At 44.6% G+C, this 61,050-nt stretch overlaps 1 protein-coding gene across 1 annotated transcript; it reads left to right on the top strand.

Moving 5' to 3' along the window:
- Positions 1-33,064: 33,064 nt before the first annotated feature.
- On the top strand, positions 33,065-49,646 carry LOC311101054 (alpha-N-acetylgalactosaminide alpha-2,6-sialyltransferase 2-like). Its single transcript, XM_084142089.1, has 10 exons — positions 33,065-33,110; positions 35,907-36,280; positions 40,712-40,976; positions 43,897-44,062; positions 44,620-44,794; positions 45,500-45,638; positions 45,981-46,084; positions 46,294-46,377; positions 47,272-47,371; positions 47,647-49,646. The coding sequence occupies exons 2-10, from the start codon at positions 36,108-36,110 to the stop codon at positions 47,815-47,817; spliced, it is 1,377 nt and encodes a 458-aa protein (XP_083998215.1). The 5' UTR covers positions 33,065-33,110; positions 35,907-36,107; the 3' UTR covers positions 47,818-49,646.
- Positions 49,647-61,050: the final 11,404 nt, after the last annotated feature.

Below are 61,050 nucleotides of genomic sequence, written 5' to 3'. Positions count from 1 at the left end.
CCTCTTACACAGCCTGGTATACAGGTCCTGAATGGCAAGGAGTTCGGCCCCAGTGATGTGCTGGGCCATAGGCACTACCCTCTGTCGCGCCTTGCGGTCAGATGCCAAGCAGTTGCCATACCAAGCGGTGATGCAGCCAGTCAAAATGCTCTCAATGGTGCAGCTGTATATCTTTTTGAGGATCTGAGGGCCCATGCCAAATCTTTTCAGCCTCCTGAGGGTGAAGAGGCGATGTCGTGCCTTCTTCAAGACTGTGTTGGTATGTTTGGACCATGATAGATCCTTAGTGATGTGGACACCGAGGAACTTGAAGCTCTCGACCCGCTCCACTACAGCCCTGTCGATGTGAGTGGGGGCGTGCCCAGACCTCCGTTTCCTGTAGTCCGAGATCAGATCCTTTGTCTTGCTAACGTTGAGGGAGAAGTTGTTGTCCTGGTACCACACTGCCAGGTCTCTGACCTCCTGCCTCTCATCGTCATCGGTGATCAGGCCTACCACCGTTGCGTCGGCGGCAAACTTAATGATGGTGTTGGAGTCTTGCGTGGCCACGCAGTCGAGGGTGAACAGGGAGTACAGGAGGGGACTAAGCATTCACTGTATTCCATCGCATGATCCAGCTCACAGCCATATGGGATGTTTTCATTTTCACAGGGCAACACTTAAAGGCTCAGTGCAGTCCAAAACTAGATTTTCCTGTGTTTTATATATTTCCAGAAAATGAGGTTGGAATAATACAGTGAAATTGTGAACATGATGATAATGCCCTTTTAGTGTAATAGCTGTTTGGAAAGACTGCCTGAATTGTCAGCCTGTTTTGGTGGGATGGGGTTTTGGCCTGCCTGGTGACATCACCATGTGGTAAATTAGTTAATAGACCAATAAGAGTTTATTAGTTCCAATAACCTCTCTGCCAATAACAGCTAGTTTCCTTTTTCCCCACCCCACTCAGACCACTCCCCACTCAGACCACTCACAGACAGTCCTAGCGAAATTCTTGCTTGAGCAATTGCTCTTTGCTAAGAAGTTATTTTTGTTTATTTTGACAATTATAATTGAAAACAATCACAGTAAGGTACTTGAAGCTGCAATATGTAACTTTTTTGGGCGACCTGACCAAATTCACATAGAAATGTGAGTTATAGATATGTAATTCTCAATGAAAGCAAGTCAAAGAAGCGTTAGATCTCTTCTATGTGCACTATTTCTATGCGTCCATTGCTTTATTTTTGGTGTTGTACAACAGCTCAAAATACAATATTTCTGGTTATGGAAAATATATTTCACAGCGGTTTAGATGGTACAATGATTCTCTACAATATACTTGCTTGTTTTGTCACAAAAACTGAAATGAGGCTATTAGAATTTTATCAACCAGGGAAAGGCGGAGCGATTTCTGCATATTGCACTTTTGTTACCCAGAAATGATTTGGTATTGAGATAAAAACGGCTACATTGGACCTTTAAACACTTGTCAATTGCAGATGCCATATCTTTACCCCATCTCAACCCGTTCCAAATTGAAATAACTATTTTTTACAACTTTGGGGGGCCAAATTAAATTGCCCGCTGCCCAAGCTGTCCTCTCTCTCTCACTCTCCTTCTCCCTCTCTCCCTCTCCCAGGCCCAGCAGAGGGAAATAACAGTGAGTCTCCCTCTCTCCCTCTCCCAGGCCCAGCAGAGGGAGATAACAGTGAGTCTCCCTCTCTCCCTCTCTCAGGCCCAGCAGAGGGAGATAACAGTGAGTCTCCCTCTCTCCCTCTCTCAGGCCCAGCAGAGGGAGATAACAGTGAGTCTCCCTCTCTCCCTCTCCCAGGCCCAGCAGAGGGAGATAACAGTGAGTCTCCCTCTCTCAGGCCCAGCAGAGGGAGATAACAGTGAGTCTCCCTCTCTCCCTCTCCCAGGCCCAGCAGAGGGAGATAACAGTGAGTCTCCCTCTCTCAGGCCCAGCAGAGGGAGATAACAGTGAGTCTCCCTCTCTCCCTCTCCCAGGCCCAGCAGAGGGAGATAACAGTGAGTCTCCCTCTCCCAGGCCCAGCAGAGGGAGATAACAGTGAGTCTCCCTCTCTCCCTCTCCCAGGCCCAGCAGAGGCAGATAACAGTGAGACATGTGAAGGAGACGGAAAAGGAGCTGAGTAGGAACTTCACTCTGCAGAAGGAGCAGTACGAGGTCACTATCCAGAGACACCTCACCTTCATAGACCAGGTACACACTGACTGCACACACACACACACACACACACACACATAGGATTCCCTCAAACTCTAATCCAAAATCAATGTGGGCAGGTCAAGGCTACGCAGTCACTCTCTTTTTAAAACTGAAATGTCCTTATTGCCCTTATCGCTCATCTCACTTTATTTTCTCTCTCGGTTTGTGCAGTTGATAGATGATGAGAAGGCTGTGAGTGAGCGTTGCGAGGGAATGGTGGGATCAAACTAGTGGATCAGAAATACACCATGAACATCGCCCAGATGCAGGAGCACCATGATCTGGTAAAGGGTGACGCACACACACGCACGCACGCGAACACGCACGCACGCACACACGCACGCACGCGAACACGCACGCACGCACGCACACACGCAAACAAACAAACAAACAAACACAGCTTATAGAACTGACAACTGCCATCCTCCGTCATGGCCACTAGGAGGCAGACTTGAGCCATCCACCACAAGGGCTATAAGGAGTCAGATAATGTGGCCATGTTCAGCACGAAAACCTTTTGAAACGTTGCAGATAGAAATGCTATGGATAGAGCCGACGTGATTCATTATTCTACATAGCATATTTCTATCTGAACGTAACACAAACGTTGCTTCCCAGTTTTATCAATGCATGAGTCTATTCTGGTATGGTCTGTCTGTCAAATAAAGGTAAAATAAAATACATAAATAAAGAAATGGTCTGTCAGTAGACTTTGTGTTGTGACAGTCTTTAAACCCCTGTCCTAGGCAGCTGACTAACCCTACACTGTTCTCTCAACCCTTGTCTGTGGTTCAGTCTTACCCCATTAAAACACATACCCACTATTCTTTCATACCTTTTCCCTCTTGTGCAATGTAGCCTCACAAACCATTCATGTTTGCATATCACTACCAATGATGTATAAAAACACTTAATATGAATATATGTATGTCTAGGATTACTACACACCCAATCTATTCTTGGTCACATGAGATGTAGCCTAATAATAATAATAATATATATATGACGTTTAGCAGATGCTTTTATCCAAAGCGACGCGCATGCGTGTATACATTTTTATTTAAAGAAATGTACACATGGGTGGTCCCAGGAATTTAACCCACTATCCTGGTATTGCGAGAGCCTTGCTCTTCCTACTGAGCTACAGAGGACTCATCTACAGAAAGTACTCTTGATGTTTCCTTGAGGCACCTTTGTCATGGAAGATGTCACAGAGATGGTGTCGCTACCGTGTCCCTCCCTTCTCACCACAGGAAGATTGGCCTTTGACCTTTAACCAGAACTCTGACCTCTAACCTGCCCCTCTCCATCCTCAGGAGATCAAGAAGCTGAAAAAGTTCCGCAGGGAGAAGTGGATCGATGAGAAGATTAAGAAAATCAAAGAGATCACTGTGAAAGGTGAACGGGGGGCTTCAGTTGTGTCCCTCCCAGTCAATGTAGTACCTTCTCACCACAGGAAGATTGGGCTTCAGTTGAAGTTGCCCCTAAGGCAGTGTCTAGGAGCTTCTTACCCTATGCTAACCTCAACTAAATCCTACTAGGGAGGAAAATATCTGAAACTGACTGAAGTTCAGTGTCTACGATCAACTTAATTAGTATAACTTTCGAAAGCAGTCACACTTTAAATTATGTACAACTTTTTATTATTTAGTGGGACTTGGGACAGCAAAAACCCTACTTTAAATAATGTAAAAAATGAAATAAAAACCGTATTATAATTCTTTAGACTGCTATTTTTTGTGCAGACTGTACATGTAAAATCGGTGCGTACTTGGTTCGCGAATTACATTCATAGGTGCTAAGTACTCTCAGCCAGCAAACCCTATGGGTGTGTCTAAACTGTTTTTTTTTGTCATTTAGCAGACGCTCTTATCCAGAGCGACTTACAGTTAGTGAATACATATTTTTTTTATACTGGCCCCCCCGTGGGAATCGAACCCACAACCCTGGCGTTGCAAATGCCATGCTCTATCAACTGAGCTACATCCCTGCCGGCCATTCCCTCCCCTAACCTGGACGACGCTGGGCCAATTGTGCGCCGCCCATGAGTCTCCCGGTCGCGGCCGGCTGCGACAGAGCCTGGATTCGAACCAGGATCTCTAGTGGCACAGTCAGCACTGCGATGCAGTGCCACTCAGGAGTACAGACAGCACTTCTCTGCTGTTCAAATCTGAAATCAGAACATAAATCAATTCTACCAATCAAACAATACAGCTGTTTTAGTAACAGCATCAACTATATTTTCTCTACATTTTAAAAAACAACTGACATTTTGACCACTTAGTCTATTTCTCTGCTTTACAAACCAGAAATCAGAATACACATATCTTTCTACCAACCCCTAGCCTTTTGGGGCCCTAAGCAAGATTTTAGTGAAGCCCCCAACCCCCCTCCTAAACATTTTGCCATGGGGCAGAGAGAAGTTAACCATTTTATAACACTTTTCATGAAATCCAGGTCTGGATCCAGAGATCCAGAAGATGATCTGTAAACACAAGCAGGAGCTGAAAAAGCTGCGGGTCCTTCACGAGGCTGAGCTGCTGCAGGCAGACGACAGGGCAGCCCAACGCTACGTACCCCAGAGTGAAGAGCTGGAGAGAGAACGGGACGAGCAGTGTCAGAGAGAGAAGGAGCTGGCCAAGCAGAGGTTTATACACACAGACAGAGACACACACACACACACACACTACGGTAACACTGTGACAGTGTATAGGCAAGACAGGAAACCCAACAGAATGGACAGAAACTAGCTGAAGAGACAATACATTTCTTGTTAGTCACCAAACCATCCCTATACTGTAACTAACTTTAACCTCTGTGGCTTTCTTTTAGAAGGTGAGTGCATTAGTGTATGGTGTAGAGATGGCCTTCCCGTCGTGTGTGTGTGTGTGTGTGTGTGTGTGTGTGTGTGTGTGTGTGTGTGTGTGTGTGTGTATGGTGTAGAGATGGCCTTCCCGTCGTGTGCTACAGGATAAGAATGAAAGAACCAGGAAAACAAGGGTGCATCCCAAATGGCGCCCCTATTCCCTATATAGTGCACTACCTTTGACCAGGGTACACAGGGCTCTGATCAAAAGTAGTGCCCTGCATAGGGTGCTATTTAGGACGTAGGCAGTGACTGATGGGTAGAGTGTAGCCTCTGTCCCTACCCTGGGCTGCATCCTCTTCAGGTGGACTATCTGATAGGGAAACTGTTCTCAATATCTTTTAGTGAATCAGGAAGCTGTTTTGACTGTTTTGACTTAGAACAATGAATCTATTTTATAACTAAACTGTTCTAATCTAATACTGAACAACACATCCTTGTTCTCAAAGCCTGATGTGAACCCTTTTCTCAATATCTGATAGTGAACCTATTTCACTGAAAGAGCAGCAGGGTTGGGGTTAGAGGTGTGTGTGCACAAGCTAGCATTATAATAATACTGTACTCGACCTAACCTATCATCATCATAATAATAATAATAATAATAATAATAATAATAATAATAATAATAATACTGTACTCGCCCTAACCTACCATAATAATAATAATAATAATAATAATAATAATAATAATAATAATAATACTATACTCACCCTGACCTACCATCATAATAATAATAATAATAATAATACTATACTCACCCTGACCTACCATCATAATAATACTGTACTCACCCTAACCTATCATAATAATAATAATAATAATAATAATAATAATAATAATAATAATAATAATAATAATACTATACTCTCCCTAACCTACCATTATAATAATACTGTACTCACCCTAACCTACCATCATAATAATACTGTACTCACCCTAACCTACCATCATAATAATACTGTACTCACCCTAAGTATCATAATAATAATAATAATAATAATAATACTATACTCACCCTAACCTATCATCATCATAATACTGTACTCACCCTAACCTACCATCATAATAATACTGTACTCACCCTAAGTATCATAATAATAATAATAATAATAATAATAATAATACTATACTCTCCCTAACCTACCATCATAATAATACTGTACTCACCCTAAGTATCATAATAATAATAATAATAATAATAATAATAATACTATACTCACCCTAACCTATCATCATCATAATACTGTACTCACCCTAACCTACCATCATAATAATACTGTACTCACCCTAAGTATCATAATAATAATAATAATAATAATAATAATAATAATACTATACTCACCCTAACCTATCATAATAATAATAATAATAATAATACTACTATACTCACCCTAACCTACCATCATAATAATACTGTACTCACCCTAACCTATCATAATAATAATAATAATAATAATAATAATAATAATAATAATAATAATAATAATACTATACTCTCCCTAACCTACCATCATAATAATACTGTACTCACCCTAACCTACCATCATAATAATACTGTACTCACCCTAAGTATCATAATAATAATAATAATAATAATAATATACTCACCCTAACCTACCATCATAATAATACTGTACTCACCCTAAGTATCATAATAATAATAATAATAATAATACTGTACTCACCCTAACCTACCATCATAATAATACTGTACTCACCCTAAGTATCATAATAATAATAATAATAATAATATAATAATAATAATAATAATAATAATAATAATAATACTATACTCTCCCTAACCTACCATCATAATAATACTGTACTCACCCTAACCTACCATCATAATAATACTGTACTCACCCTAAGTATCATAATAATAATAATAATAATAATAATATACTCACCCTAACCTACCATCATAATAATACTGTACTCACCCTAAGTATCATAATAATAATAATAATAATAATACTGTACTCACCCTAACCTACCATCATAATAATACTGTACTCACCCTAAGTATCATAATAATAATAATAATAATAATATAATAATAATAATAATAATAATAATAATAATAATAATATACTCGCCCTAACCTACCATCATAATAATACTGTACTCGCCCTAACCTACCATAGAGACTGGGCTACAGACACTCTGACTGGACCCTCCCTACCATAGAGACTGGGCTACAGACACTCAGACTGGACCATCCCTACCATAGAGACTGGGCTACAGACACTCTGACTGGACCCTCCCTACCATAGAGACTGGGCTACAGACACTCTGACTGGACACTCCCTACCATAGAGACTGGGCTACAGACACTCTGACTGGACCCTCCCTACCATAGAGACTGGGCTACAGACACTCTGACTGGACCCTCCCTACCATAGAGACTGGGCTACAGACACTCTGACTGGACCCTCCCTACCATAGAGACTGGGCTACAGACACTCTGACTGGACCCTCCCTACCATAGAGACTGGGCTACAGACACTCAGACTGGACCATCCCTACCATAGAGACTGGGCTACAGACACTCTGACTGGACCCTCCCTACCATAGAGACTGGGCTACAGACACTCTGACTGGACCATCCCTACCATAGAGACTGGGCTACAGACACTCTGACTGGACCCTCCCTACCATAGAGACTGGGCTACAGACACTCTGACTGGACCCTCCCTACCATAGAGACTGGGCTACAGACACTCTGACTGGATAACATGCGTTGTGTTCTGTTGTCTGGCCTGGTAGTAACTCTCTCTGTCTGTCTGACTAGGTGGAGATGAAGGCCCTCAGAGAACACCTGGATATAACAGACCTGGGAGGACAACTACATGAAGAAGAAGGTGTGTGTGTGTGTGTGTGCGCAGTGTTTGTCCCCTCTCCCTCCCTGTTCTCTTGTTAAGCATTCTAGCTGTATGCTCCACCTCTCCCCCCTGGCACAGCCATGGTGCAGTGTGGCAGGACCACTAAACATGATTTAAACATGACTTATTTATCTCATGTGACACACTCAGCCCTGCGTTGGCCAACTTGGCCAGTGTCATAACAACCGAACAGCTTCCCAAGCAGGTCGATATGTCCATTCCATGTCACTGTGTTGTTAAAAGTTAAAGGGGTATTTTTAATTGTGTTTGCGAGACGGTAGATGGCAGCTCTCTGAGGTATGAAGCCACTCCCCCATCCATCGCCACCACCTCCCCCATCCACCCCTCCCCCGCCACTATCTGTGAGTCTGCTTTGTGTTTTTGCAAGTGCTGCAAGGATTATGTGTACATTGTGCATGTATAAATACACATATGGGTACTTGTATTTACCTGAACATACTACGTGTCTAAGCATGTCTACATGTTGATTTACAGTGAAGTTGCCCCTAGATGCTGACCTTGGGTCAGTTTTGCGTCTTCCCCCGCTAATGGTTAAGGTTAGGATTGGGGGAGGGTAAGCTGATCCTAGATCTGTACTTAGGGGAAACTTCACCCCGGAGCTTGACATACTGTATCTCACTGTGTAGCTGTTTCTCTCAGGTTGAAGTGTGTGAGGGAGGGAGAAGTACGAGGCTGAGCTGAGAGAGTTGGAGCGCTCGGAGAGGTCCGCTCTGGAGAAACAGCAGGAGATGAAGAGGAGACAGAGGGAGAACTGATCAGACTACAGGGCCAGCTCAGACAGAGAGAGCAGGAGATCGAGGACATCGCACAGGTACACACTTGCCTGACAACTCATCCTGAATTTAATTCCGCTGCTCTATTGATCGCTCCATACATTGTCTGAAACTGCCATCCTAGAATTTGTTCATGCTGCGGTCAAAATGAGGGGCATTGTACAAAACAAATTCATCAGCAATTGGAGTATCAAAGCCAATGACGGCTCTGTCCCTGGTTTTGGCCCAACCCATCAGTATACGTACGGGACCAATCAGAACGGTCAGAATGTGTTCGCATTCTAAAAGACCTAAGAGAGGAAAGCAAATCCAGACTCATGGTGGAGAAGAAACGTTAGTAGGCGTGGCGTTTGGCCAGAGCCATGTCGATGGGTAGCCAGGCTAGGAAAAGACACCTGTTCCAATACTCTGAAAATACTGCCTTCCTTCCTCCCATCCTTGGTTGGCCCTTTTTCATGCTGAACGCGTGTTGGTGGATATTAATGAGGCTGGATTAATACATGTTGGTGGATATTTATGAGGCTGGATTAATATATGTTGGTGGATATTAATGAGGCTGGATTAATACATGTTGGTGGATATTAATGAGGCTGGATTAATACATGTTGGTGGATATTGATGAGGCTGGATTAATATATGTTGGTGGATATTGATAAGGCTGGATTAATATATGTTGGTGGATATTGATGAGGCTGGATTAATATATGTTGGTGGATATTGATGAGGCTGGATTAATATATGTTGGTGGATATTGATAAGGCTGGATTAATACATGTTGGTGGATATTGATGAGGCTGGATAAATACATGTTGGTGGATATTGATAAGGCTGGATTAATATATGTTGGTGGATATTGATAAGGCTGGATTAATACATGTTGGTGGATATTGATGAGGCTGGATTAATATATGTTGGTGGATATTGATGAGGCTGGATAAATACATGTTGGTGGATATTGATAAGGCTGGATTAATATATGTTGGTGGATATTGATAAGGCTGGATTAATATATGTTGGTGGATATTGATGAGGCTGGATTAATATATGTTGGTGGATATTGATGAGGCTGGATAAATACATGTTGGTGGATATTGATAAGGCTGGATTAATATATGTTGGTGGATATTGATGAGGCTGGATTAATACATGTTGGTGGATATTGATAAGGCTGGATTAATATATGTTGGTGGATATTGATGAGGCTGGATAAATACATGTTGGTGGATATTGATGAGGCTGGATAAATACATGTTGGTGGATATTGATAAGGCTGGATTAATACATGTTGGTGGATATTGATAAGGCTGGATTAATATATGTTGGTGGATATTGATAAGGCTGGATAAATACATGTTGGTGGATATTGATGAGGCTGGATAAATACACGTTGGTGGATATTGATAAAGCTGGATTAATACATGTTGGTGGATATTGATGAGGCTGGATAAATACATGTTGGTGGATATTAATGAGGCTGGATAAATACATGTTGGTGGATATTGATAAGGCTGGATTAATACATGTTGGTGGATATTGATAAGGCTGGATTAATATATGTTGGTGGATATTGATAAGGCTGGATAAATACATGTTGGTGGATATTGATAAGGCTGGATTAATACATGTTGGTGGATATTGATAAGGCTGGATTAATATATGTTGGTGGATATTGATGAGGCTGGATAAATACATGTTGGTGGATATTGATAAGGCTGGATTAATATATGTTGGTGGATATTGATAAGGCTGGATTAATATATGTTGGTGGATATTGATAAGGCTGGATTAATATATGTTGGTGGATATTGATGAGGCTGGATAAATACATGTTGGTGGATATTGATGAGGCTGGATAAATACATGTTGGTGGATATTGATGAGGCTGGATAAATACATGTTGGTGGATATTGATGAGGCTGGATAAATACATGTTGGTGGATATTGATGAGGCTGGATAAATACATGTTGGTGGATATTGATGAGGCTGGATTAATACATGTTGGTGGATATTGATGAGGCTGGATTAATACATGTTGGTGGATATTGGTCTAACACTGTAAGGGTGACTTATCTAGGTCAATGATGCCCATGTAAAACCTTTTCTCACCCATGTCCCTCCTCTATCCCATATCCCTCTCCCCTCTCTCCCCCCCCCCCCCCCCCCCCCCCCCAGCTAAGGTCCAGAGGGTCACCAGGGAGGAGGAGGAGGAGCTGGCAGAGGTCCACCAACGGTGAGGATAGAGGGAGGGGGAAGAGGAGTGGGATAGAAAGAGAGGAGTTGGTGTAACAGGGTATTAGAGCTAGTTATAAACTGGGTGATTCGAGCCCTGAATGCTGATTGGCTGGCAGCCATGGTATATCAGACCGTATACCACGGGTATGACAAAACATAAATTTTTACTGCTCTAATTACGTTGGTAACCAGTTTATAATAGAAATAAGGCACCTCGGGGGTTTGTGGTATATGGCCAATATACCACGGCTGAGGGCTGTATCCAGGCACTCCACGTTGCGTCGTGCATAAGAACAGCCCTTAGCCGTGGTATATTGGCCATATACCACACCCCCTTGGGCCTTATTGCTTAAGTCTCTCTTGAGAAAGACCTCAATGGAAGGTCCTGGTTAAATAAACAACAGAAAGATCTGTTTTTTTTGCGTGGCGCTCTGTAAACTGACCAGTATTTCCACTGCTCTAGAATAGTCCCCTGTAGCTCAGTTGGTAGAGCATGTCGCTTGCAACGCCAGGGTTGTGGGTTCGTTTCCCACGGGGGGCCAGTATGAAAATGTATGCACTCACTAACTGTAAGTCGCTCTGGATAAGAGCATCTGCTAAATGACTAAAATGTAAATAGGTGGGATCAGATTATTTTCTTTGTTTATGTTACTTGTATAATGAGTCAGGGATTCAGTCAATAGTATAGAATGTAAATGAACATGACATATGAAATAACAACAAAAGGGGGATGTCATCTCAATGCCAAACAAATGAAATGTTTCCTTATGTTTTCTACTGTCTTGTTTTGGCAGGGTGAAGTCAGCCATCTTGAAGAAGGAAGAGACTGTGGCTAGCCTGAGGAAACAGCATGAGGTGAGTCTTAGTTTGGATCCTAAATGGGTCCATAGGGCTCTGGTCAAAGGTAGTGCACTATATAGGGAATATGATGCAATTTGGGATGCACACGGAGTGTTTCTGTGAGGGGCTTTACACTAAGTAAACATTGGAGAGGATAGGAAGGGAACTGAGTTGGGATGTGAGAGATGATTGATAGCTCTGTTAAACCACACCCCTCTGCTCTGACAGGCTGCTTTGAAGAGGGCGGACCACCTGTAGGTCCTATTGGAACAGCAGAGAAAGCAGCTGCTAGAGAAATGACTGATAAAAGGGCGGGACTTGAACACAACCTCCTCTTCTCTCTTCCCCTTCTCACTCCTTCATCCACTCTGTCACTGACTGCGTGTCTCTGTAGACTGCTTAATAAAGTCCCAGAGTTTAGAGGCCGAGCCTGGCCTCTCCCGTTGGGACCAAGCAGGCTGGATACGGCCAGGGAAACTAACCTGGCTACTGGATCCTTTGTATACGGCTCCCAAGAAGCTGAACAGGAAGTCGTCTGCAGTTTTAAGAGCCTCTCAGGCTAGACCTGGGAGGCTGTGATCTTTAACTACCCAGAGCCCAGGGAGGCTGTGATCTTTAACTGCTGACTTTTATGGCCCAGAGGACCCCTGGAAGGACTGAACCATTCTCTCCCTAGACTAGGGGGCTGTCATCTTTCACTGTGCAGAGGCCCAATGGCTGGACTGAACCATTCTCTCTCCTTAGGGGCCACAGACCAGGGGGCTGTGATTTTTAGCAACCCTGAGGCCCAACCCATAGAGCAATGGATGGACTGAACCATTCTCCCACCTCTGGAATGTATGTGTATTTTGAATGAGTGGGAAAGCCCCCCTGTTCCCCACAGAGCAGAGATGAGAACCGTTCCAGATGTTCTGAGCCAGCCCAGCCCTGTTCTGTGACGGTGTGACGTTTTCAGAGCAGGCCGAGAGAAGGAGGGTGGAGGGGGCTGGGTGGTCGTTCTGAGAAGGAGGGAAGGAAATCAGCACCCCACCACCACCCTGTTCCAGGGCATAAAATTAACCACCCGCCAAATGCGGGTTGATTTAGGTATTGCCGGGTAAGAATGTCTATATGTTTGCGGGAGGTCAATGTGCAAGGGCTCTACAGTGCAAGCATTACATTCGCATTTGTGAATAAAAATAGTCAACAGTCAAGTATGAGCATTATGTGCAAGTTGTGATTTCAAGCAGAAAAATGCTGTAGTAGCTGTTTTCAAAGTATTTCTGCTGTTTTGTTTCATCGCTGCTAATCGCACAAAGAAACACGAATCATACATCCCACCTTGCGCAGCAGCAGCTTTTTGCACTGTGAGTGAAGCACTGATATATTTATTTTTGGAGGCAAAGGCATAACAGTTTGTCTAATTTACTCAAATCAGTAAAGTGAGACTTTATCCGTGTTTCTTGCCTATTTCCATTGTTTTGTTCACAAGCCCGGTTGTTTTTAAATGTTAGTTTGAGTCTGCTGCTTCAACTGATAGCGAAGAGATGCTGTAGACGCTGCCTACTAATAGTCACATCCCAAATCTCACACAGACACAGTGGCCCCATTACCACGGTAACCTCCCGGCCTTAAAGGGGCAGCTGAACATTTTGTCTCATCTGATATTTTGGTTAAAAGACTCGGGTCACAAAGAAATGAAATTGAATTGAGCAATATACCACATTACTTCTTACAAATAAATTTCTTGTTTTAGAAACATTACAAAGCATGGTCATCAGTTTTTTTTATTGTAATTATTTCGAAAAAGTATTTGGGCTGGAAAATAATGGCTGGTTGATTTTTTTCCGTCTACCTTCCACAGTGGCTGGTGGATCAAAAAGTACATTTTAGGCCCTGCCCTCTTCCCCTGCTGAGGTCCTGCAGTCAATGGTTCAGACAGACGTCAGTACAGAGTGCTGCTGAACGAAGCTGGGGCTGGGTTGGGGTTGGGGCTAGTCAGCGCTCAGCTCGGCGGTGTCCTTTGTGTGTGAGTTACAGATGTCTTTTGTCCTGGTGCCCCTCTGGGCTAGTGCTAATTACAGGATCTGCTGCCTTGGATTGGTGCGCCCCCTCCTACACACACACCCTCTGCCCCCCTGGCAGTCACAAGCCCACTTTAGCTCTGACAGGCAGGTTTGTTATGAGAGTCTTACCAAAGTCACATCTAACAATGGGGAGAGGGGGGGGGGAGAGGGGGGACAACACAACACAAGGCAGCAGGTTTCATGTGACCAGAGACCCAGAGACCCAAAGCTAAAAGCCCCAAGAGCCTGATGGGTCTTAAAGGATGGTAGTCTGGGGGCTATACTGTGACAAAAATACATCTAACTCACACTGAAAGGGTCTCACACTGGGCCCCTCCACTCAGCAGTAGTAAACTAGTCTCTCATACTGGGCCCCTCCACTCAGCAGTAGTAAACTAGTCTCTCACACTGGGCCCCTCCACTCAGCAGTAGTAAACTAGTCTCTAGTCTCATACTGGGCCCCTCCACTCAGCAGTAGTAAACTAGTCTCATACTGGGCCCCTCCACTCAGCAGTAGTAAACTAGTCTCATACTGGGCCCCTCCACTCAGCAGTAGTAAACTAGTCTCATACTGGGCCCCTCCACTCAGCAGTAGTAAACTAGTCTCTAGTCTCATACTGGGCCCCTCCACTCAGCAGTAGTAAACTAGTCTCATACTGGGCCCCTCCACTCAGCAGTAGTAAACTAGTCTCTCACACTGGGCCCCTCCACTCAGCAGTAGTAAACTAGTCTCTCACACTGGGCCCCTCCACTCAGCAGTAGTAAACTAGTCTCATACTGGGCCCCTCCACTCAGCAGTAGTAAACTAGTCTCATACTGGGCCCCTCCACTCAGCAGTAGTAAACTAGTCTCTCACACTGGGCCCCTCCACTCAGCAGTAGTAAACTAGTCTCTAGTCTCATACTGGGCCCCTCCACTCAGCAGTAGTAAACTAGTCTCATACTGGGCCCCTCCACTCAGCAGTAGTAAACTAGTCTCATACTGGGCCCCTCCACTCAGCAGTAGTAAACTAGTCTCTAGTCTCATACTGGGCCCCTCCACTCAGCAGTAGTAAACTAGTCTCTCATACTGGGCCCCTCCACTCAGCAGTAGTAAACTAGTCTCTCACACTGGGCCCCTCCACTCAGCAGTAGTAAACTAGTCTCTCATACTGGGCCCCTCCACTCAGCAGTAGTAAACTAGTCTCATACTGGGCCCCTCCACTCAGCAGTAGTAAACTAGTCTCTAGTCTCATACTGGGCCCCTCCACTCAGCAGTAGTAAACTAGTCTCATACTGGGCCCCTCCACTCAGCAGTAGTAAACTAGTCTCTAGTCTCATACTGGGCCCCTCCACTCAGCAGTAGTAAACTAGTCTCTAGTCTCATACTGGGCCCCTCCACTCTGCAGTAGTAAACTAGTTCCTAACCATCCAGGGAAAGGAACTATTCAACTGTTTAATGCCATTTTCAGAAGCCATCTAGGCCGACTCTGCACTTCTGGGCTTTGCCTGTTACATTTTAACATTTAGCAGATGCTCTTATCCAGAGCAACTTACATTATTTCAGTGGATACATGTTCCGTACTGTCTGTCTCTTGTATGTCTATATGTTTGTTTTAGCCCTCAAAAGTCAATTTGGGTCCTGGTCAAAAGTAGTGCACTATATAGGGTGCCATTTGGGATACACCCAATGTGCTTCAGTGGGAAACTGTAACCCACCAGGAAGTCAACTAGTAACCCATGTGTTTAGGTGAAACAAAGTGACAGAGACGTTATCTATCTGGCCCTGCTCATCGTTAGCCCCCCCCCCCCCCCCCCGTTAGCCCACCTAGTTCAGATATTTTCTCTTCATTTATTTTACCCGTCTGATCAGATGCTTTTGTAATTGACTCCCGGTGTGTTTATCCTTTACATACAAGTGCTGTGCACAAAGTGACGGTTTGAAGGGGGTGAATCCTAACGTCCACTGAAGTCGAATTTTCACTTAGCCTCCCATTGACATCAATGCAAGCAGCCCTATACCAAGGTAGTGATTGTTTGCCTTTTCTTTCACAGAAACACTTCAAATTCACATCCATTCTGAGCTCTACAGTTAGTAACGCTTGATGGTGCCATTTGATTTAAGATGGTATGAGTTCAGTATTACGGCTTCCTTGGAGTGTGGGTCTAGTTTATCTTTTTTAGTCTAGTGTGTACATGGGTTTTCAGTTGGGGGAAGGTTAGCTAGTAGCTACATGAGCGGAGGCTGCTGAGGGGAGGACGGCTCATAATAATGGCTGGCATCAAATGGAATGGCATCGAATGGAATGGCATCAAATGGAATGGCATCGAATGGAATGGCATCGAATGGAATGGCATCAAATGGAATGGCATCGAATGGAATGGCATTGGAATGGCATTGGAATGGCATCAAACACATGGAAACCATGTGTTTGATGTATTTGATACCATTCCACTGATTCCGCTCCAGCCATTACCACGAGCACGTCCTCCCCAATTAAGGTGCCACCAACCTCCTGTGAGCTACATTATTTCTGACAGTGAAGGCTCAACAATGGCAGCACTGTCACATACTATCTCATCCTATTGAGTGGAGGCGGACAAGTTCCAACAATTCACAAATATTCCCAAACTTCAGACACACAAAATTCCACTCTTCTATACAATATCACAGAAGCAATTCAAATTGCAAGGCTTTGAACGCCAGTTAAGTCAGCATGTGTTTCTCTCAACTTTCTTTCACAATCTGTGGCTTCATCAGTTATCAGTCATTAGCTCCGTCCCAAATGGCGCCCTATTCCCTAAAGTGCACTACAATTGACAAGTAGTGCACTATATAGGGAATAGGGTACCATTGGGGACAGTCCATTTCTGTATGGGGCGGAGAGCGTGATGACATAGTTTGCATGTGAGATTGACTCCCATTTCCCAATATAGTGCACTACTTTTGACCAGCGCCCACATAGGGTAGTGCACTATATGGAATAGGGTGCCATTGGGGGCACAGACTTGATCCCTACCATTCCTTAGACAGTTGGCACTGTGTCCAGGGTTGTTGGCCTCTTTGCCCAGAAGGGTGGCTGCATGGCTGGCACGAACATCCCACACATGCCAATGAGTCCTGCCTTTGTGTGTGGTTCACGTGACCTGGGATGACCCCCGTGGCACGCACTCTCTCACTTGTACCCTTTTGTGTTGAATTTGAAATCTGACTTTGTACACAAACCACTCCAGCTGTCTTGATTTGATTATTTTTATGTTTATACATTGTTGTTTTAATGTATCCCCATATCCCCTTGTAGCTCTTGGTCTAAATCTTAACTACCCACTGGACACAGACGTCAATTCGACACCTATTCCACGTTGGTTCAATGTAATTTCAGTGAAATTACATGGAAACAACGTTGATTCAACCAGCTCTACTTTTGTTGTTACTTGCATTGTTATTCATGTTTATGGTACGAAACTGTGAAAAAACTGTTGACTTATCCTCAGTAAACAGAGAATAAAGAAAAAGAAAAGCCTATTTGGAAGAGTCCCAGCGTCTCCCCTCTTTATAGTCAGAGTGGAAGAGTCCCAGCGTCTCCCCTCTTTATAGTCAGAGTGGAAGAGTCCAAGCGTCTCCCCTCTTTATAGTCACAGTGGAAGAGTCCCAGCATTTCCCCTCTTTAAAGTCACAAAGGAAGAGTCCCTGCGTCTCCAATCTTTATAGTCACAGTGGAAGAGTCCCAGCGTCTCCCCTCTTTATAGTCACAGTGGAAGAGTCCCAGCGTCTCCCCTCTTTATAGTCACAGTGGAAGAGTCCCAGAGTCTCCCCTCTTTATAGTCCCAGTGGAAGAGTCCCAGCGTCAAGGTAAATTAAAACAAATGAAATCCAACTTGAGAGACTCCCCTGGTCCCCTGAAGTCCTCCTTGCTGCTTCTCTCTCTGTGTCTGTCTATTTTTCTCTTTCTTTCTCTTAGAAAAAAAGTATCTCTGTGTCTGCACTTGTCTCTGTCTTTTTTTCTACGTAGAGGCCTATAGTAGGAACAGTATGCAACTGCGTCGCCTTGTGTGCAAATGTTTTCAAAGGCCTGTAGGACCAGGTTGCTGGCCAGATTGTCTGTTTTCTATACTCAGTTTTGCATTATACTGTATGTCCATTGCGCTGCACACAATTTAAACTTAGTCTTGAATCATCCATGCCAAGATATACCAGAGATAAGGGACTGTTGATATTGCAACCACACAACTCTGGTTCACCAGTATGAACTAAATCGTAAACCGCTTTTTTTCATTCAAGTCCTCAAGAATTATGTTTGCATCTGCCTATTTATTGGCTGTCCAGTATCCAGTATCCAGACGACCTGTCCCCAGAGCGTCCTATACAGTTAATCTCTTTCCATATCGTGTTGAGGCTGGCAATTAAGAAGAATTAGAGGCTCAATTAAAGATGTTGCCACTCCCGTCTGTCTAGTTTCCCTGATGTTGCTATGGCAATCAAGCTGTTTTTACCATCCCTGTAACTGTTGCTTCTGTGGAGAGGTCGTTTTCTCAACTAAAACTCATAAAGAACTAGCGTTAGGCTCTCGGTCTGATATGCGCTTTTGAATATCTAATGTAAGCTCCACTCATTACATTGGCACCGTCGTAGCATTGAACACGGCATTTGTTCACCGATATCCCCTTACTTTCATTCAGTATTGATCCTGTGGAGGTGTTGTTACACGTGGTCTGCCACTGCGAGGACGATCAGCTGTCCGTCCTGTCTCCCTGTAAGCGCTGTCTTAGGCGTCTCACAGTACGGACATTGCAACTTATTGCTCTGGCCACATTTGTAGTCCTCATGCCTCCTTGCAGCATGCCTAAGGCACGTTCACGCAGATGAGCAGGGACTCTGGGCATCTTTCTTTTTGGTTTTTTCAGAGTCAGTAGAAAGGCCTCTATAGTGTCCTAAGTTTTCATAACTGTGACCTTAATTAGTGTCTTAACGGCCGTTCCACAGGTGCATGTTCATTAATTGTTTATGGTTCATTGAACAAGCATGGGAAACAGTGTTTACACCTTTTACAATTAAGATCTGTGAAGTTATTTGGATTTTTCACGAATTCTCTTTGAAAGACAGGGTCCTGAAAAAGGGATGTTTCTTTTTTTGCTGAGTTTATATATTTTTTAAATCCATTGGTAGCTGATTAGTATGCTATTGCATTAAAAATACACTTTACAATCTGCAATGTTTGAATTTCCAACTTTAATTACCGAATAAATAGGCTAATTACATTATTGCAGCCAGCCAGCAGTCTAAATGGCAGCACAGCGACACCATGTATAGCTTTGTGAAATGTTAGGCTTAAAATGAGAAAACGTAGACCAAATAGGCCTGCCAATATACATTTATCCATTAGCTGAAGCAAAGCTATAGGCTACGGTACATGTCCTGACACCACAGAAAGCCTATCATCGATTCGAAAGGCAGCCGCAAAGACATGTGTCACGGTTTCGGCCGAGGCTGCTCCTCCTCCTGGTTCGGGCAGGCTTCGGCGGTCGTCGTCCCCGGAGTACTAGCTGCCACCGATCTATGTTTCATGTTCGTTTGGGTTTGTCTGGATGTTGTACACCTGTGTCTTGTTAGTCCTCGTTAGTGTCCTATTTAGTTCTCGTTGTGTGTGCTTGTCGTTGTGTGTGATTGCGTTTCTGTTTCGTGTTTGGAGCTACATTTTCCCTCCAGTGTTTTGGAGAGGTTATTTTGCACATGTTTGTGCGCCGTTTGTTTTGTCGCCTGTGTGCGCCGTGTATTCGCCTTCGGGCTTATTGTGCTTCTGTCTTTTATATATATTGCACTAAAGCCTTTGGACTGAGCCTCTGCGTCCTGCGCATGATTCATACACCACACCCACCTTCAGCACGCCTTGACAGAATCACACACCATAATGGAATCAGCAGGATCGGCAGTGACGCCTGTGTCGCTCGAGGAGCATCTCCGTGGGCAAGAGGGCCAGATAAGACAACTGGAGACCGCTCTACAGGAGGTAATCAACACCTTGCACCGATGGGAGGCCAGCAGGGTACCCACACCTCCACCTACCCTGCCCACCCCATCGGTCGGTCCACCAGTCCCAGGTTCGGAACCCAGGGGGATTCGGCTCTCGCTCCCGAGGGCGTATGACGGAACAGCTGCCGGGTGTCAGGGGTTCCTCCTGCAGGTGGAGCTCTACCTGGCCACTGTACACCCGGTGCCCTCGGGATACGAGAGCGTTTCCGCCCTCATCTCCTGTCTCACGGGCAAGGCGTTGGAGTGGGCTAACGCCGAGTGGAGGAGGATGGACGCCAACACCATCACCTACGCAGAGTTCTACGGGGAGCGTCTAGTCCATTTGAGACAGGGGAAGAGGAGCGCTCAGGTGTTCGCTCTAGAGTACCGGACTCTAGCGGCGGATGCAGGGTGGAATGAACGGGCTCTCATCGACCATTTTCGATGTAGCCTACGAGAGGACGTTCAACGTGAGTTGGCCTGCAGGGATACCCATCTTACCTTCGACCAGTTGGTCGATATGTCCATCCGTCTGGACACCCTGCTGGCCACCCGTGGACGTCCCGAGGGGAGTCCGTCCATTCCGCCCTCCGGCACCTCCGAGCCGAGCCCTATGGAGCTCGGGGGTGCCGGCGCTAGAGAACGGAGGAGGAGGAGCCCGAGGGGGCCTGTCTCCTGCACCAAGTGCGGTCGTGGAGGGCACACTGCGGCCAGGTGCTGGGGAGGGTTCTCCGGGGGAGAAGACAACAGGCCACGCACTGGGGGGGCCTCCCAGGTGAGTAGACGTTCCACTTACCCAGAGCTTTCTGTTGCGCACTTTTGTATACCTGTTTGTTTTCCACAGGTTGCACCTCATTCCCAGCATAAGGCGCTAGTAGATTCAGGCGCAGCTGGGAATTTTGTTGATCGGAAGTTTTGTTTTGAGTTAGGGATCCCTCTCCTACCTGTTGACAAACCTTTTCCCGTTCATGCCTTAGATAGCCGCCCGTTGGGGTCGGGGTTGATCAGGGAGATATAACCCTGCTATTTCGTGGCAACAGAGGGCTCTCGATGGGTGGTCTGCTCAGTGCGAGGGGCGATGTCTGGGTGTTTCCGTGGGGGCGACTTCGGTGGAAAGTCCAAACCAGGTGCCCGCACTGCACATTCCGCCTGAATATGGGGATTTAGCTCTCTTGTGTTTAGCAAAACTAGGGCGATGCAGTTGCCTCCTCATAGACAGGGGGATTGTGCGATTGATCTCCAGGCAGGAGCAGCGCTCCCACGGAGCCATGTGTATCCTTTGTCTCAAGAGGAGAGAAAAGCTATGGAGACTTACATAGCCGAATCTTTGAGACAGGGATACATTCGGCCCTCCACTTCTCCCGCCTCCTCTAGCTTCTTTTTTGTGAAAAAGAAAGATGGAGGGTTGCGCCCGTGCATTGATTACCGTGGTCTCAATCAGATTACTGTGAAATACAGTTATCCACTCCCTCTGATTGTGACCATGACGGAGTCATTGCATGGAGCGCGGTTTTTCACAAAACTGGATCTCAGGAGCGCGTATAACTTGGTGCGCATTAGGGAGGGTGACGAATGGAAGACAGCGTTTAGTACCACGTCAGGTCATTTCGAATATCTCGTCATGCCATATGGGTTGATGAATGCTCCATCAGTCTTCCAATCCTTCGTAGATGACATTTTCCGGGATATGCAGGGGCAAGGGGTGGTCGTGTACATTGATGACATTCTGGTGTACTCGTCTACCCGAGCCGAGCATATAACCCTGGTGCGTCGTGTATTGAGGAGGCTGTTGGAGCACGACCTATATGTCAAGGCAGAGAAATGTCTGTTTTTCCAGGAGTCGGTCTCCTTTTTGGGTTATCGGTTGTCCGCGTCAGGGGTGAGAATGGAGATGGATCGTGTGTCCGCTGTGCGTAATTGGCAAACCCCAACTACTGTAAAGGAGGTGCAGCAGTTTTTGGGCTTTGCGAATTACTACCGGAGGTTTATCCGGGGTTTTGGACAGGTGGCAGCTCCCATCACGTCCCTTCTGAAGGGGGGTCCGGTGCGCCTGCAGTGGTCAGCCGATGCGGACAGGGCCTTTAGGAGACTGAAGGAACTGTTTACGTCGGCTCCGGTGCTGGCGCATCCGGATCCCGCATTACCCTTTCAGGTCGAGGTAGACGCGTCTGAGGCTGGTATAGGGGCCGTTCTCTCTCAACGGTCTGGCACGCCACCTAAACTCCGCCCCTGTGCTTTTTACTCAAAGAAGCTCAGCCCGGCGGAGCGTAACTATGACGTTGGGGACAGGGAGCTGTTAGCTGTAGTTCAAGCCCTTAAGGTGTGGAGGCATTGGCTTGAGGGGGCTCAACACCCTTTCCTCATTTTGACTGACCATCGGAACCTGGAGTACATCCGGGCAGCGAGGAGACTGAACCCTCGCCAGGCTCGATGGAGTATGTTTCTCACCAGGTTCGTATTTAAAATCACGTACATCCCTGGGTCCCAGAATGGTAAGGCGGATGCGCTGTCCCGGCGGTATGACACGGAGGAGAGGTCCGTTGAGCCTACTCCCATACTACCGGAGTCTTGCCTTGTAGCACCTGTGGTGTGGGAGGTCGATGCCGAAATCGAGCGAGCGTTGCGTACCGACCCCAGCCCTCCACAGTGTCCTGAGGGTCGGAAGTACGTTCCGCTCGAGATTCGGGATCGACTCATTTACTGGGCTCACACGTCACCCTCCTCTGGACATCCGGGTATCGGCCGGATGGTGCATTGCCTTAGCACTAAATACTGGTGGCCCACTTTGGCTAGGGATGTGAGGGTTTATGTCTCCTCCTGCTCGGTGTGTGCCCAGTGTAAGGCGCCCCGACATCTGCCCAGGGGTAAGTTACAACCCCTGCCCGTTCCACAACGACCATGGTCCCACCTCTCGGTGGATTTTGTGACAGACCTTCCCCTCTCTCAGGGGAATACCACCATCCTGGTCGTTGTGGACCGGTTCTCTAAGGCCTGTCGTCTTCTCCCTATGTCGGGTCTTCCTACTGCCCTACAGACCGCTGAGGCCCTATTTACCCACGTCTTCCGGCATTACGGGGTACCCGAGGATATAGTGTCTGATCGAGGCCCCCAGTTTACCTCTCGTGGTTGGAGAGCGTTCATGGAGCGTTTGGGGGTCTCGGTTAGCCTTACCTCAGGGTACCACCCGGAGAGTAACGGGCAGGTAGAACGTGTCAACCAGGATGTGGGTAGGTTTCTGAGGTCGTATTGCCAGGACCGGCCGGAGGAGTGGGCACGGTACATTCCCTGGGCCGAGATGGCCCAGAACTCTCTCCGCCACTCCTCTACTAACCTAACCCCCTTCCAATGTGTGTTAGGTTACCAGCCGGTTCTGGCACCTTGGCAGCAGAGCCAGATCGAGGCCCCTGCGGTGGATGATTGGATGAGGCGCTCGGAAGAGACGTGGAACGCTGCCCACGTCCACCTGCAGCGGGCCGTCCTTCGTCACAAGGCGAGCGCCGATCTCCACCGCAGTGAGGGGCCGGTGTACGCACCCGGAGATCGAGTCTGGCTCTCTACCAGAAACCTACCCCTCCGCCTGCCCTGCCGGAAGCTGGGTCGGCGGTTTGTGGGGCCCTTTAAAGTCCTGAGAAGATTGAACGAGGTGTGTTATAGGTTACATCTACCTGTTGAGTATAAGAATATTAACCCCTCGTTCCATGTGTCTCTTCTCAGGCCGGTGGTAGCTGGTCCACTCCAGGACCATGAGATAGGGGAGACTCCTCCGCCCCCACTGGACATCGAGGGGGCTCCGGCGTACCCCGTTCGGTCCATCTTGGACTCTAGACGCCGGATGGGGGGTCTCCAGTATCTCGTGGAGTGGGAGGGGTACGGCCCGGAGGAGCGGTGCTGGGTGCCGCGGAGGGACATCCTAGACCTATCTCTCCTGTCGGAGTTCCACCGGGACCATCCCGCGCGCCCTGCTCCGCGTCCTCCTGGTCGTCCCCGAGGCCGGGGTCGGCGCACGGCTGGAGCCGCGCGTCAAGGGGGGGGTACTGTCACGGTTTCGGCCGAGGCTGCTCCTCCTCCTGGTTCGGGCAGGCTTCGGCGGTCGTCGTCCCCGGAGTACTAGCTGCCACCGATCTATGTTTCATGTTCGTTTGGGTTTGTCTGGATGTTGTACACCTGTGTCTTGTTAGTCCTCGTTAGTGTCCTATTTAGTTCTCGTTGTGTGTGCTTGTCGTTGTGTGTGATTGCGTTTCTGTTTCGTGTTTGGAGCTACATTTTCCCTCCAGTGTTTTGGAGAGGTTATTTTGCACATGTTTGTGCGCCGTTTGTTTTGTCGCCTGTGTGCGCCGTGTATTCGCCTTCGGGCTTATTGTGCTTCTGTCTTTTATATATATTGCACTAAAGCCTTTGGACTGAGCCTCTGCGTCCTGCGCATGATTCATACACCACACCCACCTTCAGCACGCCTTGACAACATGTCGCAATTTCAGTGCCATGGACAGCGATCATAGTCTATACTTTGTGAGTGGATGTCTGGTTAATGCATAACATTTTTTATTTTAGGGAGGGAAGGGGGAGGGGGCATAGCAGTGGGAATTAGGGGTGCTACTTCCCGCAGCTGATCAGTTGAAATAATTTGGCCAAAATTATATAACAAATATACCCCCAAGACATGCTAACTGTTACAACTTCTCTGCCGGTGACTGTCATCAGCACGTCACAAACTTGAGCCCCACAACCGGAGCTTGAGAGTCTAGTGGGTACCGTAAACCTGCCTCTCGAACTCTCTCTGACCTTTGCGCTGATAGGTTGCTAGGGAGGTTACTAGGGGGCTGGAAATCTGCCCATCCTCTTGACTCTGCAGGTCACACAATACTTGCAGTCTCCCTCAAGCAGTGGCAGAGAGCAACATCTCTGTCTCTGCCCATCAACCACTGGACTCACTCATATCTCTGGACTTACATTTACGTCATTTATCCAGAGCGACTTACAGTTAGTGCATACATTATTCTTTTTTATTTTCATACTGGCCCCCCGTGGGAATCGAACCCACAACCCTGGCGTTGCAAACGCCATGCTCTACCAACTGAGCTACCTCCCTGCCGGCCATTCCCTCCCCTACCCTGGACGACGATGGGCCAATTGTGCGCCGCCCCATTGGTCTCCCGGTTGCGGCCGGCTACAGCAGAGCCTGGGGAAGGAGTGGGTGCCCAAAGTGAGTTGTGTGACATTTGTATATTGTTCTGCATAGTTAGTTACTACTATTGCTGATTGCATGTTGCCCCTCAGTTTACTGTGCTGTGTAATACTCTACAGGTGACATATGCAATCTATACTGTCCTTACTGCTAGATTCTGTTTCTGTGCCTTTGGGGCAGGGTGTATTCATTTTTTTTTTCACCTTTATTTAACCAGGTAAGCCAGTTGAGAACAAGTTCTCATTTACAACAGCAACCTGGCCAAGATAAAGCAAAGCAGTGCGATAAAAACAACAACAACACAGAGTTACATATGGAAAAAACAAAGTGTACAGTCAATAACACAATAGAAAATCTATATACAGTGTGCAAATGTAGTAAGTTATGGAGGTAAGGCAATAAATAGGCCATAGTGCAAAATAATTACAATTATAATTTAGTATTAACACTGGAGTGATAGATGTGCAGAAGATGATGTGCAAATACAGATACTGGGGTGCAAATGAGCAAAATAAATAATGTAAATAACAATATGGGGATGGGTGGGCTAATTACAGATGGGCTGTGTACAGGTGCAGTGATCGGTAAGCTACTCTGACAACTGATGCTTAAAGATAGTGAGGGAGATAAGTGTCTCCAGCTTCAGAGATTTTTGCAGTTCGTTTCAGTCATTTGCAGCAGAGACCTGGAAGGAATGGCGGCCAAAGGAGGTGTTGGCTTTGGGGATGACCAGTGAGAGATACCTGCTGGAGCGCATACTACGAGTGGGTGTTGCTATGGTGACCGATGAGCTAAAATAAGGCGGGGATTTGCCTAGAAGTGATTTATAGATGACCTGGATCCAGTGGGTTTGGCGACGAATATGTAGTGAGGGCCAGCCAATGAGAGCGTACAGGTCACAATGGTGGGTAGTATATGGGGCTTTGGTGACAAAACGGATGGCACTGTGATAGACTACATCCAATTTGCTGAGTAGAGTGTTGGAAGCTATTTTGTAAATGACATCGCCGAAGTCAACGATCGGTAGGATAGTCAGTTTTACAAGGGCATGTTTAGCAGCATGAGTGAAGGAGGCTTTGTTGCGAAATAGGAAGCCAATTCTAGATTTAACTTTGGATTGGAGATGCTTAATGTGAGTCTGGAAGGAGAGTTTACAGTCTAACCAGGCACCTAGGTATTTGTAGTTGTCCACATATTCTAAGTCAGAGCTGTCGAGAGTAGTGATTCTAGTCAGGCAGGCGGGTGCAAGCAGCATTTGATTGAAGAGCATGCATTTAGTTTTACTAGCGTTTAAGAGCAGTTGGAGACCACGGAAGGAGTGTTGTATGGCATTGAAGCTCGTTTGGAGGTTTGTTAACACAGTGTCCAATGAAGGGCCAGATGTATACAAAATGGTGTCGTCTGCGTAGAGGTGGATCTGAGACTCACCAGCAGCAAGAGCGACATCATTGATATACACAGAGAATAGAGTCGGCCTGAGAATTGAACCCTGTGGCACCCCCATAGAGACTGCCAGAGGTCCAGACAACAGGCCCTCCGATTTGACACATTGGACTCTATCTGAGAAGTAGTTGGTGAACCAGGCGAGGCAGTCATTTGAGAAACCAAGGCTATTTAGACTGCCAATAAGAATGTGGTGATTGACTGAGTCAAAAGCCTTGGCCAGGTCAATGAAGACAGCTGCACAGTACTGTCTTTTATCGATCACGGTTATTATATCATTTAGGACCTTGAGCGTGGCTGAGGTACACCCATGACCAGCTCGGAAACCAGATTGCATAGCGAAGAAGGTACGGTGGGATTCTAAATGGTCGGTGATCTGTTTGTTAACTTGGCTTTCAAATACTTTCGAAAGGCAGGGCAGGATGGATATAGATCTGTAACAGTTCATTTGGTATGTATGTATTCATTAACTCTGTTTCTGTCCTTTACAGAACCACTACCATTCCCACTGTTCATCCCCATGTTCATCTTCCTCAGTGTGTTTAAATGAAGTTCCCGTGTGTCAACTCTCGGGCTGCTTTATTCCCCTCTAACCGGGGCCGGTGTCAGTGAGTCACAGACCAGTATAATACGTAGAGCCAGGTCGCTCTCTTTCACTAACCTCTCACCATTACCAATAACATAGGAGGTTAGCATGTCTTGGGGGTATGATATTTGACCCTCTGTAACTTTCTCACTCATCATTATTCACGATTCATTCAGGATTATCCGCCTTCATGGTAGCATCCACATTAATGTAGAAGTGTTTAGAAACATATTCTATTCTTGTTCAAAATACATATGACTCCAAAATGACACAATACATTCCTGTCCATTAATTTATATTGGGCCCAAAATAATCTGAAACACAACTAAAGCAAACCGGAAATGCATCCAACAAGTTTGTAGAGTCACAAGCTTGATGTAGTCATTGTGTGCTAGGGATATGGACCAAATAGTAAACTTTTTCGGGTGTCCCCATAGGAGAACCCTTTATGATTTCAGTTACAGTCGTGGTCAAAAGTTTTGAGAATGATACAAATACTAATTTTCACGAAGTCTGCTGCCTCAGTTTTGATGATGGCAATTTGCATATACTCCAGAATGTCATGAAGAGTGATCAGATGAATTGCAATGAATTGCAAAGTCCCACTTTGCCATGAAAATGAACTTAATCCCCAAAAACATTTCCACTGCATTTCAGCCCTGCCACAAAAGGACCAGCTGCCATCATGTCAGTGATTCTCTCGTTAACACAGGTGAGAGTGTTGACGAGGACAAGGCTGGAGATCACTCTGTCATGCTGATTGAGTTAGAATAACAGACTGGAAGCTTTAAAAGGAGGGTGGTGCTTGAAATGATTGTTCTTCCTCTGTTAACCATGGTTACCTGCAAGGAAACACGTGTCGTCATCATTGCTTTGCACAAAAAGGGCTTCACAGGCAAGGATATTGCTGCTAGTAAGATTGCACCTAAATCAACCATTTATCGGATCATCAAGAACTTCAAGGAGAGTGGTTCAATTGTTGTGAAGAAGGCGTCAGGGTGCCCAAGAAAGTCCAGCAAGCACCAGGACCGTCTCCTAAAGTTGGTTCAGCTGCGGGATCGGGGCACCACCAGTGCAGAGCTTGCTCAGGAATGGCAGCAGGCAGGTGTGAGTGCATCTGCACGCACAGTGAGGCGAAGACTTTGGAGGATGGCCTGGTGTCAAGAAGGGCAGCAAAGAAGCCACTTATCTCCAGGAAAAACATCAGGGACAGACTGATATTCTGCAAAAGGTACAGGGATTGGACTGCTGAGGACTGGGGTAAAGTCATTTTCTCTGATTAATCCCCTTTCCGATTGTTTGGGGCATCCGGAAAAAAGCTTGTCCGGAGAAGACAAGGTGAGCGCTGCCATCAGTCCTGTGTCATGCCAACAGTAAAGCATCCTGAGACCATTCATGTGTGGGGTTGCTTCTCAGCCAAGGGAGTGGTCTCACTCACAATTTTGCCTAAGAACACAGCCATGAATAAAGAATGGTACCAACACATCCTCCGAGAGCAACTTCTCCCAACCATCCAATAACAGTTTGGTGACGAACAATCCCTTTTCCAGCATGATGGAGCACCTTGCCATAAGGCAAAGGTGATAACTAAGTGGCTCGGGGAACAAAACATCAACATTTTGGGTCCATGGCCAGGAAACTCCCCAGACCTTAATTCCATTGAGAACTTGTGGTCGATCCTCAAGAGGCGGGTGGACAAACAAAAACCCACAAATTCTGACAAACTCCAAGCATTGATTTTGCAAGAATGGGCTGCCATCAGTCAGGATGTGGCCCAGAAGTTTATTGACAGCATGCCAGGGCGGATTGCAGAGGTCTTGAAAAAGACTCTTTGCATAAACTTAATGTAATTGTCAATAAAAGCCTTTGACACTTATGGAATGCTTGTAATTATATTTCAGTATACCATAGTAACATCTGACAAAAATATCTCATAACACTGAAGCAGCGAACTTTGTGAGGACCAGTACTTGTGTCATTCTCAAAACTTTTGACCACAACTGTAGAACCCTTTTGGGTTCCATGTAGAACCCTCTGTGGAAAGGGTTCTTCATGGGACCCAAAAGGGTTCTACCTGGAACCAAAAGGGTTATTCAAAGGGTTCTCGTATGGGGACAGCCGCAGAACCATTTTAGGTTCTAGATAACACTTTTTTGTTCTAAGAGTGTATCAGTATAAAATAAAATGTCCACATTGTTTTGAGCATACAATATAGCTCAATATTTAAATTATTTATTTTATGCAGTCATTATTGCTCATCTTTATCAAGGGTGTCAATAATTCCAAACTCCGACTTTGCGGGGGTCCAGAGAAACTGCGTTCCGCTAAAGGGATTACTAATAACTTCTCTCTGTGTGGAAATTAGGAGACCTGTAGTCTCAAGTGTGTCTGATAAATGCATCACCGGGGGCACACTGCCTGCCAGCCAGGACATTACAGCAACCGGTGCCACAGGAATCCCAAGAAGATCATCAAGGACCCTACCATCTAACCCTACACTCACTTAAAAACCCATCACCCTACTCCCATATTTAAATCTATCTCGTCCAACCTCAGGCCAACAACCTGAAAGGACGGGACACCACCACTCAACAAACCCTGTAACTCTTCTGACGTCAAATCTCGTTCCCCCAAATACCTCTCTGCAGCTGCCACCACAACCTCAATTTTCTGTGACTTACAGTTGATAACCATTGCTAAAAACGCTAAACATCCAATCTTACTGAAGCATATATCACTTGTTGGTTTATCCCTCTGTACTGGTACAGATCTACTACTCACACCACTCCTCTCAGGATCCCTCCCCCTTGACCCATCTTCCTCTACTTCACTGCCTTAGCATACGACATCTTCTGCACTACTCTAACCCTGGAAACCTCAACCTGCTTCTCTCGCACCAGACATATCTGATCCCCAGCCCCATGGGCACCCCTACAAATATCACATACCACTACTTTCCCCAATGCTACACATTCCTTTGTCTCATCCCCTTCTGCATACTTCTCACACCGAGGAACCTCCTTCCTACACACTGCTGCCACATGCCCATAAGCTTGACACCTGTAACAACATAATGTATTTGGCACAAAAGCTCGTACAGGATAACTTATATATCCTAACATCACTTTGTCGGGCAAAGACTCAACATCAAAACTCAAAAGAACACACAACGACTCTTCTGTTTCAACCCTCACATCACCCTGTCAGTGTCGCGCCAAACGACGAGCATCACAAACACCGGAAATCTTCCCCTTCAGTTGGTAAACTGTCACATTTATTGTTACCCCAGTAATCATTCCTTTCAATGGCGCCCTTTTCTTGAGAGCAAATCAATTCACATCTCTTGTTTCCATTCGTTTAACGTGGAGCGCCTGCTCCCTCTGACCAGCGGAAACACAAAAGATGATCACCAGACCACTTCTCGTTACCTTCACCGATTCTATAGCACCCAACTCTGTTTTCACCCACCCTGAAACCACAAATGGATCAGCCAAAAGGCAAGGGTCCACTTTTTCAAGAAATGTCACTCCTACCGTCACAGACTCATCTTTATCCTGACCCTCGGTGCAAGCATCGGGCTCCGAGAACTTCGCCACACCTAACACTTCCGATACCTTGCCCTCACTCACTTCCATTTCTCCTCCTGTCTTCAATCCGGCATACAGCTCACTCTGCTTACACTTTCTACCATTCTTCTTTAACAAACCATCTCCCTTTTTCCCGCCATTTTTAACCGATTCAAGGTCACCTTCTTCCTTCCTCTCTTCGACACTCCTCTGCATCTCCTTTCCCCTCCATTCCTCCTCCGTATTCCAAGTATACGTCTCCTTATGATAATACTGCACTTCTCCTGACATACAGTACATCTCGTTCTTGCCCTCTCAAGGGACGCCATTTTCCCCAGGGCTAATCCTTTCTCCTCAATCATTCTGGATGTGTACTGGGAGTCTGAGAACTTCAAGGTTGCCTTCAGCTGAACTTGCAAAGAGAGGGGGTTGACACTAAGCGCGTTCTTTAGATTTACTCTCAGCACCTATCGCTCTCCTCTCGCGCTTTATCAGCTCCACTTAATAAAGTAGCTTAAAAAACAGTAGCGGTGCGTGGGTAAAATTTGAAGGAAAATTATGAAACACAGAGACAAAATATTTTATATTTTTGGGGGAAAGCCTGGCTTCCCTTGGCATCCATGAATTCACACCACTGTTAAATGACTTTTCTGCTGCTTCCCTCACTCGGATCGGTTTTGACCGGGTCTGGATCCGACCACATCTATCCAGAACGGGTCTAGTTGTCCTGGGGTCCATTCGGAAAACAGGTCTCTATATTTTTTTACATTAATTTATGCATATTGGATCAAGGTGGGAAAGCCCTAGGTCCATTTCGGGAACAAGGTCCAACTTTTTTGACCCGCAAAGACCTCTAGTCTGTATTCTCCTAATTGGTGTTTTTTTTTTTTTTTAAGAAACTAAATATGCATCTCTGCATAAATCTGGGTAAAAGATTGAAAAGAATGTGAGTCTTATTCAGTACATTTAGTTGCCAGCAGGTAGTTAAGATAGTTAAGATAGTTAAGTCTTGTTCACATTGCAGGCCTTAATCCTCAAATCAGTTTAGTTTTTCAAATCCGTTTTGGAATACTGACTATCCAAACAGCAAGTTACAAGTGACCAAATCGGATTTTGTGTGTTCAGACAGCAGTGATTTGTTGACATGGATGTGCCAGTTGTCATAGTGGTGTAGGCTGATTGGTGGTGGTGCTCGTGTTTCCTGTCACTCGGAAGTTATGTAGCAAGCTAAGGTGGCAACAATGCCTGCCATGGACGTTTCCCAGTTGCTTTGAATGTTCAAAATCATAGTGTAAGAACACGTTTAAAGCCTCAAAGGATAAGATTATCCAACTTCCAAGTCCTTTTTTTTTGCTAGCCAAAGCAATCATCTAGCTAGCTAGGTAGTTGTTTAGTTTTCTAGCATATTCACTCATTTGTTTGTAAACAATTAACATGCTAGTTATCTACCACATGTTCTTGTCAAACTGTCAACAGAGTAGCTAGCAAGCAACAAGTTATGGCAAATAACAGATTTGACCATTCAGACACAAGTCGCATGGCCAGGAATCAAATTTGTATCTGACTTCAAACCACCTACGAAGGTGGCTTGAAATATCCGATTCCATGTGCTTTTTGGCTTTTCAGACTGCAGGAAAATTGGATTTGAGTCACTTCAAACTGCCAATCTGAACAAGGCTTTAGAAAAGCTAGCTTCTCTAATTGGATTGATAGCCTGAAATGGCTTCTTGGTAGCTAGTTATGACGTTGGGAACCTATCTGGGCTAGCTAAAGCCAACTTCAATTTCAAATGATCGGTGGCTAGTAGTACTACAGAGAAACAACACACATATATATATATTTTAAATTTAACAGGGGAAATCTGAGGGGGCACGTGTCCTCTATGGGCATGACACCTCTGTCCTGGACAGTTTATTTTTTGTGTTTATAGATGTGGGCTCATATCCAGGCCAAGGGTCACTATATAGGTAGTATGATTTAAGCCTCAACACTTTGGCTGCATTTAGACAGGCAGTCTCAATTCTGATATTTTTTCACTAATTGGTCTTTTGACCAATCAAATCAGCTCTGAAAAAGAGCCGATGTGAAACACAGCAATTGTGATCATAACAAGCCTATTTCTCTAGCGCTGTCCTCTCACGTCTGACTTTATCGTAGCCTGGGATGTATTCCCTAGGAACTAAACAGAACCAAACAGAATGAAACCTGAATTTGTCAAATAAAAACGCTAGTTTTCGTTGCAAAACGAAACTGTGTGGACTAATGATTACACCCCGTAGTACACGTTCCCTCTCTCCTTACCAACCGTCAATAAACCCCACTGAAGAATAAGTTCCCTCTCTCGCTAGTGCCAGCAGCTGTTGCTCATTTCGCAATAGTCCCGCCCATGCTGTGTTACGCTCCGGTCTACCTAGCCAAGCAGTTATTGTGATTTAGTTGGTTTTCTACTGTCACTAAAGAAGGCTCGTAACAGGTAAGGGGACATTTTAACTTTTTCTACGTTTAAGTTTCTGTCGTGAGAAGGGAGGAGAGAGTTCTCAGAGTAGTGACTTGCTGTTTCTGTGAGGGTGATAATGGTAGTCATGACTTGTTACTGAGCATAATGTATCAACTTTAACAAATACCATGAAAAGTGTACAGCTTTTTTTCTTAGGATTTATTCAGACTTTTAGGAGAACGAAAAAAAGATAGGAAATAAATCAAATCAAAAGGGGGAGAGAAGTGTTTTATCATTATTAAACTGAATTGAACAAAAGGTGATAGCACAGCCAAGCTTATACAATCAATATTCTTTAAGACCATTTTTAAGGGAAAGTATTCTCCACTAAATGTCAAAGTTTTCACAGATGTGTTGAACAGGGATAATCTGAGGATCTAGGTGGTCCTTCCATTTCCTGGTCATCTATCTTCAAACAGACACTGAAGAATAAGTCAGGACAAGTAAATCAGTTACATTTTAATGACATCTGTCTTACAGTAGTTTAGTTTGATACATTTTTACTGATGTATTCATTGCCTTTTGGTATGTTTCAAAGACTTACACTACACTGCTTTGACAACACAAACTAGGTCCAGGATAGCTCTCTGCATTCTGCCTTCTCCCTACAGTTTTCAGCCATTAGCCTCGCCCACGATTGGCTGATGTGAACTACAATCCCGCCGCTGTGTTTTAACATTTAGAAACGTTGATAAGCATCGCTTGCGATTATGGCTTTGGAAATATATGGCCATTATCTTTTATCAGCCAGAAAGAATCCTTCAAATAAAAGACTTACAGTTTTGCACACATCCATACTGCTATGGGCGCCTCCATCCGACGAAACTACACTTCCGCTACACTTCCTGAGTTAAGCGCACAGGTGTTCGGAGCATGCTAGATAGCTAACTCAGAGGGGGTGTAGATGTCTCCCACACTAATTCCGGTGGTGGTTGCCTCTTGTCTTCTGTCTGTTTTCCGTAAAACAAGCGCTGTAACCTGGAGATATGGCTGTAACAGATGACTCATCTTTGTATCTGTTCCGTTATAGTGTGATAGCCTCAATGACGCTACCCATGCTATCTCCATTTTAAGTACATTTACATTTACATTTTAGTCATTTAGCAGACGCTCTTATCCAGAGCGACTTACAGTTAGTGAATACATTTTTTTTTTTTTATACTGGCCCCCCGTGGGAATCGAACCCACAACCCTGGCGTTGCAAACGCCATGCTCTATCAACTGAGCTACATCCCTGCCGGCCATTCCCTCCCCTACCCTGGACGACGCTGGGCCAATTGTGCGCCGCCCATGAGTCTCCCGGTCGCGGCCGGCTGCGACAGAGCCTGGATTCGAACCAGGATCTCTAGTGGCACAGTAGTCAATTTTCTTCACAATTGCCTGATCCCTCCTGGTGACTTGATTGGACGTGACTCCAACAGGGTCACCAGGAGGGATTAGCCAATGAAGTTGGAAGTCCCGCCCAGTTGCCTAATTAAAAATGGTAGAAGCTCCCAATGTCGCTGTCCATGCTAAAACGGCCTTTTGGCCACTAGAGGACTCTATCATTCTCTATGCTCCCAAACCAACTCCGGAGGTACTGTGGGAGTCATCTACACCACATTACCCCCCCCAAACTGAAAATGAATGGCTTTTCTATTATACGTTTTTTGAATCGTTGCATTGATCAAGTGTGCAACACTGTGCAATATGGTTTAGATGAGAAGCTCCTGTATAGTTTCAATTGCTATCTTTGTTTTGTTAGTCCACATACTATGGTATGTTTGGTATGCTAATAGCTGCGCTCCCACATGAAGCAGGAATGTGGCTTTGGCCACAACATATCCAAGGCTAGTGTAAAAAGACGTTTTAAGCTGATGTTCTATCTATCTCACTAGACATACTGTATTTTATTCATGTAAATCTGAGCAGAATAGAATAAAGTGCCTGGGGCCATGTTTTCCACCCAGCGATGTGTTTACCATGTCATTGTAGTCAGAGGGAGGTGAGAATGGAGGGGTTCATGGTCTCATAGAGGGGCTAATGTCTTGATTCTACCAGAGTAACTGTTGAGATTCAAAACGTTCCTTATGGTTAGTCACAGACTTGACTGCGCCCCAAAAACCCTTTACTCTGTAGAGTCCACTACTTTTGACCAGAGCCATTTGGGACGGAGACATTTCCTCAGAGGAGTGATGTGATTCTGGTTTCCTGGTGTTGCCATTGCTTGTCACAAGTCGGTCATCATGACCCTCTTCTTCTTATCTGGTTCTGGGTTGAGCAGAGTGGTCGGAGATGGTACATTTGGCAGTTACTCTGCCATCACTGTGTTGTAGTCCCCTGTAGCTCAGTTGGTAGAGCATGGCGCTTGCAACGCCAGGGTTGTGGGTTCGTTTCCCACGGGGGGGGGGGCCCAGTATGAAAATGTATGCACTCACTAACTGTAAGTCGCTCTGGATAAGAGCGTCTGCTAAATGACGTAAATGTAAAACATGTTATGGAAGGATGAGGGCCTGTTCAGTTTCAGTTCCTGTAGCATGATTCATTCCTGTACCAGTGGCAATAAACAGGCCAAAGTAAATACCCAATCCATCTGCCCCTATAATAGAAGAGGGATATGAAAGGATGCAGAGATGGTGACCCTGTATTTTGTGGACAGAGGATTAATTAAAAAGGGATTATTGGGAGCAGATCTGTTGACATGGTGAGGTAAAGTTTCCCCTCTGCTCTCACTCATTTCTCTCTGTCCGTCTCCCCTGTTGCTCTCTCTCTCGCTCCCACGTCTCTCTCCAGACTGTCACGTGGTAAGAGAGGCCCCGGAGCAGTGTGAACCTCTGGATTCATTTACAGGCAACTCCAGCCCTCGTCTCTTTTACCCGTTGCTCCCCTGAAAACCCAAACGTCCTCCTCAGAAGGACATCAGCTACTCCCCCATGTTCCTCCTCTGTGGAGGGCAGGGGGCACACACGTAGCCGGCTGCCCAGGCTCTGGGCCATGATGACGGGCATAGGGCTCCAGAGGAGGCTTTGGCTGTGCTTCCTGGGTATCAGCTTCCTGCCAGTCATCTACATCATCTTTCTGAGCCTTGAGCTCACCATGCCCTGGCGCATGGTCGACCTGAACCTGGCGCAATTCCCTGGTATTGGGTACACACGGGAACCAAACAGGTAAACAAACAACGATGCAACAATCGAAAACTCTGGTGGGGAAAATGTAACACTACTAACCATGTTTCCATTCACAGTTTTTATGTGAGTAAAGTCATACCGTATAAAAAATTAATCACGACAGCTGTGACAGAAACAGGAACTTTCGGTACAATTTTTATAAATGCTGACAGATCATTTGTTCATTTGACATGGTGGGATCTTTTTGTGTCTGTAAAATTAATTATGAGAGAAAATTTAAGAACCATCATATGGAAATTTGGGACAACATGCAGTTGATTAGGCTACAGATTAAATAATTTATGATGAACTTCACAGGGTGGTGAAAGTGCACGACCTTAATGCTCCTTTCCAATAAATATCGAGGGTCTTATTCTGGTGACATGATCGACGCTTGACTGCCGTTTGACAAATTTAAAATATTCTCGCACTTATCCATAATAATCTCATGTAGACTAGTTTACCCGCACTGTGTCTGCCAGCTGTTGGCTAGAGTGACGGTGCCAAGACCGGAGTAGGCACGTTTTGCTATTTAACGCAACAGTTTTTGTGACAACTATCGGTAGTTGAAAATGAGGTACATGAGGAAAAGTACATTTTGGGTGCACTATGTCATCACGCACTGATTTTTATCCACAACAAGTCAGTTTGGTGGAAACACACCACTGGTGGAAAAATGCGCATATTCTCTTTATGCAGATTTTATAATATTCACTTGCAAATCTGTCGCCAATTGGATGGAAACCTAGCTACTGTCTGGGATTGTTGTTGACTGTAGGTTTTTATTTAATCAGTGTCTGTGATGCTGAAAATCAAACGGTAAGATCTCATCCACTGTCAACATGATCAACCAGGTATGAGAAGTTAGTTAAAGGGTTAGTGTACTGTGTAATTCAAAAGCCAACATTCAGAGGGATTTTAATTGATTTAAAAAGATGACCTAGTGGAACACTGTATGCAACGTCTCTTCCTTTTTTCTTGCAAATCCTAGTCGCTCGGTTTGCCAAATCAGCAGCCATAAAAATAGGGATATGGTTAAACTGCCTGAGATCATGCAGACTTAAACCATGGAACTTTTTCTCTAACCTCCTACTTTCTTCCTGCAAGTCGTGTCATTGTGGTTTTCACAATGGAGCCACAGAGGCGGCGGCTAGACGAACATGACGACAAATGCTGAGAAAGGGGGGGGGGGGGGGGGGGAGAGGAGGAGAGTTACACAAGTGAAATGTAAGCCTGGTAGTAATGACTTACTCCTGTTTTAAAAGCGGGGAGAGTAGTGGAAGCAGCTGTCTTTCTCTCGCTGTGAGAGGTCTAATTCGGAGACTAAAGGGTTCGAGCTTCAGCAGGTCTGTCATTTTGATCTGCTGCCTAAGCAGTGAGCAGTGCTTTTATCTGAATGCCAGTTTTTCCAAATAGTCCTGTTGTGCCGATCCTATTTGTTCCAAACTGTGGCTCTCCAAATGCATTTTGAGTAGGAGTCACTGTCTATTATTAACACCCGTTAATGGAGCTCACTGTATTTAGAAAGGCCAGGGAATGACGAATTAACCATTTTATGGAGAAGAGGAATTCTGCTATTGAATGACAAGTACGTTAGCTTTTCAGTTGAAAAAGGGGGAATTTTGCCTCTAAATCATCTGAAGTTCTTTGTCTGCTCTAGAGCCTCTTATGACAGAATGGATAGTCCAGGATGCATCAGTACTTCAGTTCTATTTCCTGGTGATGACGATCCCCTTTTGATCTCAGATTTTCACAGGTATCGGTTACGCCATAATCCGATTGGGTTTATTCGATTTTTGTCTTTCATTAAATTACTTAGTGGTCAGATGTTCCTTTCCGCTGAGGCTTCTCCTGTATCCGATTAGTCGTCCAGCCAGAATGGCCAACTAGTGTTGAACAGCACCATGGTTACCTGAGGATGCAGCTGCTAGTCCCAGATGGACCTTTTCTTTTTATGGATTAAATACAGTATTTAAATAATGCTTCTGGCCAACTGACGAAAGGAATAGGGAGACTATAGGTCTGTTTATGTTACATTTGGCCGAGCTGACAATCTCAACGTGGAGGATACAGGTCTGGGTATGACGAGGACTAGTCTGTTTTGCTGTTGTCTCCCCCCCCAACAACACAATGCATTGGACTATATTACTCTGCAGAGCTCTTTGGTATTATATTGTACTGAAAATAAATCCAGACACAACCTGGATTTACTATTTAGGATTTTATATTATATACTGCACTTGGCCAACTGAAAATATCAACGTAGGGATACAGGTCCGGTTATGAGGTGGACGTCTGTTCTTTCGACCAATCGACATTTTAAAACGTGTATTTTTCCATATACACACAACCTATGTTTTTAATAATCAACAAATATGCATTTAGCTTGTCTGATGCTTTAAGTTCACTGTTTTAATGAAATAAGACACAAATGACTCAAGGGAAGCCAGAGATGTAGATAACCAGAAGATACAAAATAAAAAAAACTCAACCTGTCACGACCACCCTCCTTCTGGCTTTCGTAGATTCAGCCGTTACTCTCCTGAAGTTGCTGGTAATAGGCTACACGAGGAGTCTGCGAACTTTCTCATGTGGAATGCCGATTTATCTTACCATTTCTACCAATCTGCGTGCCAGTTATGGTTTTCATATGCACATTTTCGTGGAAGAGTTTAATTTCATTTATAATAACGTCTTTGTATCTCAAAATCATTGTCATGTGGTGTGAAAATTCTATCTACATGAAAATGATACCAACCTTTAAAATTTACTTCCAACCACAGTATGTAAAAATAGGCTATATACCCAACTAAAAATCTTTGCAGGTAGAAAATATCCAGATTTTTAAAATAAATATCCTATCCATCACATTGGCTATGCATGGCCTGTCTGCAACGAACTTGAAACATTGGGTATTAACTTTGGTCCAGCCTAATAATCCTTCCAACATTCTATAAAATATTCTTGGCCCTCAGTTTCCTGCTCCAGTGAGCTCGGGACAGACACAGCTGTAGGCTATTTGCGCAAGGGATAAGAAGTAATCAGGTAGGCCTATTTTACGACTTTCCACTGGATCAGAGCATGAATTTTTCCCTTTTCATGCTGAGTGGTTATCGAAAGGGAGAGCGCTGGAAGCTGTTTTTGAAGTGAAGAGAACATAACTTTAAGAAGCTCCACAGCTCATTAGTGGTGGTCCATTAAGCCAATCAGAAATACTATCAGATCCCCAAATGGGCACATTTTATATGCCAACATTTGCACGCAGGCCACGTAGCCTATAGACTGACTTCTATGCGTAATCAGGTGCGTGTCCTTACTCAACATTGACCGGAGCGTGCCAAACAAAAGATAATGAATAAATTGACAACTCTTAAATGGAATGAAATAAACCAGAACTTGTTTCTCACAAGTGTAGCCTAGATTGTGAGCTCTGCAAACAACGTGTCCACTCCTACAATGAGAACGGTAAAAGACTGGGAAAATAATTTATTGAATGCATTAACAGACATTGACGTAACCAAACAAACATTGTAGATTAGGAATTAATAGTAAATGTACTACTGGTGATCTATGTAATGGGGAATTGATACACTAACAATCAAACGCAAACAATTCGCACAATGAAATTATGAAACAATGACTGTGCACCAATTGGCGGGAGAGGGCGCATTCTGGAGAGAGACGTGCGTGCATTGTGCAGCCACACCCCCTTCTTCTTGGACTGTGCCATCCCCGCGGCCTCCATAAGGATTAATCTTGGCCTCCACAATGGATTAGTTCACTGAGATGGGCGCAAATAAGACGGGTGTCTCGTGTGCCATAAAAAATATATACATATTTGCTACTGCTCTACCAAAAAAATTAGGTCGACCAACAGCCTATCGACCAAACAATCAACCAGTTGAATAATTGGGGTCAGCCCTAATCCAGATACAACCACAAATTAGCCTGGAAGAAGGGAAACACTAAAGCAGAAGTTGTAGGTTTGTGTAAAGCATAAATTCAATAGTGGTGAAATCTGACAACCCTTTACAATAACTAGGCTCAACCCTAGATAATGTTTTAAAAAGCTATTTTAGGTTCATCTTCTCTGTTCAATCTGGGTCACACCACCCAGTCATTACCATAGTTGACAGAGCGTGTGCTGTTTCTGCCGAGTCAGATACAGAGAGATACAGGCATCAACAGAATCAGCCTCTTGTCTCAGACACATTTCCGCTGTTACTGAGGACCTTTGTTTGTGTTCGAGGAAGATGTGAGTTTTTCCACAATTGGGTAGCAGGACATTGTGCACTTGAGAGAGAGAGAGATTTTCTATGACACTGAACTGAAAGGCATAATTTACACATTTTACATTTCCCAGGACAGTCAAGGTTATATACATTTCAGCTCTGTGTGTCTTGTTTGACCATTTTTGTTTTCTCTTGCCAGGTTTCATGACTCTGAAGACCCTCTTGTTGACAAAACACTGTCAGCTGGTAGTGATGGCCAGCACACCAGGACCACACCACCAACACCTTTAAGTTTAAAGGTGCAGTCCACATCCCCTGCCCGAGTCAGATCCTCAACAGAACCTGGACCCAGGACTACCAAGGGCCCTGATCTTAAAGGTGCTCTCCTGACCAAGTCACCCAAACCAACAGAGCCACCCTTCATTGGTGACAGCTACTACAGTGAAGATGCCCCACCTCGAACAGTGAGTTGAACTTCCCTTTTCTGCACTCTTCCTGTTCTTTTACTTGATGTTTGTTGTGATTGCTGTCTACTTCAGAGACCTTAGAAGGCCTGTGGTCTACTTGTGGTCCTCTGTAGCTCAATTGGTAGAGCATGGTGCTTGTAACGCCAGGGTAGTGGGTTCGATCCCTGGGACCACCCATACGTAAAAATTGATGCACACATGACTGTAAGTCGCTTTGGATAAAAGCGTCTGCTAAATGGCTTATTATTATTATTATTATTATTATTATTATTATTATTATTACTTGCAGTCAATGCCGACTGATTTGGAGAAAGGGCTGAGGGTTGTACTTTCAGACACATGGGGGGCTGTGCATGGAGGCACTTTAAAAATAATGCCCCACTCTGCTACAAAATAAGGACTATGGATATTTGTAAACTCAGTCAGATGACATGTGTGATACTCTTGTTAACCACCAGATTACACAAACCAAAAGGTAATCAAAGTGTAATTCATACAGCCATTTGATATGCTCTGGGCCATCTTAAGCCATCTCAATATTACCTTGTGTGGAAATCAGCCCAGTTCTATAATTACCTTCATGTAACTATAGGTCTGCACGGTAAAATTACACAATTTCAGTTTTCATCTTCTTTCTGATGTTGATGAATGACTTCATGTTCTATAAGGACGTGGGTTGGTGTTTGCGTGTGTGTGATGTCTAGTTCGATGAATGCCAGTGAAAACGGGCTGGTGTTTTTTTTTTTTTTTTTGCCCGTGTACCATGATGAATATATTCCAGGTCTCCCAGACTGTGTTCTCTTGCTCAACCCTCTTTGTCAACACCATAGAATAATGTTTATGGGCTCCCGAGTGGCGCAGCGGTCTAAGGCACTGCATCTGTGATTGAGGCGTCACTACAGACCCCCTGGTTCGATTCCAGGCTGTATCACAACCGGCCGTGATTGGGAGTCCCATAGGGCGGCGCACAATTGGCCCAGAGTCGTCTGGGTTTGGCCGGTTTTAGGCCGTCATTGTAAATAAGAATTTGTTCTTAACTGACTTGCCTAGTTAAATAAAATGTTGTAGTGTCATCACATGGTCTACCAAGACAAGGAAATAAAAAAAAATGTCTTTCCTCATGTCGTGACGTGACTTTCATTAATCTGATGACTGTTATTTATCAAATCAACCAACTGTTTAATTGTCACTTGATTAAATGAATCATGTAACGATTAACTCATTAGGAATTTGGGGCACCACGGAAGAAGTTGTTTAATGAGTTACCATCTCACAAATTAAACTCTTAGATAGAAGATATATCTATCGATAACAATCACTTATTAAATCGTTACCTCTTATGTAGCTCAGTTGATAGAGCATGGCGTTTTGCAACGCCAGGGTTGTGGGTTCGATTCCCACGGGGGGCCAGTATAAAAAAAATAAAAATGTATTCACTAACTGTAAGTCGCTCTGGATAAGAGCGTCTGCTAAATGACTAAAATGTAAAATTTCAAACGTGTGGACTAACGTCTCACGTTCTTAGAGTGTCAACCATTTGTAACGTTCAGCTCCCGCTGCACGTCTGCTGGTCTTTCTGGTCAAACCATTTTAAAGCTGTGTAGCCACAGCTCCACGCTTCCTGGTCTGCTGGTCCAAAGTTCTAACCATTTTAAATGTGCAGTCTCCACTCCATGTTTTCTGGTCTAATGTAAATTTAGTTACCAAGGCTTTTATCCTCGGGTAAAAAGGGGGTGTTCCATTACGCCGACACAATTCTGGGCTCACTTGGGCATGGTTACTGACTGGGCAAAAGTTCTAATGAGAAAACGATTATCTTATTAGAAGGCTAAAATCACATTGCTGTCGTAACCAAAATACTCAATCATATATTTGATACAACATTTAGATGTAAACTTGACAAGTAAAATATGTACACTTTCGACGTTAGTTATTTCTTGATACCATCCTTAATGGCATCACAAAATAATAAACAATATGACCATGATTATTCTTTAGATCCCCACTGACCATTCCAACCATTTGGTTGTCAGAAATTAACGTCAAAAGTTTTGACATTTGAACATTGAGTTTTTAGGTGGGCCACACTCTCTCTAGACAAAGGTATTCCTTTGGTGGATACTGAAAGGCAGAGGGAGAGTTTCTCTCCTGCTTAAATTTACGTTAGATACAGGGCCGTAGCTAAATATGAGGGGAACCTTAAGCCATGTCCATATTACGTTGTGTGGAAATCAGCCCAGTTATATATTTAAGCAATAAGGCCCGAGGGGGGTGTGGTATATGGCCAATATACCACGGGTAAGTGCCTGGATACAGCCCTTAGCCGTGGTATATTTTCCATATACCACAAACCCCTGAGGTGCCTTATTGCTATTTTAAACTGGTTACCAACGTAATTAGAGCAGTACAAATAAATGTTTATAGTTTATGTAACTGCAGGTCTGCATGGTAAAGTTACACCATTAGTTCAGTTTTCATCATGCTGATGTTGATGATTAACTTAGTGTTCTACAAGGACGTTGCGTGCGTGGGAGTGTGCTGGTGTTTTTTCCCATGTACCATGACGATGACAGGATATGAAGTCATATTCCAAGTCTCCCAGACTCTGTTCTCTTGCTCTACCCTCTTTATGTCATCACCATAGAATAATGTTGTAGCGTCATCACATGGTCCTCCGAGACAAATAAATTATAGTTTTAAATCTCCGTGCTGAGTTAATGTGTAGCGGCTAATTGTATAGCTAATAGGCTATGTGTTTGTAGATGGACTGAGGTGAACGAAGCTACAGCAACCAATGTGATAAAGGCTGGGGTCATTTCTGCTTGTTTTTGCTGTTCTCCAAATAGCATTTTAGAGTTAGAAATTGTATAGAAATGCAGTAAATGAGCTTCAACTTTCTGAACGGCATTCCCTCCAGGACTGTCCAGACGGTATTCGTAGCAGGGTGCCCCAGACAGACTTTGGGGTGAGGTATCTGGATAGGATCCCTGTGCTCCAGTGGGCCAAGCATGCCACTCCAGAACAGTACCAGCGCCTCAGACTGTACCCAGGGACTCACGGCTGGGCAAACCTCGACTATAACAGTAAGTACTTTCAATACGTGTTGACATGACTGTCGTTTCAATGCATTACTTCACACCAAATATTTGTAGAAATGTGCGGACAAATCATGTTAACATGAATAGGTACACCGACAAATAATTTAGTTATACAACATTGGCTACAGGAAGAGAGACAGACAGTGCATGGTGTTAGTGTGGGTGACTGTCTTAACTACTGTGCCCAATGCTCCATGGTCATCTCAATAAAGATTTTATATGGCTTCAGAGATTGGACACACAACCCTTTATGGTCAGTCAATTGAGTACATCTGCACCTCTTCACAGATGCATGGGAATCTCTTATCAGCTCACATCATTATCTAGAAGAGTTCCATTGTTTTTTTACCCCATAGACTTTACCCACGCCTAGCTGCAGGCCCCATCTGGTATTTCACAGCTATTGTGACAAGACACCGACAGTTGAGTGTAGCAGTCGTTCATTGGAAATTTGCATGAGGCAAAGATCTCTGGCAGAGAGCCATTGGTTGGCTCTCTTTTGAATATTGTTTTATTACATTGGAATGCATTTATTGCCGCAGCTCTGGTATCGACCCTATCTGTTCTCAACACATCAGCCAACTGGCACATGTTTGATGACTGGGCGCGTCGTAGCAACGGCTCACAGTGTGTCCGCTGTGCCGTCGTGGGCAACGGAGGGATTCTGAAGGAATCGAAGAAAGGCCGGGATATTGACCGTCATGACTATGTCTTCAGGTAAGACGCCATCTTTGTCCTTGTTTAGTCTTGACCTCCTCAATAGCCTGCGGGGTTGGTTAGACCTTGTTAAGAGGTTCCTTGGAATGAGCATTACCATGTTAATGACCATTTACCTTCATCCTGTGTGTCATTCAGGATGGCCAGTTCAGGATGGCCAGTTCAAGGGCTCCTCAAGAGTGTTGAATGAAGCATGCGTCTGGTTTCTGTGGTTACCTGAGAGTCTGTGGTCATTGACAGTGTTCATGTTCCTTCATGCTGCTGTTGTCATTGACAGTGTTCCTTCCTATGTGTCCTGGGTTCTAATTGGTCATCACAGTGTTCCTGTGTTGTATAATAATTTTGGGGGGTGCTTATATTGACATTTGTTTGGTAAAAACAGTAGGATAAATACACATGTAGGTCAAGTCCATTCCATTCTCGCTTTTTTCTCCTTTTCTTTTAAAAGCTTTGTCACAACGGACCATGTAATGGAAATGTTTTTTTGTGCATATCTCAGCTCCCCCTGAGACACCCGCAGGGAGTGGGGTCACGGCCAGGGTCGCCATTGTACAGCGCCCCTGAAGCAATTAGGGTTAAGTGCCTTGCTCAAGGGCACAGCGACAGATTATTTTTCTCCACCTTGTCGGCTCCGATATTCGAACCAGCAACCTTTTTAATTGGTAATAGACAGTGTTCTGTTTCATGCTTCTGTTGTGACTCCAGGACCAACGGAGCTGTGATTAAAGGCTTTGAGCAGGATGTGGGCTCTAGAACGTCACTCTACACATTCTCCACCAACACCCTCCGTAACTCTATGAAGAACTACGCCGGAGCGGGCTACAGAGGACCACCGTTCTCTGAGGTGAGAACTTCTGTGATCAAATTTTATTTGTCACATGCGCCGAATACAACCGGTGTAGACCTTACAGCGAAATGCGTACTTACAAGCCGTTAACCAACAATGCAGTTTTAAGAAAGAATACCCCCAAAAATATTTTTTTAAATAAAACATCACTCAATACTATATAAAATAATATGAATGATGATGGTGGTTCACGATGAAATTTACACACTGGGAATAAACCAATCCATCCATTCTTTAATTCATTGACAGACAAACTCTTAAGTGATTTTTTTTTTTAATAGTCTGATCATGTTGTATTCCCCCCCCTCCCCTCACTTTCTGTCTCTTTTTATCCTGTAGGAGACACGGTATGTCTTCCTGCCAGACCATGACAGGGATTATCTGCTAATGAAAGCAGCCGCCACACACACTCCAGTAGAGCGAGGACCAGAGAGGAGCAAAACGTAAGATATCAGATTGGTTCACATACATGGAGGCAGTTTTGATTTCATTCCCCACACAGCGTCTGTGGATTGCCATTGTAATTGAACACCCTCAATGTCCAAGTATTCCTTCTTTATTTACAAATGTGTGTTCTATACTGTTATCCATATTTGTTTCCTCATGCAGCTTGTGAAAATAAGCTACTTTTTTTTTTATATTTTATTTTAAGGCCTCCCTCATACTTCGGAGGAAATGTGACAGTAGAGAAGTTTAAGATGTACCATCCAGATTTCATACGCTACATCAGAAACAGGTGTGTAAAAGAGGGGAAAATAAGTGTTGTCTTAGTACAAAGCACAATCTTTAGGATAGTTGTTGTGGCTATTCCGAATCACAGCTGAGCTCTGATTTCACACACCTGGACAAAGGTATTAAAAAAAAAAGATTATGAAGTCAAACTGTTTTGGGTGGGGAGCCACTTTATGACAGAGCGCACTTCCCACAATGACTAGCGGTCATCTGATGAGGTTGAGGTTCCAATAATATATGGAGCGTGTGTGTGTGTGTGTGTGTGTGTGTGTGTGTGTGTGTGAACATTTTTGAATTGAAATGGAACTGATCCCAACCCTGGTCGAGTCCCAGTGTCCGTTTTTATCTCCATATCGAATAATTTCAATTCATTACCTTATTGTGATTTTTGTTTCTTTTTGACCATTTTGAATTGAAAACCAAAATAGCTTCTGAGCAAAGAGCAATTTCTCAAGCAAGGATTTAGCTAGGACTGTCTGGGAGTGGTCTGAGTGGGGAGGGGGAAACTGAAAACTAGTCGTTATTGGCAGAGTGGTTTGGAACTTTCTTATTGGTCTATTAACTCATTTACCGCCTGGTGATGTCACCAAGCAGGCAAAAACTCCATCCCACCAAAAGTATTTTCTCTAACACTATAAGGGCATTATTCTACTGTGACTCTGTTCGGGTGCGTACTGATGAGGACAGTGTTGTGTAGTGTTAGTTTTCCTCACAACAAGGAAAAGGTGGCAGCCACGTGTGGTCTGTCCAACACCTTTCCAACGAGTGCATTTTAGGACCGGATAAACTTCATTGTCCCTGAAGATAACATTTTCTTGGATACTATTTTAATGGGTTGTTTTTGAAGTAAATGTGTGGACCAGCAGTATTGTTAAATGTTTTTTGTTTTATGGAGTAGGTTCCTCCGGGCCCATGCCATGCAGACCAAATACAAGGACATCTACCGTCCATCAACAGGTGCTGTGATGCTGCTGGCTGCGGTGCACACCTGTGACCAGGTATGGTACGACCCACCAGTGACTAGCCATTTTAAACAATAACTGGTAAGCTTACAACTCTCTGGACATGACTGCACTGGCCTTCCAGTTGGACAGTATTTACTCTGACCCTGATAACCTTCAAAAGCCTTGTAAAACAGAAATACAAGTACAGGTAATTAATCATTGTTCTTGAGGCATGGAACACTTGACAACTAAAGACTGTGACTGCAAAAACTGATCCCCCCCCCCCCGTTTCTCTCTCGTTCTTGCTCTCGTCTGTTGTTTGAAAACAGGTGAGCGCGTACGGCTTCATGACTCCAGACTATATGAACTACTCTGACCACTACTACGACAGCCAGTATCACCCAGTGGGTTTCTTCATCAACCATGACCTGAGGATGGAGATGACGCTGTGGCAACAGCTCCACCATGCAGGCCTCATCACACTGTACATGCGCCAGTGAACTCAGGAACTAACACACTCCGGGTTGCTATAGCAACGACCACCTTTTTTTTTTTTTTTTTGTCGCAAACTGTGTGTATTACTGAACAAAAATATAAACGCAACATGTAAAGTGTTGGTTTCATCAGCTGAAATAAAATATCCCAGAAATGTTTCATAAGCACAAAAAAAAGCTTTTTCTCTCATTGTGTGAACAAATTTGTTTACATCCCTGATAGTGAGCATTTCTCCTTTGCCAAGATAATCCAGCCAGCTGACAGGTGTGGCATATCAAGAAGCTGATTAAACAGCATGATCATTACACAGGTGCACCTTGTGCTGGGGACAATAACAGCGTGGAATTGGCATGCTGACTGCAGGAATATCCACCATTGCTGTTGCCAGATAATTTAATGTTCATTTCTCTACCATAAGCCGCCTCCAACGTCATTTTAGAGAATTTGGCAGTACGTCTAACAGGCCTCACAACCGCAGACCACATGTAACCACGCCAACCCAGGACCTCCACCTCCTCTGAGACTACTCATTCAAGGGATTTTCTTTATTTTTACTATTTTCTACCTTGTAGAATAATAGTGAAGACATCAACTATGAAATGACACATTTGGAATCATGTAGTAACCAAAAAAGTGTTAAACAAATCAAAACAATATAAAATTTGAGATTCTTCAAATAGCCAAGCTTTGCCTTGACAGCTTTGCACACTTGGCATTCTCTCAACCAGCTTCACCTGGAATGCTTTTCCAACAGTCTTGAAGGAGTTCCCACATATGCTGAGCACTTGTTGGCTGCTTTTCCTTCACTCTGTGGTCCGACTCATTCCAAACCATCTCAATTTGGTAGAGGTCGGGGGATTGTGGAGGCCAGGTCATCTGATGTAGCACTCCATCACTCTCCTTGGTAAAATAGTCCTTACACAGCCTGGAGGTGTGTTGGGTCATTGTCCTGTTGAAATACAAATGATAGTCCCACTAAGCCCAAACCAGATGGGATGGCGTATCGCTTCAGAATGCTGTGGTAGCCATGCTGGTTAAGTGTGCCTTGAATTCTAAATAAATCAGTGTCACCAGCAAAGCACCCCCACACCAGAACACCACCTCCTCCATGCTTTACAGTGGGAAATACACATGCGGAGATCATCTGTTCACCCACACTGCATCTCACAAAGACACAGCGGTTGGAACCAAATGTCTCCAATTTGGACTCCAGACCAAAGGACACATTTCCACCGGTCTAATGCCTATTGCTCGTGTTTCTTGGCCCAAGCAGGTCTCTTATTGGTATCCTTTAGTAGTGGTTTCTTTGCAGCAATTCGACCATGAAGGCCTGATTCACACAGTCCCCTCTGAACAGTTGATGTTGAGATGGGTCTGTTACTTGAACTCTGTGAAGCATTTATTTGGGCTGCAATTTCTGAGGCTGGTAACTCTAATGAACTTATCCTCCGCAGCAGAGGTAAATCTGGGTCTTCCATTCCTGTGGCGGTCCTCATGAGAGCCAGTTTCATCATAGCGCTTGATGGTTTTTGCGACTGCACTTGAAGAAACGTTCAAAGTTCTTAAAATTTTCGGTATTGACTGACCTTCATGTCTTAAAGTAATGATGGACTGTAGTTTCTCTTTGCTTATTTGAGCTGTTCTTGCCATTATGGACTTGGTATTTTACCAAATAGGGCTATCTTCTGTATAACCCCCTACCTTGTCACCACACAACTGATTGGCTCAAAAGCATTAATTCCACAAATTAAGTTTTAAGAAGGAACACCTGTTAATTGAAATGCATTCCAGGGGACTACCTCATGAAGCTGGTTGAGAGAATGCCAAGAGTATGCAAAGCTGTCAGCAAGGCAAAGGGTGGCTATTTGAAGAATCTCAAATATAAAATATATTTTGATTTGTTTAACACTTTTTTTGGTTACTACATGATTCCATATGTGGTATTTCATAGTTTTGATGTCTTCACGATTATTCTACAATGTAGAAAATAGTCAAAATGAAGAAAACATTGAATGAGTAGGTATTCTAAAACTTTTGACCGATAGTGTGTGTATGTATGTATGTATGTATGTATGTATGTATGTATGTATGTATATATATATATATATATATATATATATATATACACACACACACACACTACATGACCAACAGTATGTGGACACCTGCTCGTCGACCATCTCATTCCAAAATCATGGGCATTAATATGAAGTTGGTCCCCCCTTTGGTGCTATAACAGCCTCCACTCTTCTGGGAAGGATTTCCACTAGATGTTGGAACATTGCTGCGGGGACTTGCTTCCATTCAGCCACGAGCATTAGTGAGGTCGGGCACTGATGTTGGCCGATTAGGCCTGGCTCGCAGTCGGCATTCCAAATCATCCCAAAGGTGTTCGATGGGGTGGAGATCAGGGCTCTGTGCAGGCCAGTCAAGTTCTTCCACACTGATCTCGACAAAACATTTCTGTATGGACCTCGCTTTGTGCATGGGGGCATTGTCATGATGAAACAGGAAAGGGCTTTCCCCAAGATGTTGCCACAAAGTTGGAAGCACAGAATCGTCTAGAATGTCATTGTATGCTGTAGCGTTAAGATTTCCCTTCACTGGAACTAAGGGGCCTAGCCCGACCATGAAAAACAGACCCAGACCATTATTCCTCCCCTAACTTTACAGTTGGCACTATGCGTTCTCCTGGCATCCGCCAAACCCAGATACGTCCGTCGGACTGGCAGATGGTGAAGCGTGATTCATCACTCCAGAAAAAGCTTTTCCACTGCTCCAGAGTCCAATGGCGCTTGGTGATCTTAGGCTTGTGTGCGGCTGCTCGGCCATGGAAACCCATTTCAGAAAGCTCCCGACGAACAGTTCTTGTGCTGACTTTGCTTCCGGAGGCAGTTTGGAACTCGGTAGCAACCGAGGACAGACTATTTTTACGCACTATGCGCTTCGGCACTCGGCGGTCCTGTTCTGTGAGCTTGTGTGGCCTATCACTTCATGGCTGAGCCGTTGTTGCTGGTAGATGTTTCCACTTCACAATAACAGCACTTACAGTTGACCGGTGCGGCTCTAGCAGGGCATACATTTGACGAACTGACTTGTTAGAAAGGTGGCATCCTATGACGGTGCCACGTAGAAAGTCACTGAACTCTTCAGTAAGGCCATTTTACTGCCAATGTTTGTCTATGGAGATTGCATGACTGTGTTCGATTTTATACGCCTGTCAGCAACGGGTGTGGCTGAAATAGCCGAATCCACTAACTTTAAGGGGTGTCCACATACTTTTGTATATATCCTGTATCTACATCTATGTGGTGCAAGATGGCAAGGAAAATAAACCGAAGTCACAACAGAATCTGGGATTTTTTTATTAATGTATTTTTAAAATATAAAACAATCATTAAACTTTTACAGTAAATGGTTCCTCTACAGATGACTCGCAATGTAGCAGAGTACTGTGAGAAGACATGGTACTCTTCTAGTTTTGATGGAGTTTTTCAACAGCTCTCTTGTCCCATGGGATAACCTTCCTGACTCTTATTGCTATTCTCCATGCAAAGTGTCTGACAGTGTGAATTTGTACTGAGTGATCCACTGTACTGAAACACGGAGGATGTAATGTTTATAATTTTGTGTTTTCATATTTTTTTTAAAAATGTTAATGTAATAACTAATCTATTAAAAATAGAGAATTACATTTGCGTGTCTTGTGTTTCATGTTAGGCAGTTGAACAGAATTCCTGCGCCTCCTGAGTAGGCAGTAAGGTTAAAACAGGTTGGGAAAGACAGGTTGGGAAAGACAGGTTGGGAAAGACAGGTTGGGAAAGACACCACCATCGAGCAGTTTTGCCTAAGGGCTTTCACAACATGTTTTTGATCTAGAGTTGAATGCCTTCCTCTTGGTTGGTTGGGGTACATTATTATTATTGTTATGCTTGGTGAGAATATACCGCCCTGATAACGTGTGTATTTGAAAACCCTGCCCCTTCAATCCACCGTTAACAAATGTGTTCAGGACAGTAATGGGGTCAAACACACCACGGTTTTCTCTATACTCCCAAATGGCTAATTTCATGACACAAAGTACACGCAGGAAAAATCACATACTTGAGGAAGTATTACACAAGTATTAGTTTCATCATTATTTTTGGACAACAATAACCATGTAGTCAACAATGACACAGCAAAGCAACAAAGCTCATTTCCAGAAATGTTTATTTTCTCTCTCTCTCCAGTTTTCCATCGCATCACACTCTTCTTCTTTGGTGGTGATGACCCTTCTGACCCTTCTCTGACCTCTACTTCCTGGGTTTCTTCTCCAGCTTGACCATGTCGGAGAACTCTGGAGGAGAGAGAACAACGTGTAACTGACCATCTGGGTCTGAGAGAGTAGACTAGGGGCGATTTGAAAAACAGTATCTGTCTTATCAATGAGTCATATAAAAAAGTGGTCAGATGACGCAGATGCTAAGCTACAGGACTGTTTTGCTAGCACAGACTGGAACATGTTCCGGGATTCTTCAGACAGCATTGAGGAGTACACCACATCAGTCACTGGCTTCATCAATAAGTGCATCGATGATGTCGTCCCCACAGTGACCGTACGTACATACCCCAACCAGAAGCCATGGATTACAGGAAACATCCGCACTGAGCTAAAGGGTAGAGCTGCCGCTTTCAAGGAACGGGACTCTAACCCGGACGCTTATAAGAAATCCCGCTATGACCTCCGACGAACCATCAAACAGGCAAAGAGTCAATACAGGTCTAAGATTGAATCATACTACACTGGCTCTGACGCTCGTCGGATGTGGCAGGGCTTGAAAACTATTACAGACTACAAAGGGAAGCACAGCCGCGAGCTGCCCAGTGACACAAGCCTACCAGACGAGCTAAACCACTTCTATGCTCGCTTCGAGGCAAGCAACACTGAAGCATGCATGAGAGCACCAGCTGTTCCGGATGACTATGTGATCACGCTCTCCGTAGCCGATGTGAGTAAGACTTTTAAGCAGGTCAACATTCACAAGGCCGCAGGGCCAGACGGATTACCAGGACGTGTACTCCGAGCATGTGCTGACCAACTGGCAAGTGTCTTCACTGACATTTTCAACATGTCCCTGACTGAGTCTGTAATACCAACATGTTTCAAGCAGACCACCATAGTCCCCGTGCCCAAGAACTCTAAGATAACCTGCCTAAATGACTACCGACCCGTCGCACTGACGTCTGTAGCCATGAAGTGCTTTGAAAGACTGGTCATGGCTCACATCAACAGCATAATCCCAGAAACCCTAGACCCACTCCAATTTGCATACCGCCCCAACAGATCCACAGATGATGCAATCTCTATCGCACTCCACACTGCCCTTTCCCACCTGGACAAGAGGAACACCTACGTGAGAATGCTATTCATTGACTACAGCTCAGCATTCAACACCATAGTGCCCTCTAAGCTCATCACTAAGCTAAGGATCCTGGGACTAAACACCTCCCTCTGCAACTGGATCCTGGACTTCCTGACGGGCCGCCCCCAGGTGGTAAGGGTAGGTAACAACACATCTGCCACACTGATCCTCAACACGGGGGCCCCTCAGGGGTGCGTGCTCAGTCCCCTCCTGTACTCTCTGTTCACCCATGACTGCATGGCCAGGCACGACTCCAACACCATCATTAAGTTTGCCGACGACACAACAGTGGTAGGCCTGATCACCGACAACGATGAGACAGCCTATAGGGAGGAGGTCAGAGATCTGGCCGTGTGGTGCCAGGACAACAACCTCTCCCTCAACGTGACCAAGACAAAGGAGATGATTGTGGACTACAGGAAAAAAAAGAGGACTGAGCACGCCCCCATTCTCATCGACGGGGCTGTAGTGGAACAGGTTGAGAGCTTCAAGTTCCTTGGTGTCCACATCACCAACGAACTATCATGGTCCAAACACACCAAGACAGTCGTGAAGAGGGCACGACAAAGCCTATTCCCCCTCAGGAGACTAAAAAGATTTGGCATGGGTCCTCAGATCCTCAAAAAATTCTACAGCTGCACCATCGAGAGCATCCTGACTGGTTGCATCACCGCCTGGTATGGCAACTGCTTGGCCTCTGACCGCAAGGCACTACAGAGGGTAGTGCGTACGGCCCAGTACATCACTGGGGCAAAGCTCCCTGCCATTCAGGACCTCTATACCAGGCGGTGTCAGAGGAAGGCCCTCAAAATTGTCAAAGACTCCAGCCACCCTAGTCATAGACTGTTCTCTCTGCTACCGCACGGCAAGCGGTACCGGAGTGCCAAGTCTAGGTCCAAAAGACTTCTCAACAGCTTCTACCCCCAAGCCATAAGACTCCTGAACAGCTAATCATGGCTACCCGGACTATTTGCACTGCCCCCCCACCCCATCCTTTTTACGCTGCTGCTACTCTGTTAAGTATTTATGCATAGTCACTTTAACTCTACCCACATGTACATATTACCTCAACTACCTCAACTAGCCGGTGCCCCCGCACATTGACTCTGCAACGGTACCCCCCTGTATATATAGCCTCCCTACTGTCACTTTATTTTACTGTATATATAGCCTCCCTACTGTCACTTTATTTTACTTCTGCTCTTTTTTTCTCAACACTTTTTTTGTTGTTGTTTTATTCTTACTTTTTTTGTTTAAAATAAATGCACTGTTGGTTAAGGGCTGTAAGTAAGCATTTCACTGTAATGTCTGCACCTGTTGTATTCGGCGCATGTGACCATTAACATTTTATTTTATTTGATTTGATTTGTATTCCACTTCAGCAGTGTCTGCCAAATGTTAAGTCTGGCGGTTGGAGGTAGGGTCGTGTGAGCGAGGTCATCTCCTTTCACACTACAGTGTAATCTTGTTCCTGTGAGAACATGGACAGAGTGCTCAGTGCTGTGTGGTAAGGGAATTCATTTAGCAAAGAACATGCTGAAGTTTACATACACTTAGGTTGGAGTCATTTAAAACTCGTTTTTCAACCACTCCACAAGTTTCTTGTTAACAAACTATAGTTTTGGAAAGTCTGTTAGGACATCTACTTTGTGCATGACACAAGTCATTTTTCCAACAATTGTTTACAGACAGATTATTTCACTTATAATTCACTGTATCACAATTCCAGTGGGTCAGAAGTTTACATACACTAAGTTGACTGTGCCTTTAAACAGCTTTGAAAATTCCAGAAAATGATGTCATGGCTTTAGAAGCTTCTGATAGGCTAATTGACATCATTTGAGTCAATTGAAGGTGTACCTGTGGATGTATTTCAAGGCCTACCTTCAAACTCAGGGCCTTGTTGCAAATCAGCCAAGACCTCAGAAATAAAATCCCAGAACAATAGCAAAGGACCTTGTGAAGATGCTGGAGGAAACAGGTACAAAGTATCTATATCCACAGTAAAACAAGTCCTATATCGACATAACCTGAAGGCCGCTCAGCAAGGAAGAAGCTTAACTGCTCCAAAACCGCCATAAAAAAGCCAGACTACGGTTTGCAACTGCACATGGGGACAAAGATTGTAATTTTTGGAGAAATGTCCTCTGGTCTGATGAAACAAAAATAGAACTGTTTGGCCATAATGACCATCGTTATGTTTGGAGGAAAAAGGGGGTACCTTGTGAGCCGAAGAACACGGTAGAACAGGGGTGTCAAACGTCCGGCCCGCGGGCCGGATCAGGCCCGCAAACGGGTTTAATCCGGCCCGCGAGATGATTTAATTATTTTTTTTTTTTAAATAATACTTTTGTAAAGTATAAAAATGCGCTGCAATTTTTCAATAAAATAAACTGCTGTTCCAATTGCGTCCACTGGATGGCGCAATAGCAATTGTGTTAAGCAAGCAAACTGTTTATACCGGGGCAGAGCAAGTAGGTCAAGCACGTGCAGCCAATGAGCTACTTTGTTTTGCCCGCGATATTTATTACGGCTTCTACTTTTAACATTATGTGCTTTGGCACCCTCATTGCCCCAATATGTCTCTGTCAAAAAAGAGAAAAGTGGACGCAGAGTGCAGAGTGTTCCAAGAAAAATGGTCATCCTATTTATTCACGGAATTGAATGGGAAAGCTGTATGTTTGGTGTGTTCAGAGCATGTTGCAGTGCTGAAAGAATATAACCTTCGTCGCCACTATGTGAGTCTTCATGCCGACAAATATGACAACTTTCAAGGACAGCGGAGATGAGAGAAGGTGAATGAACTGTTGGCGGGTCTGAAGAAACAGCAGTCTGTGTTTACTCACAGCCGAGACATCAGTGACGCTGCAGTGAAAGCTAGCTACCTCATTGCTAATGAAATCGCAGTGGCTTCAAAACCATTTAGTGAGGGTGAATTTGTAAAAACATGCATGATGAAGGCAGCGGAGATTGTGTGCCCTGAAAAGCGGCAGGCTTTTGCAAATATCAGCCTGACAAGAAACACAGTTGCAGACAGGATTTCCGATCTTTCAGTGGATTTGGACAGCCAGTTGAAGCAAAAAGTAAAGTCATTTATTGCGTTTTCGGTTGCAATTGATGAAAGCACGGACATTACAGATGTTGCACAACTGGCCATTTTCATCCGCGGAGTTGATGACACATTGACCGTCACCGAGGAGTCCGTGGAGTTGGTGCCGATGACAGATACAACGACACCAGCTGATATTTTTACCGCACTCGTCGGCGCGCTGGACAGGGTCGGAGTGGACTGGTCCCGCGCTGTCAGCCTGGCTACAGATGGTGCGCCCTCAATGATCGGGAAAAAAGCAGGCGTTGTGACAAAGTTCAGAGAGAAAGTGCAATCTGCAAATGGAGGACGTGATTTTTTGACTTTTCACTGTATTTTGCACCAGGAGGCTTTGTGTTGCAAGTCATTAAAGATGGATAACGTAATGAAGGTGGTCATCCAAACTGTTAATTTCATCCGATCCAGAAGCCTGAATCACCGTCAGTTTGACAGCCTTCTCAGAGAGAAAGACCACATCTATGGCCTGCCATACCACACTGAGGTAAGATGGTTAAGCCGAGGTGCTGTGCTGAGGCGTTTCTTTGATTTACGAGAAGAAATTGAACAGTTCATGGAAGAAAAGGGCAAACCAGTGTTAGAATTTCATTCCGCAGAATGGATGCAGGACCTTGCATTTATGGTGGATGTTACAGAGCACCTGAATAACTTGAACAAACAGCTGCAAGGGCGCAACAAAGTTGTCACGCAGTATTATGACAGCATACGTTCTTTCAAGTTGAAGCTGTCATTGTGGGAGACGCAACTCGCCGGTGGTGATGCAGCTCACTTCCCCTGTCTGAAAAATGTGTGCGCGACCCAACATGTGGCAGACATGAAGCGGTTCAAAGATAAAATAACGGGACTGTTACGGGAGTTTGAGCAACGCTTTCAGATTTATGTTCATATGTTTTTATGTTGATGTGCTATTGTTTTTAATTGATTTTATTTGTATATTTAACCTATTCTTGACTCTGTGGTTCTTGCACTTGTTTGGGGAACAGGATTTCATTATTTTTATCTACATTTCTGCCTGAGAAATGACACCCTGATATAGTTCTGTGATCTGTGAAACAGTTCTGTTAATCACTGAGGCATTGTGTGTTTGTGTGTTCTTTTTCTTTAGAATTTTCAAATAAACTTGACGTGTTGTGCTTGTGCTTGTACTATTTTGGACACACTGTCCTCAGGCTCCAGCTTTATGTTGTATGTTGATCGTATTAAAACAAAGAAAACAATCTGAAGTTGTTGTTTTTAAGTTATATATATACCATGATTTTTCCGGTCCGGCCCACTTGGGAATAGATTTTCCTCCATGTGGCCCCTGAGCTAAAATGAGTTTGACACCCCAGTTGATAGGATGAGGTAGAGGGAGGAGGAGGAGGAGTTGATAGGATGAGGTAGAAGGAGTTGATAGGAGGTAGAGGGAGGAGGAGGAGTTGATAGGATGAGGTAGAAGGTAGAGGGAGGAGGAGGAGTTGATAGGATGAGGTAGAAGGTAGAGGGAGGAGGAGGAGTTGATAGGATGAGGTAGAGGGAGGAGGAGGAGTTGATAGGATGAGGTAGAAGGAGGAGGAGGAGTTGATAGGATGAGGTAGAGGGAGGAGGAGGAGTTGATAGGATGAGGTAGAGGGAGGAGGAGGCGGTAGAAAGACCGGTTCGATGTGAGTAATCCCATATTATTAATTATAAATGTTCTAGTTACCAAACCACTAATCATTCAACTCCCTCCAGCCAGCTACAGTACCATTATCTGGGACATTTCAATGTTGTGGTTACTCATTACAGTACATAATAACCAATCCATAATCACATGTTTGAATATCAGGTTCAACATTTGTTGTGATGCAAGGTCTCTCTCTATGTGATCAAGTGACGTCTTTGTGACTGACAGAAAACCCCCAGAAGTAACCTCTGTACCTGCTGAAGATGTTGGTCCATGAGTAATAAGCTTTGTTTGTTGCACTGACCATAACAGGACCAGGCTGAACCTGTGAACAACCTGCTCTCTGCTGACCTCTTGTGGCCATATGTCAGTGCAGGCCAGGGCCCGAATTCAAAAAGTGTCTCAGAGTAGCAGCAAAGATAGGGCATAATTGAAGGTTGGGGGGAAAATTGTCACAGTTCCGGTCTGCTTAAGGAGTGGCTCTCCCATAGGGACCAATGCATTAGAAGCTGGGTCTGGTCTGCTTAGTTCATTGACTGTATATGAACCAGAAAAAAGGAGCGAGTGAGATGACTCACTTCCTCTTCCGTCTCTGGTAACAGTGCTGATCTATGATCAGGTCCCAAATGTTAATGTTATTTATTATGATCTAAAAGACAAAACTGATCCTAGATCAGCATTTCCCCAGCCCCTCTCCTCTGTAGTCGATGCGTCCGTTTCCGTCTGTGTCAGCAGCCTGTATCATGGCCTCAGCCTCCTCATGAGACGGGTACTAGAGGAACTGTACTGGGAACTGTTGATAGAATGTGCATGAATCAGGAAAGAATGGCAGAGTCTATTTAGCTAATGAGTTGGTGAAGAGTAATTTACTGAAAATTGATAATAGTTATATGACTATATACCACTTAGTAGATGTTTTTATCCAAAGCAATTTAGACATAGCTACTAAAAACAGTTGGTGAATAAATTATTAGTATGTGTATGTGATTGTTACGAAAATTTTACCCACGACCTTGGCTAGTGCAGAAGAAGGACCTATTACAATTAGTATGTTTTTATGTAAATAAAATGGACGTCAGTGTGCTGCTAACAGTATAGCTTCCTCCACTGTCCCTGTCCCATACTGGGCTCCAACCAGTGTTCCTCTGCTCGCAGACACACGTGACCACCCTCCTTGACAACGTACCAACCATTTGAGCCATTGACATTTCAAGCTGGCTGTGGAGTGAGCTCACGGTACATTCTTAACTCTGTGACATAAACGTAGTGTAAACGTTTCTAAAAGACGTATTGTTGACGCCCGCCTCCTGCTGGTCTAATGCTGACTCATGTACTTCAGAGACTTACTGTAGTTGCCTGCAGAGAGACGGAGCATATATTCAATTCAAGGACTCAATTTAAGACCCTAACATTTTTTACCATCAGTATGAAAATAAGACTCCATTCCCTGCTGATCCAATTCATGATTTTCCCTGCTGATCCAATTAATAATATTCCCTGCTGATCCAATTAATAATCTTCCCTGCTGATCCAATTAATAATCTTCTCTGCTGATCCAATTAATAATCTTCTCTGCTGATCCAATTAATAATCTTCTCTGCTGATCCAATTAATAATCTTCTCTGCTGATCCAATTAATCATCTTCTCTGCTGATCCAATTAATCATCTTCCCTGCTGATCCAATTAATCATCTTCCCTGCTGATCCAATTAATAATCTTCTCTGCTGATCCAATTAATCATCTTCCCTGCATTTCTGTGTTTCCTCATTCTTCTTACACAAACTCCTTGTCTCCTCCCCCCAGTCTCTATCATTTGCACTTCAAGCACTTTCCTGTGTGCAGCAGAGAGATGGATATCTGTCCTGTGTGCAGCAGAGAGATGGATATCTGTCCTGTGTGCAGCAGAGAGATGGATATCTGTCCTGTGTGCAGCAGAGAGATGGATATCTGTCCTGTGTGCAGCAGAGAGATGGATATCTGTCCTGTGTGCAGCAGAGAGATGGATATCTGTCCTGTGTGCAGCAGAGAGATGGATATCTGTCCTGTGTGCAGCAGAGAGATGGATATCTGTCCTGTGTGCAGCAGAGAGATGGATATCTGTAGTTTTTTCCCTCCAGAACATACTGTCTGTATGTAGGCCAGGGTTATTAGACAATCAGGGCTTCAAAGAGAGGAAGCATTCCCGTTGGATATCCATGTATCCTGAAGAGTGTACCACATGCATTTGGACATTGGGTGCCACTGGAGTTAGTCAACAAACACGCTAACACAATTTCGGTGGTCCTCTGTAGCTCAGCTGGTAGAGCACGGCGCTTGTAACGCCAAGGTAGTGGGTTCGATCCCCGGGACCACCCATACACAAAAATGTATGCACACATGACTGTAAGTCGCTTTGGATAAAAGCGTCTGCTAAATGGCATATTATTATTATTATTATTATTATTTCACTGACTTTTTCCAGCACTGTCAGCACAAAACGACTCAAACATTAAAATGCTTCCATCGCCAGTATACCTATCCCTCCCTCCCTGTCCCCGAATTCCTATATCACACTCACCAGTTCTGTCTCGTCCACTGTTCCACACCCTCTGGATTCTCTGTTTCCTGGCAGATACTCATCATACCTCTCTGTCTGTCTTATATAGAGGCTGCATGGAGCGCTATGTCCACCAGTGGCCTTGCACCTGTCTCTCTCTCTCCCCCCCCCATGGACCCCAATAACCATTAGCCTTGGATCTTTGTCTCCTAGACAGTCAAGACACTGTAAGATGGACACTCCTGTCTAGATTCCCTGGCCCAGACACTGTACGATGGACACTCCTGTCTAGATTCCCTGGCCCAGACCCAGTAAGATATTGTAAGATGGGCAGAGAGGTTTGGAACTCTCTTTGTTATTGGTCTATTACAACTTATACCGCCTGGTGATGTCACCAGGAAAGCTAAAACTCCACCCATGCAAAACCTGTGGATTAGAAGGTCCTGTGTAGATTGTATTTTCAACCAGAAACGATTAGGATTTAACACTGATCAAATTTTCCACACTTTTACAATATGATACCAAACACAGGAAAAAAATGAATT

Source organism: Coregonus lavaretus (genome assembly GCF_964263955.1).
Source record: "Coregonus lavaretus genome assembly, chromosome: 25".
In the NCBI taxonomy this organism is placed as follows: domain Eukaryota; kingdom Metazoa; phylum Chordata; class Actinopteri; order Salmoniformes; family Salmonidae; genus Coregonus; species Coregonus lavaretus.
This window is presented reverse-complemented; position numbering and strand designations above follow the sequence as displayed.

Bases quoted from the DNA above. Each gene is read 5' to 3' on its own strand.
- LOC311101054 (XM_084142089.1), top strand. From the start codon at position 36,108: ATGATGACGGGCATAGGGCTCCAGAGGAGGCTTTGGCTGTGCTTCCTG. The intron at 36,281-40,711 runs GTAAACAAACAA...TTCTCTTGCCAG, and splicing joins TACACACGGGAACCAAACAG to GTTTCATGACTCTGAAGACC. The intron at 44,795-45,499 runs GTAAGACGCCAT...TTGTGACTCCAG, and splicing joins CGTCATGACTATGTCTTCAG to GACCAACGGAGCTGTGATTA.